General features: G+C 41.4%; 1 protein-coding gene across 1 annotated transcript; it reads right to left on the bottom strand.

Moving 5' to 3' along the window:
* Positions 1 to 13,990: 13,990 nt before the first annotated feature.
* On the bottom strand, positions 13,991 to 43,929 carry LOC142160404 (protein spire homolog 1-like). The gene is made up of 18 exons (XM_075215303.1): positions 43,637 to 43,929; positions 42,123 to 42,154; positions 40,900 to 41,082; positions 40,329 to 40,454; positions 38,192 to 38,257; positions 37,949 to 38,113; positions 31,568 to 31,633; positions 30,800 to 30,964; positions 25,817 to 25,894; positions 22,796 to 22,922; positions 22,295 to 22,419; positions 21,572 to 21,653; positions 21,226 to 21,365; positions 20,611 to 20,733; positions 20,464 to 20,531; positions 19,748 to 19,775; positions 17,128 to 17,270; positions 13,991 to 14,960 (listed from the first exon to the last, which is right to left on the bottom strand). Exons 1-18 carry the CDS (start codon positions 43,860 to 43,862, stop codon positions 14,756 to 14,758), a joined length of 2,148 nt encoding a protein of 715 aa, XP_075071404.1. The 5' UTR covers positions 43,863 to 43,929; the 3' UTR covers positions 13,991 to 14,755.
* Between the last annotated feature and the right edge of the window lie 28,160 nt (positions 43,930 to 72,089).

Genomic DNA, 72,089 nt, shown 5'->3' with positions numbered 1-72,089 from the left:
GGTACAAACCTCTTAACCTAACTGGAGAGGAATCACGGTAGATGCACTTAGCGAGTCTGCCATGGAGCATGATAAAAATATATGTAAGAAGAAAGAGGCGCAAAGTGGTAGGGTAATGATGGTAAGTATCCAGGCTTTAGAAGGACTACATCCACAACCACAAACTTACAACACATACAGAAAACGATATATGACAGTGAAGTGTTATAATTGCCATAAAGAGGGACACATAAGGAAGTACTGTAGAGAGGGAAGTTATGGGCCAGCTAAGAGGGAATCACATAGATACCCACAGACAAGACATACGGAAGTTTCAGAAAATTTCCAAGAGTTAGACTTTGACTAAATCACAGAGGTTACTATCGGGCCTCTGCACACCAAGCATTCATTTCTCTTGGCTACAACAGCTCCTACTAACTTACTGGCAGGGATTTGTTGTTCAAAATGGGATGTATCATTTACTGTACCCCTGATGGTGTATTCCTAGACATACCAGGAAAGGTTGCACATGAGGTACAGGACATATTGAACACCCCACAAAGGTTAATGCTACACTCTGTCGTTATAGAACAAAGTCCATCTCAGGTAGAGGAGATGTTATTGCAAATACCGGGTTCCCTAGGGACCAAAGATGGACAGGACACTGGATTGATGGCGAATGTAGCTCCTGTAATGGTTAATCTGAAAAGTGGCAGGCAAGCTCCAAAAATCCCACAGTACCCATTAAAACCGTAGGTGGAATTAGGGGTGTATCCTGTAATTGAGGGGCTGCTGCAACAAGGGATCTTAATTCGTACATCCAACATAGCCAAAAGTCCCACTTTCCCAGTAAAGAAGAGTGGGGGAGGGGCTATAATTTAGTCCAGGACCTGAGGGGAATTAACAAAATTGTTGAGAGCCAATTCCCCGTAGAGTCCAATCCAGCTGTCATACTTATGCAGATTCCACCGTCTGCCCATCATTTCACTGTGATTGATCTTGTTCTGCCTTTTATTAGTCCCCCTTCACCCTGACTGTCAATATCTCTTTGCATTCTCCTACAAGGGGGTGCAATATACATGGATGAGGTTTCCCAGGGGTTCATTGACAGCCCTAGTATTTTCTCCCAAGCCTTACATAACTGTTTGCAATCCTTTCAACCAAGCAATGGGTATGTTCTAATTCAATATGTAGACGATTTGTTGTTGTGCTCTGATTTGTTTATGTCATGTTTACATGATACTAAATTGTTGTTGCTTCATCTTTCACAAACAGGACACAAGGTTGCAAAGGACAAATTACAGCCATGTCAGACTAAGGTAAAATACTTGGGACACTGTCTCACCCAGGGGCTAAGACACTTGAGAACGGACAGAATCCAGGCAAAACAGAACATGACCCTGCCACAGAACCATCAGCAGATCTGTACCTTCTTGGGGATGTGTGGATATTGTAGATCATGGATCCCAGGTTTTTCTATTCTGGCATTACCATTGAGTTAGTCTCATCCTCAAAACCTGAGTGTGTTACACACACAGAGGAGTCAGAGCAGGCATTCTTTAACCTTAAAGATAGTCTGACTAAAGCACCTGCCTTGGGAATACCTGATTATGAAAAGCCTTTTGAGTTATATTGTACGGAAGCTGATGATTGTGCAGCAGGTGTCCTGACACAGAAACATGGTGACACTAGCAGACAGGTAGCATACTACAGTGCACAATTGGACACTGTGGCAAGATCACTCCCAACGAGTTTAAGAAGTGTAGCAATTCTGGTAAGTAAGAGCGAGGACGTAGTATTAGGACATGATTCAACTGTCTATATACCACATGCAGTATCTGCTCTGTTGAATTCAGCTCAAACCAGACATGTCTCATCAGCAAGGTTCACAAAGTGGGAACTAGCTCTGATGGCACCTGCAAACATCACCATCAAATGGTGCAATACTTTAAATCCAGGTACATACCTACCATATGTGCCTCGAGATGCACAAAGGGTGGAAGGAGAAGAGACGCTGGTTGGGGGTGAGTTTTGCAGGTATACTGATACACATGATTGTATGGAATATCTGAATCAGACTTTTACGTTTTACACGGATGAGAGTTGTCATAGACAGACAGACACAGATGAACCATGTCCTGGTTACGCTGATGTAGATGACACGGATGTTATAGAAGCTGAACCCCTTGGCCAGGGCCTGATCAACCACTAGGCTGATCAGGCTGCAGCAAGGGGGGGTCTCCGGAGGAGGGGGGGTGGAGGTGGCGTCGATCAAAAGCATTGGTGGTCAGCAACAGGCAGCCAAGTCTTCACTTCCTGTCTGCTGATCTGAGGAGTGAGGAGCGGCGCTGGCCAGCACAACTACAGGTAAGTGAAGGGGCGGACTGCCGTGCATATCTATAGGGAGGGAGAGGGGGGGGACTGCCATGTATATCTATAGGGAGTGAGAGGGGGGGACTGCCATGTATATCTATAGGAAGGGAGAGGGGGGACTGCCATGTATATCTATCGGGAGGCAGTGTGAGGGGCTATTGTATGAGCAATATTGTATCTGTAAATACTGTGACTCCCTAGTTTAAGAAAAGTGCATCCAGCAATGCCAGTCTAATAGTAATTTTGATTTGGGCCGGCATCCTCTAGAAGATTATTGCTCCCTAGTGGGTAAGATCTTAAATCAAATTGAGTGCTGTGTGTGCTCTCATGTACCTCAGGGACAACATAATATAGGACTAGTCCCATTCCCATTAAACATCTCTGAGGTCCTTGAGTTATGCGGAGGGAGGTCCATAGACAGGAGGTATAATATCACTAGGTCCCCTAGTCTAAAGCTTCACCAATACTCCTTAGATAGGTCTTTGTTGTGTCTAAATATCTCACATGTAAAGAGACTGGAGAATTGGGAAGCTGACCTACCTGATCAGACAATGGCTCGCCACGCCGGTATTGATGGGAGACTTTCAAGATCACTAATAACCAAGAATGGTGATGGACATCATAGACGAGGGCATATGAACAGACATAAGAGAGTACTTGTTGGGAAAGTTCCTCTAGGTTAATGTCAAAATGTTATCCATGCTGAAACTTATCTTGAGCCGATGGAGACAATAGGCATGGGGAGTTTTGTCAAAACTTTATGTAATATTATCAATGATCGTACTGTAACTTATGTCCTCCCAGATGATGTGCATTATGTTTGTGGAAGGAAAGCTTTATCCTGGTTAACTCCGAGTTCCAAGGGTTTATGATTTCTAGGAAAATTGGTTCCTGAGGTTATGTCCATTACACATGATGAGTTGATAAATATACATAGAACTACATCACCTCCATATGTACACACTTAGTATGAACATTGTGGCAAAATAAATATGATTCCTGGTGAAGAACATGTAGCTACAAAGTTAATTAGTGAAACTACTGGTTTCCAAATAATGGTTGCATTAGATTCCACCAGGATCGCTCGGGGAACTTTAAATTTTAGGTATATTTAAGACCTGGCTAAATTGATAGACAATATCACCGAGATGTATGATGACTCTTTCAGGTAAGTTAGTGCAACATAGACTGGTGTTAAATTATCTCACATGTATTACTGGTGGATATTGTGTGATTTTAAAATGGGAATTTCAGGAGAACCATAATTCTTCACTGTACGAGATAGGAGAAAAGGTATTTATCCTCAGACATCCGTTTCTATAGGCTAAGAGATTGCACCTTGTGTATGCTAGTTATGGATGATAGGGATTTAATGATCAGAATGGTATTGTGCGTGTAATGCAAATAGACCAGTTTGAACCAGATTTTCGGCGGGAATATACATATGCAGCTGTTGGAGAGTTGACCCGCACCCTTGGAGGGCATCGTTTGAACTGACCTATGACCTGCATTATACCGGACTGTCCTGAAGCCTGAAACAATGGAAACATGCCAAGTCATCTCTGCTGTTTTTAATGTAACACCAACTGTATATAAACTGGGCTTTTGGACTATCATACAGTCTTCTTGACCACAGACTTCAGGATGAATGACTGTATGCTGGATCCAGAGCGCCTGCATATGTAATCGGCTGTACTTATTTTATTAATTGTTAATCTTTTGCTTCTTGCTATTCTATCGCTTTGTGAGTTGAAACCACATTATTCGAAGTGGACAGTTTTCATTGAATAGCGACTAGACGAACATAACACACTCTTTCACTTTATTTCAAATTTCATTCCTCCAGGACACCACTTAGCAGTTACAAATAAATAATCAAAAGTGGCTCACAGATTTCACACAAAAGCTGAAATTCCACACTTTGAAGATAGCCAAGCTCACGCTCATTCTCTACACTACCTTCCTCAGCAACTCACCTCATTTCCAAACATCTGGTCAGTCTCCAGTCACTCAAGTGTCGCTTATCCCCTTCACTAGAAATGGGGGTTTCAAACAAGATGCAGGTACCTGGAATCTGTTGTTACACTCAGGTTTCTTGGCTTTCCTATGCAGTTCTTGCTAAGCTGGCAGAATCGACATTCTTGGGCATGGCACACTATCAGTCCAAGCATGCCCACAAATGTACTGAATGTCTTTAAGGCTCCTCAGGACTCTCACTAGTGTCCCACTCAGATCTTTGACCTGCGTAACTCTTTACTGCAACTCTCTCCTTGTCTCTACTGCCAGTCCTCGACTCAGCGTAAGTCGGTCAACTACTATACAAGGTCAAGTCTACATCTACAGGGCTTGAACTTTACTCAGGCACTAATCATAGGCAACCAAATTCCCATTAGAACCTACTCCAAAATTTCTCTTTTTTTTATTCCCTGGGATTGGAGGGCCTATGTTTCAGGGGGGGGGGAAGAGGGGGGTTCGGTACTCTTTCATCTCAAACTATGGCGTGCAGTCCACTAAACAATGCTCAGCCTAAGAGGTCATTACACCTTCCCTCCATTAGATTAAGGACCTGCAGTCACACACTCATGTCTGTGAGAAAGACACCCAGGTTTGTCAATCTGATATAATCTCTACAGGGCAAGGCTGCCAGTAAATAACAAGAGCATTGCAGTATATTTCCCACAGTTATTAAGCACAGACAATTTGAAACATTGTCATCATCACAGTATAAATGAGTTGAGGCAGCCGCATTAAAGTGCAATTTATTCTCCCCTACAATAACTTACTCACTTGCAAGTAAAATCGGTGCACACATAGGGCCTGATTTAGGGGTCTATTTATTATTGAGCCGCATTGTTTGCAATAAGATTTTTTAAAATCCAATATAGCCACAATTTGGTAAAAACATTTTGCAGAGGCAGCCAAGTGATACTCAGCTTGCTCACTCAATACTGGCGTGCAGCAGTAACAGTTAACTTGCATCTTTTTCTGGCCAGTCTTGGGAAATGTTGCACTTGTCTCAGCCAGATTTACACTTCAGTTCAGTGTGCAACTCAAAATATACATGTAAGTCTAATAAAAAAAATACACAGTGATAGAATTATTATAATAAGACCTATGAGTCCTTCTAGATCCAAGACTCCACGATCCAAATTTATTAAGGTGCGAGTTTCCGGCAGGTTTGAAAAGTGAAGATGTTGTTTATAGCAACATCTTCTAGCAGTATCAGATAATAGCTATTATTTTGTAGAATATACTAAATAAATGATAACTAGAATCTGATTGGTTTCTAGCACTTTTCAAATACGCCGGAAACTCGCAGCTTGATAAATTGACTCCCAGAACTCTAATCAACTGAATATTAGACATAGTTCAATTTAAAATATTCTTTACTTGAAACACACAAATGGCACTCTGGGGACCCTCATGTCAAATAACGGTAATATGTAACCCCAAAAATAGAGGGTACAGCACCTTTAAGTGGCCCAGGCTTTATAGTGACCACAATTGGTTTTCCTGATCTTGACACATCCAGTCCCAGGTAACACCCTAAGTCCTGGCCTCTCAGACATGGTTATTCATGAAAAGGCCTACTTGTTTCAAGATGCTTTGAGCATTGAGTAGGAATAACCAGAGAAAAGCCAATGGGCAGGTCGTGTAGCGATTCAAGAGGTTCAGTAACAAGCCAGTGGTCAAGACAGCCAGCAGAAAGGGAATTCTAGGAGCAGGCAAAGATCATGTAACAGGCATCCAGTATAAGATGGGTCCAAGTCTGATAATTCATATGGATAACTAGACTCTCAACACCTTTAAAAGTAAATGTCCTGTGGTGTTGATCTGAAAAAAAAAAAAATTGAGTGAAAAGAATGCTGTAAAAAAATAAGATAGACCTTCCTCCAGATGGATTTAAAATGTAAGGTGATATTTTCTACTTCAGGAAGGTTAGTGCATATGAGATGAGATAAAGAAGTTGCCCTAGGCAGGGCTGGATTTACCCCTAGGCAACCTAGGCACCTGCCTAGGGCTTAGCGGCTCTCTGGATAAACAGTGTCACAGAGCGCAACCCCCAAGAGGCGGGGAGAGATGTAAAAGTGTCTTTAAAAACCTGAGACCAGTTACAAGACATTGTCAGCTCTTGGGGCTCCATCTAATGTCCATCTCTTCTGCCTGCCCAAGGCATACAGATTATATACATAAATTATGCTCTGTACTTTCATCCCATTTGTTTTTATAACTGTTATGCAATATTTTATTTGTATGTCAACTGTTTATTAATTGTTTTTTATAATCTGTAAGCATTGTACTTTTTCTATATTAAATCTAAAAGTTAAGTGCCGTCCTTATTGCTCTAAACAAATTCACTGCATGTTTAGAAGAGATCGCTTGCTTTGCTGGGTTAATCCTTTAGATACCAGTGTGTGAAGTGTTAACTATTTTAGCTACCAGAGCACAGTGTGCGCAATTGAGTAAGTAAGTTATAGTTTTGCTACGGGCCTTATACATAGTTGGGGGCTGTTGGTTGGAAGTGTGTCTGTGTTGGGATAGGAACCAGTTAGATCTGTATCCTTATAGAGAAGTGAGTGCAAGATTTAGACTGGAAACCTGTGTGTTCCCTTATAGTAAGTTTCCAAGTCACAAGTGCACAGGGTGTGGTTTGTGAAAGGTAAAATGTGATCAGGAATGGTTTCCTGACAAGATAGAGGTGATCTAGTGTTTGACTGTTTGCATATATGATAATATATTAAACCAGGGAGGGGCTAGAGGTGGCTATTCCTGACAAGGTCTATGCATCAAACTAATCGTAGCAGCAGTTTTCTCTGTTAAATGGCTATCGCAGAATGCATCAAGGGCTTATTGCAGGAGAAACCAAAGATTTCTCCTGCCATAACCCACTTTACATTTGTCTTTGCAGTGCCCATAGATTAACATGGTGACAGCAAAGTTCAGCAATGAATGAAGCTTTGCATTGCGCAGAAAGATAACACCATCTCAGGATGGCATTACCTTTCTTTTCCTATGGGATTCTTCTAAAGCCTGTCTGGCTTCGCAGAATACGTTACAGTGGAAGTACTATGCACATGCGCTAGGCTGCTGGTAAATAGGAAAAATAAATTGCAGCAGAGGGGGTCACTCTACCGGGGCAACCAGAGTAGCCCCAGCAGAATGCATTCCAGAGGTGCCTAAATGTGCATCACTGTATATTTAGTAGCACTGCAGTGCAATGATGCATAGACCCCTAAACCTGTATCAATAGTCAAAACAAGGGGCTGTATTGTAGTACTTTTTATTCATTCATAAAGACAATGAGTTTATTTTTATTAGGGATGAGCGCACTCGGATTTATGAAATCCGAGCCCACCCGAACGTTGCGGATCCGAGTCGGATCCGAGACAGATCCGGGTATTGGCGCCAAATTCAAATGTGAAACTGAGGCTCTGACTCATAATCCCGTTGTCGTATCTCGCGATACTCGGATCCTATAAATTCCCCGCTAGTCGCCGCCATCTTCACTCGGGCATTGATCAGGGTAGAGGGAGGGTGTGTTAGGTGGTCCTCTGTGCTGTTTAGTTCTGTGCTGTTTAGTTCTGTGCTGTTTAGTTCTGTGCTGTTTAGTGCTGTGCTGTGCTGTGCTGTGCTGTGCTGTGTTCTGCAGTATCAGTCCAGTGGTGCTGTGTGCTGTGCTCTGTCCTTCTGAGGTCAGTGGTGCTGCTGGGTCCTGTGCTGTGTCATGTTCAGTCCAGTGATGCTGTGTCCTGTGCTCTGTGCTTCTAAGGGCATAGTTATTTCCCCAATATTCCCCTGTGTTTAAAAAAATAAAAAAAAGTTTTTTTAAAAAATACCAAAAACTACTTTAATTTTTTTTAATTACCACAAAATTTGCACAACCAATCCTGCAGTATAAGCCCATTGGTACTGCAATATTACCAAGTTCACACATTCAGCAGTAAAATTCCAGTGGTACTGCAATATTACAAAGTTCACACATTCTGCAGTATCAGTCCAGTGGTGCTGTGTCCTGTGCTCTGTCCTGCTGAGGTCCGTAGTGCTGCTGGGTCCTGTGCCGTGTCCTGTTCAGTCCAGTGGTGCTGTGTCCTGTGCTCTGTGCTTCTAAGGGCATAGTTATTTCCCCACTATTCCCAAGTTTTTTAAAAATAAAAAAAAAGTAAAAAAAAATAAAAAATTTAAAAAAAAAAAAATATATAATAATTATAACCAAATTTGCAAAACCAATCCAGCAGTATAAGTCCATTGGTACTGCAATATTACCAAGTTCACACATTCTGCAGTATCTTGTGCTACATATAATGGAGACCAAAAATTTGGAGGATAAAGTAGGGAAAGATCAAGACCCACTTCCTCCTAATGCTGAAGCTGCTGCCACTAGTCATGACATAGACGATGAAATGCCATCAACGTCGTCTTCCAAGCCCGATGCCCAATCTCGTAGTACCGGGCATGTAAAATCCAAAAAGCCCAAGTTAAGAAAAAGTAGCAAAAAGAGAAACTTAAAATCATCTGAGGAGAAACGTAAAGTTGCCAATATGCCATTTACGACACGGAGTGGCAAGGAACGGCTTAGGCCCTGGCCCGTGTTCATGACTAGTAGTTCAGCTTCACCCACGGATCTTAGCCCTCCTCCTCCTCCCCCCCCCTACAAAAAATTGAAGAGAGTTATGCTGTCAGAAGAGGTGGCTCGGGAGGAGGCTATTGATGATGTAGCTGGCGCTGTGGAGGAACTTGATGATGAGGATGGTGATGTGGTTATTGTAAATGAGGCACCAGGGGGGGAAACAGCTGATGTCCATGGGATGAAAAAGCCCATCGTCATGCCTGGTCAGAAGACCAAAAAATGCACCTCTTCGGTCTGGAGTTATTTTTATCCAAATCCAGACAACCAATGTATGGCCATATGTAGCTTATGTAAAGCTCAAATAAGCAGGGGTAAGGATCTTGCCCACCTAGGAACATCCTCCCTTATACGTCACCTGAATAACCTTCATAGTTCAGTGGTTAGTTCAGGAACTGGGGCTAGGACCCTCATCGGTACAGGGACACCTAAATCCCGTGGTCCAGTTGGATACACACCAGCAACACTCTCCTCGTCAACTTCCTCCACAATCTCCATCAGATTCAGTCCTGCAGCCCAAGTCAGCAGCCAGACTGAGTCCTCCTCAATACGGGATTCATCCGAGGAATCCTGCAGCGGTATGCCTACTACTGCCACTGCTGCTGTTGCTGCTGTTAGTCGGTCATCTTCCCAGAGGGGAAGTCGTAAGACCGCTAAGTCTTTCACAAAACAATTGACCGTCCAACAGTCGTTTGCCATGACCACAAAATACGATAGTAGTCACCCTATTGCAAAGCGTATAACTGCGGCTGTAACTGCAATGTTGGTGTTAGACGTGCGCCCGGTGTCCGCCATCAGTGGAGTGGGATTTAGAGGGTTGATGGAGGTATTGTGGCCCCGGCACCAAATTTACTACCGGGGCCACTCCACTGTGCAGTCCATATTTAGGTGTATCAGATATTAAACAACGGTGACAGTTGATGCCCAATTTTTTAATTATATTGTGGCCTCGGTACCAAATTGTGTACCGGGGCCACCACACTACGCAGTCCAGATACTTGTTTGGTGGAATTCAGACCAGTTGAGGGTTTTATTATTATTATATTGTGTGGACCACTCTATCTATACCACACTACAACTCTATATACCACTCTATTTCATACTTTAATTCTATTTCATACTTTAATTCTATTTCATACTTTAATTCTATTACTAATTACCATAAAGAGGAACAAAATAAACCAATTTTACCAAAAGTATAATATGACTTAGACTTACAAACACTACACTTGAAAGATGGTGCCTTTAAATGAAAAAGTCAGTCTTCATTGCACGACTATGTGCAACAGGGACAGTTTTTTGGGTTTACAAAGTCAAACAATAACACTTTGACCCTGTCTGTCTGGGATCTCAATGACGAATTGTCTGTACCATGTTTGGAGGAGGTATTGTGGCCCCGGTATCAAATTGGGTACCGGGGCCACCCCACTATGCAGTCCAGATACTTGTTTGGTGGAATTCTGACACGTGGAGGGTTTTTTAATTATATTGTGGCCTCGGTACCAAATTGTGTACCGGGGCCACCACACTACGCAGTCAAGATAGATAGATGCGTATCATAGATAAAGTACATTCAGTGGTGTGGGGCAAATTGAAAAATATTCAAAATGCACTGACATTATCAAAAACAAGAGGTTGTCACACGCTAAAACTCCAACATGTATATGATGGAGAGGATGGAGGAGCAGCCGTATGTGTAGTGTAATGCAGATCTGTTGAAGGTTTTTTATATATTTTATTGTGGTGCCCAGTGCCCACTCCTCTACGCAGTCCAGGTACATTTATTGGTGCGATTCATAAAAGTTCTGGGTTTTTAAGATATTGTGGTGACCCACTCCTCTACGCAGTCCAGGTACATTTATTGGTGCGAATCATAAAAGTTCAGGGTTTTTAATATATATTGTGGTGACCCACTCCTCTACGCAGTCCAGGTACATTTATTGGTGCGATTCATAAAAGTTCTGGGTTTTTAAGATAGTGTGGTGACCCACTCCTCTACGCAGTCCAGGTACATTTATTGGTGCGAATCATAAAAGTTCAGGGTTTTTAATATATATTGTGGTGACCCACTCCTCTACGCAGTCCAGGTACATTTATTGGTGCGATTCATAAAAGTTCAGGGTTTTTAATATATATTGTGGTGACCCACTCCTCTACGCAGTCCAGGTAGATTTATTGGTGCGATTCATAAAAGTTCTGGGTTTTTAAGATATTGTGGTGACCCACTCCTCTACGCAGTCCAGGTAGATTTATTGGTGCGAATCATAAAAGTTCAGGGTTTTTAATATATATTGTGGTGACCCACTCCTCTACGCAGTCCAGGTACATTTATTGGTGCGATTCATAAAAGTTCAGTGTTTTTAATATATATTGTGGTGACCCACTCCTCTACGCAGTCCAGGTACATTTATTGGTGCGATTCATAAAAGTTCAGTGTTTTTAATATATATTGTGGTGACCCACTCCTCTACGCAGTCCAGAAAGATACCTTGTTGCAACGTTTTGGACTAATAACTATATTGTGAGGTGTTCAGAATACACTGTAAATTAGTGGAAATGCTTGTTATTGAATGTTATTGAGGTTAATAATAGCCTAGGAGTGAAAATAAGCCCAAAAACTTGATTTTTAAACTTTTTATGTTTTTTTCAAAAAAAATCCGAATCCAAAACCTTAAATCCGAACCGAGACCTTTCGTCAAGTGTTTTGCGAGACAAATCCGAACCCCAAAAATAACAAAAATCCGGATCCAAAACACAAAACACGAGACCTCAAAAGTCGCCGGTGCACATCCCTAATTTTTATGGGGTTGTATTAACTTACCATAGCATCTTTTTAAAATTCTTCCCTTTCAAATAGATATTTGAGCATTTCTGGTTAATTATTTAATTTTATTACTGGACATCACTATAGAAACACTTATAGGTATATTATGTTTACTAAGGGACACAATGATTTTCTTTGTGAAGTTACAGTGATTCATTCTTGCCTCTGATCACTGCCTTCACATTTTATGAGTCTGCAGTTCATTGATGGGTTTTCTTTTTTAATATAATTTAAAATTATATGTCACTTTGATATTAATCATTTTAGCACTATTAAAAAAATATTACAAATATTTTTTTTAACCCTTTTTGTGAAAGATTAAACTTCTCAAAAACTGGTTAACACACCTACACCTTTTCTTGGTTTATAGATTTGTAAAAAAAAAAAAAACAAACACATTGCTGAATAAGATTTTTTTTATTTAAAAAAAAAAAAAAGCCTTGGAAGTTGTTTATTGCTCAGGTGCTTCACTGTCAGAGAATGTGCACCACATGATACACACACAGAACCATGTGCGCGGGCTGCAGGAGACAGACAAAAAAAAAAAAAAAAAAAAAAAAAAAAAAAGTCACTGCTTCTTCAAAAATCAAGTTTTCTGGTACACGGATAGCAAATAGAAATTGGTTCTCCTTGATAGGGAAGCATGTTTCCATCCAACTATTGGCCTATTCTACCTGGGCTACAGAGTGCTCCAGGCAGCTTTTTATTACCCTATGTAATTCTGTGCGGTGTGTCGTCAAATGAGTCTGTCCCACTCCATGCCGATAGAGTTGGAACTTTGTTTTACACACCTGTTCATTTATCCAAGTAGGTGGGTGAGAATTCACGTAAACCTAATGCAACAAATTTTTGATAGACGTAGACTGGGGTACACTATGGTGAAATACAGAATTTTGTTAATCCCCATCCACTTTTATTTTATGTAAAAGTCACCACAACTTGAATAGTGATAAATTAATCATATTTGCAAAACTTTGCTGTGGACTAGTTTCACAAACAGCTGTGCAGTGTAATTGGCTGGATTAAGGATGGGGGCACGCAGAGAAGGACTTGCATATTGTAGCCCAGGGGGCAAGACTTTACTTAGCAGCCTATTTTAAAGGAAAAAAAAAAAAATACAAGTGGCCCATCCAATAGGTAGCCCACTATGGGACCAGCCCAGGGGGCAGAAGCCCCCTTGCCCTCCAGCCCAGCCTGCCTGTGGGGACACGTGCCCCTGGGCCCCCTCTGAGGGGCACGTGCATCACAGCACCTGTCAGTTGTGGCTGTGAGGCCCCCTTGATGCATGTGAACACTCCACCCAATAGACAATCTCCAAATCTTAGCCAGATGTACAGCAGCAGCAGCGTAGCTGCTGTACAGTCTAAAATGGCAGAAACGGAGCTGCTGCACATGCACAGCAGCTCCTCCCAGGCTGCAAGAAAGTGACTAGGTTAATCGTCCCAGTTTCACTGGGCTTTATGATATACATACATAATGTACAGTATTTGAGGGTGTGGATGCAATGATCTTTCTTGTGCAGACAACCTAGGCGAACCCTCTGGGAGAGTGCAAGTGTCATACTGCAGGCGTCATAATGCAGGATGTGTTAATGCTTATAGCCTTATACCCACTTGTGTTATAGCACATGTATTTTATACAGAGGTGCCCATACAATTTACAAGTACGTTTACACACAATATATATTTTACATCCAGCCATCAAATCTTCACATCTTTGTGGACCTAACCAATCCCATGATCTCCTTCTGGAAAGCTGAAGTAGAGGCAGGCAGCTGTAAATAGATTATATCTATAAAAGGCTTCTGACAGCTTGGGGGGAATTTTAGTATCATTGTTAGTTTTAATGTGCGATACCTTTCGTATTGTCTTTCATATTCACCAACTACTTGTAACGCTCTCGTGCATGACGGCATTGATCTAAATTTTAGATCTTAGGGGACCCCCTGTCTAAGTGAACCTGGCCCCAAAGCCTTAATCCAACTCTGACAGTGAAGCAGTCAGGGTCCTTCAAAGTGCAGAAGAGAAACAGACAGGGTTGCAATAAGCGCTCAGGAAAGGCAAGGCAGTATATATTCATTTTGTACCATCAATATTGCTTTTCACTTTGAAATTCTGGTACTATAGTTACCAACTTTTAAAAATATCATCCCAAAAACATAACACATTGAACTGCCTCATATTCTTGTTCTTTATTTTCCAGATTGCAATTAACAGAATATACATCCTACTCAAGCATTTGCCATAAGGCCAGAATAAAAAGCACCAGAAATACTTCAAGTAATCAGCCAGACATAAAAACACATGTAGTCAAGAATAAAAGTTAAATCTGGAAACCCTGATGCCTTTGAGATAATGCCCAAACACCAGAAATCACTTAAAGTGTTAGTATCCAATGATTCACAATATATTAAAATAAGCAAAAACAAAAAAGTGCTTTAGAAAAGTGTATTCAAAGAAACCCCACGCAAAAATAAGAATGTAAGTTATATTTAGTATTAAAATATTTACAATTTCCAAAAATTTGTGAATTTAGCACCAGCAATTGCAGAAAAAAATTAAAAATCAATGTAGCGATACCCAGTGTTTTCAGCCATTGTAAAGGTCAGTAAAAGTGCATTTAACTAGATAATACATAGTTTAACCCCATTCCCCACCAGGGGTCTGGAGAGGTCAACAAAATAAAAATAATGTGTTTTTTTGGCAACTGACAATCGAAATAAATAGACAATTTTATTCAGATGGGCCTCGTCATTAGAGCATGACAAAACGACAGCCAAATACACAGACACTTAAAAAATAAAAGCCCTTCAATTGAGGTCATCTTTGTCCCATCCAGTAATTCTCATTTTTTCCCTAAAGCGAAATATGAAGGTCAGAAGGATTCCTAGAATGCTCCTCAGTGGGAAACCTGTTCTGGAGTGAAGGGTTACAGGACAAAGATTCCTTACATATTTAATGTCTTGGCAAAGTTGCTGAGGATTCAGAACAGCTTCGAGACTTCAAGCTACTACCAGCGAAATCACTTTGGCTCATGTCTATTACATCCAAAATGTACTCCTCACATTTAACACAGATGTCCATGCATGTCCAATTGCACATTATCCTCTTGTGAAAGGAAATTTCTGTTACATCTTTGGGTTCAAACACCAGTGGAACGCTAAACAAAAATGGAAAGGAGATTAATATTTTTTTTTATTAACTCATGTTATTTTGCCTGAACCAACACTTGTACAAGGATACTCTAACATTTTCATGCCAGGGGAGTAGCTAGAGTATCAAATGCTCAGGAGTAATAAAGGAGTCAAGAAATGTCTGATTCTCTTAAGTGCAGGAAGGTACATTTCATGGATACAAGTAGGATGTGGACTCCCAGAAACCAGTCATCCTGCACCCACCTATGTGATACACCATTCCCAGAAACAGAATTTATAGGGATACAAGAAGCCTGATAAATTGTTACCACATGAATTGAAGGTGCAGTTATCCTGCCAAAACCACCCATAAGTGGCGAGTGCTCAAGGTGGATTTGGGATGTGCCTAGGCTGGTTCTAGCAAAAAGCATGTGGGACCCCCTGAATTTACTAGTACCAGCACTAGACTTTGCCAGCCATGGTATTATTATTATCATCGTTTATTTATAAGGCGCCACAAGGTTTCTGCAGCGCCGTACACAATACAAACAATGGACAGTACAGGGAATAACAGTACAACACAATAAACGAGTAGTACCAAGACTTCAGAGGCTCCAGGCAAGGCAAATGTATGGAGGTTGGAGCAGAAGAGAAGGTAGCGAGACAGGAGGGAGGAGGTCCCTGCTCATACGAGCTTACATCCTATAGGGAGGGTAGACAGACAGGCACAGAGGATGTCGGAGGAGGGGAGCAAGCGCTCTATGGTAGCCTATAGCAGGGGAACCCTTGCCACAATAAACCAGCTCCACCAGAATGAAATGTAAATAAAAACAACCCTCCCCCAATTTTGCAAATACATTTTAAATAAATAAAAACCACCCAATGTAGTACTTGTCCACATCCAGGGTCTTCATCTGTAATAAATTATCCAAGCTTGTTTAAGAAGTTAAGCCAAAATAAATCCAAGTCCTTCCTTCCTGCTTTGCAAGATAAAAATCATTTGGAACAAAGCTAAAATTAGTCATAATGATAACATGGGAATTTCCTATGGGCATATTCCTCAGCGCTGAGAACATGGGAAATCCAGATATTACAAATAGCCCTAGCGGCGTAATTATCTCATTATGCGCCGGGAGCTCTGATAAACCGTTAGTTTTGCATCGCAAATAAAGTAAGACGTCCCTGGATTTATTTTGCTTTAATTTATTGGACAAGCTTGGAAAATTGGAATTAAGGATGGTAGACCATGGATGTAGGAGTGTACTACGTTGGGTGTTTCTATTCATTTCAAATGTATAAATAAAACTCACACCTCTTTGTTAAATATATAATTCATCTTGACACTTCGTACTACAAACACCTGCATGTCAAAACATGTAATGGCAGCCTGGACTTGCTTACCTGTACAGTCAGCTCATGTTTTTGCAGACCCCATCTCCCTTAGGAATCCAACCCATTACTGATCTGCCTGGAGCTGGTTTGTTATTAATGCAGGAGGACCTCATGCTACAGGTTCACCTGCTATAGTGCCACCAGCCCTGGCTGGCAAAGTCTAGTAAAGTCAGGGGGCCCCACACTTTCTCAGGCCCCCTGCTTTTGCTAGTAGCAGCACTAGATATGGTGAAGTCATTTAGATGAGGGCTCCTCTTTTTTTCTACTGTTAATGTAGTGCCTGCAGATTTTATTTATTTATTTTTACTGTATTGCCATTGGGTTTTATTTATTTTTAATGTAGTGACAGCTGACGTTGGTGCCAGCGCCATTGCAGTTTTAAAATTTATACTGTCACCATTGTGACTGTCGACATTATAACCTGACAATGTTTACATTTTAACAGAAATTCTCAACATTATTTTTACAATATTCTGGATGTCGACATTTTCATTGTTGCATTATCGTACCCAAATCCCAGATTCTCCCTGAAAGGATTCTACCATTTCTTTTAATTGAAAAAAAACCAAAGCAACCCTTAAGGATTCACAGTTGTCTTATTAAATTTAAGAGCAGCACATGCACATAATGTTGAAAGAACCACTTAAAAGCAAAAACATTTCTTCAACTTAATGTGTACATTTCTAGACCTGTTCAGTACACTTCCTTAAACATGTAATGGTTAGTACCACTGAAAGTGCTTTAAAATGTAATATTGACTAAATAAGCAGTTACAGTATCTGCTTTAATCACAGCCCTCACCTGGAATAATCCCAGTGTAAGACTTCCCTGAGGAACATCCCGTTCTTCTGTGCCTGGCAAACAGGATCACTCTCTTGAGACAGGACCAGCGCCTTGAAGAAGCTAACTGGCAGATGCATGCATTGCTTGAAGGGCATCAACATCTGCAGAGTAAAGAGGTCTCACTCAACTATTACTTCTAAACCACACCAATTTTTCAAATATTCCTTACTAGCCAAATTGGCCAACAATTTAAGAGATTAGTGGTCCCAAGGCAAAAGATCACACCACCTGTCACCAATAACCCGCTTTAAAGCACAAGGTGTAATATACCATGCAACTGTATCCCATTAGACTAGTGTAAGGCAGACTTTTTGTTAAGATCCTATTGGCAAAATTTATGAATGTAGTTCTACATAACATGGAGTAAGATTAAATATATTAGGACTAGGTTTAGTCAGAGCTAAATATTGGGATAGATTCAGATTTAGGATAGACCAAGATTTAAATGCAGACCATTAGGGACGTTTTTTACTCTAGCAGGAGACCAGGGTGCTGAGACAGATGTACTTCAGTCTCCCTGCTATAAATACTTCACCAAGTCTAGTTGACCAAGCTTCCTCCCCCCCCCCAAAAAAACAAAACAAATACAAAACAAGAAACCAATTGGTAGCTAGCACCATTAAGAGGGTATCTCCATTTATCTATGTCTATCAACAGATCCCATTAAATCAAAGTCATTCCCAAGACAACCCAGACTGAAATAGAGGTCAACACTTGACTTTTGGACCAGCAGAATTCTATAGCAGGTTGAATCCATCTGTAAATGGATGTTTTATAAGAGTCATGAATGACCTTGATTGTCATTCACCGTGCTGAATGATCAATTTTATCTGATGATTTCATCCTGATCATTAGAGAACCTGGCATTTAGCACATTGGTGTCTGCTCGACTCCACCTCCAAGATCTGATTCAGATTACACTATTCTCATTGAATAGGACATTGATCTCATAGGTTTAAAAAAATAAAAATAGATGGCATTAATTTAAATTTTTTTTAAAGCCCTGACCAAATGGCTGTCTCCTGGCCAAATCCAGCCCACTACCTGGTATTTAAGTGGCAAAATGAAGGTATATATTTAGATTTGCTTATTGTAAATACAGTGGCGTAGGGCAATATAAAAATAAATACAGGTACCAGGCAAGTTTGTTTTTGACTTTTCATTATACGTTTTCAAATCACAAATACATTAGAGGCTGATCAGTTGCATCACCTTACATTTTCTGATTCTTCAATACTGTCTATTAAATGCTATAGATTAGTTCAGTACTAGACATTTCTATTACAAGACCTGCAGCACCACCGGTGACATACTAAGGCCCAAATTTCAACAATGAGGAGTTAAGTACAAAAGAGCCTCAGTAACATAAATGACTGACATCACTAATCTGCTGTTTGAGACTGCTCCTTTCACAAGCCAAGTCAGCCCGTCATCCTAATCACCTATATTCCAATCATGACCGTTCCCCTTCACATTCAGCCCTGCCTCCTTTAACCACGTCACCAACTCAGAATCAACACACTTATATGAACTACTATGTTCTGCTGTGTCATTTCAGTGATCTGGATGAATAAACTGGGACATCCTGAACAAGGAGAGGAAGCTATACAAAAAGGTGCTTGTACATTAGACATCTTAAAGTGAGCACATTACTGCAGGTATTGAACTGGAACCAAACTACTCCCACATGTACAGATTTGGCTGCTTATGAACTTTATCATTGCTCAGTAAAAAGTCATCAAACCAGATCCAGCAGGAAAGGAAGATCAGTTGCCAATAAACCCCATATGTGAATGTGCGAGGCCACAGTCTGACCCTTAAGTGTTCATTAATATTGCAAGCTGATAGAGGGTAAAGCTAGGCTGATGTGTTGTCACATTGCAGAATCCAATGACCCTATTGAGCAGCAAAATGCATTGTCAGCAAGTCCTTAAATAGTTAATCTTTTATGACATAGTAAGAAAAACAGAACGATGTTTAGCGAAGTTCTAGATATTATTCGTACAAAAAGTAGAAAGATACACTGGATAGAAGGGGAAGTTCTGCATGGTATATGTGAATTTCATTGCATACTGGGATGAAATACCTGCTTAATGACCAAATCCAAGACCATATCACAAAGATCAAAGGTGAAGGCTGACAGTTTTGGTAACACCATCATGGTTGATATGCTGTATGCAGCAACCCCCCCACCCTCAGGGAAAAAAACAAAACAAATAAAAACAACACACTTGCAGTGTCCCCCCTGCTCTTTTCTAAGTAGAGACATTTGTAATGTGCCATATACATAATGCGAGAACTTTCTATACATATGAATTTACAGAATAAATATACCACTTGGGGCACCTGTATTATGTATACTCTGTATTGCGCCCCTTTCACTAATGGGCCATGTGACTCAATATTCATCAAAGCTCTTTACAGCATGTCTCGATTTCAATTTTGCAATATTTCAGGACCCCAGCAACACAATTTTGTTTTAAAGAATGTAAATGCAGTTATTGCTCATCTTGCTCCACCATATTCAGGATAGTCAATTAGTGCGTCTTTCTTGCAACAGTTTGCCAACAGCTCTTACCTCAATGTGGCATTTTGGGCAGATGGTCCTGCAAGAGGAAGGAGAAATGGTTTCCATATTAATTCCATAGCGCTAGATCCCACAAATAAAATGCATCTCTCTGGCTGTCGGAAGAGAGACCCATACAGATGGTCCTATGCCTGGTGCCCAGTGATTACATTGGGCATGTGACCAAATACAAGTCAGGACCAATAACTCAGACTAGCCCTAATGGATGCATCTTTTCAGTTTGGTAGAACAGACTTCCAAAATTGGATAAAACTCTTGTAATGTTTAGTGAATGAGTAGTGTGAGCACCAATTGATAAAAAGTGATGCCAATTTCAAATATTAAAGACTTGCCACCCTTTATTGTGCTTTGCACATGTAGTAAGCAATGTTTTATTGCTGGGAGGTGGGTGTATTGTAAGGCTGACATTTATATTGCAACTGATAACTTACCAACCTTCCTCATGTTTGGCACCATCCATGGATGACCGTTGCTCTAGCATAAGCTTAATTTAATTAGGGTAGTGGTTTAAAGTAGGGAGAGATCACAGAGAAGAGGAGAAACTTTCGGAAAATTGAGGGATTGTGTATGGAAGTAATAGACAGCTGTCCAAGTAGGCAGCCGGCCCACTGCAGCATAATACATGCACACAACCTATAATGCTCAATATATAGCGATAAGGGTTAATATTTTATCCAGACCATTACATACTCATTGAAAGTTTTTACCTGTCACAGAATTTGCAAGAGTATGGCCAGCAAAAGAAGAGCCTCTTCCTGTAACAGCTAGAGCAAGCCTGGAAGACAGCATTTCAGATTAGTTACTTTAGTTACTTTCCCAGGCTACCAGCTCCCTCAGCCGAACACCTAGTTTACCTTGTTCCCAAGAGCGACCGCACTGGATGTGAAGACCACCATCTCCGCTTTGATCGTTGCTCGACGGATCGGAACCAACTCTGAGATTGTTGGGGAGAGACGAATTCCTGGAGTACGCCAACTCTGAGAAAAGAGATCTCTTAGAAGGCTTACCAACCATTATAAAAATAAATGTTATGGTTTATTAAAATTTGCCTTTTTACTGACATGCTATAACAAATTCTCTATAAGCAAGGGTGGTTGTATAAGAGCAGAGAAACTAGGTATTGTAATTAAGATGTTCACAATTCTACAGACACAGAAGTAATTTGTATACTTCAGAGTCTAGGATGGTAACATCAGTAGGATATTTTACCACCTGGTACACAAAGCCAGTTGTTCAGTCAGTAAGAGTGCAAACATCAATAAAGATGCTATTTGACAAGCAGTTAGGTTGTCTTTGATCAAGTTTAACTGAAAGCAAACCAGTAAGCCTGCCTAGACTATGACCCTTTGTGTGGTGACTGTGCAATTGTGGTCTCTGATCTATTTAATGCAACAATTGGCTGGATTTTTCAAGAGTTAGGCAAGCTGCCTCATGTAAGGTCACCTTTAGTTGAGACAAAAATCACCCACCTGTCTATAATGGTGTCCTTGGATGGACCCTTCATATGAACATGACCGTTTGTGGCCAGACCTTAGTTTCTCATGGTTCAAAATGCTGTTCATTCTGAGGTCCACTTGGGAGGACGTAAGCACAGGAAAAAATGACAGCTCTAAGGGAAGAGCATAACTTTTACTAACCATGGCTTTATATCATGCAGAGCATCAATGTGTCGATATAAATCAGAAAGCTTTTAGTTTTAAATTTTACAAACTGGAAACCAAATAGGACAATTTTGTCTCATTGTGTGATTTTTGACATACGTTTAGCCATTTTTCATTTGTCAAGAATACATATAGGTGCACCTGTAATAGTTACCTGTGCTGCTTGACGTCAGGTCAGAAAACTTGTTTTCAGATGAGGATTCATGGCTGAATTCAGAGTGCCAGCTAATTCTACCCTGTAAACAAGAAACAGGCTCCCATTAAGAGTATTGTATACAATTTTGTATGTGTTCAGTGACTGCATAAATATTTACTTTAGGTGTCCTATGATGGCCAGTCAGGTTGTTGACAAAATGCTTAATTTGACAACCCAAGGAAGGCCACATTGCACACTTGCAGTCATCTGGTAGTATTTCCAAATGACATGATCCCGTTGCAGCCCAATGACGAGCCAGCAAGTAATCACTCATACATTCCATTAGGTTGCTTTTGGTTCCATTCTGTGATATCTGGGCAAATTGTTTGTAAAATACACAAATTAATTGCTCCCTTAGTAGACAACAGAGAAGTCAATTTCTTGGTAACAGAAGGTACTCTGGCCTCATGCCTCAGTGAGGTCACTAATTTAGTAAGTTTATAGGCTACATTCTCATGAAGACCAATCCAACTCAAAGAGTTGCTGCCTCATGAAGGACTTCATTAGTTTAGAGAGACTTCATAGGCTGCATTCGGTTTCTTCAGCCCACAAAATGGCCACCTACGCTCTTTAGGAGTTGTGTACACTTTAATGAGTACAGAAATAGAAGTCCACCCTAGAGTGTAAGAGTATGAAGACATTAACAAAAAATAAACTGCATATTTTCCCCATGATATTTACATCTATTCCATTGTCCAGGAGATCGATGGCAGGCAACTGGCCCCACCTGCTCCCCATCCTACAACCATAAAGGGAATGATCACGGTGGGCGGAAGACAAGATGTTTGAAGTTTTAAATTCTTCATCTGTGGAAAAAAAAAAGATGATTAAGTTAATCAAAACACTAACAATTCGAACTGTGGTGGAACCACTATTGGTGCGTCAGGTGCCATGCAACGGGGTCCGTGGAGATAATGGGGCCCTGCATGGCAGATGCAGAATGTCGGGGGCCCTGGAACCCTCCTCCCCACCTCCCAGCACTGGGGCCCACAGATCGCTATTTCCGCCTCGGAATTCGAAATACTCAATTACATATGTAATTGATGTGTCCCTGTGATATTCCTGAAATATCTGGAAATCTAAATCTTTGTCGCTGTACTTTCTGTACGATCTTTGAAGAGTTCCCTGAAGGTCTTCCAGCACTAAGCACCTAAACTCATGAATTATTCAGACATACAACACCTTGTATTAAGCTTCTTTTTACATCCAGGGTTGCTCTGAGGGTTTTGGAAGATTTAATTTCGGACATCAGCTGCTCGTGTAAACTGGGCTCTTCCTGGGACCGTTCTTTCAGCTTCCTCTCAGAGGCCTGAATCAAGAAAGACTTAAGTAAAGTATCCGTATTTGGAAAGTAAAAACGAAACTCCATAACTGAAATGGTCAGATCTAAAGCAGCAAAAACTACAGTGTCCTAATGGGATCGGATACAGGTCAAAAGGCCAAGACAGTTGCTGTGACATCACATTGTATGAATCAACCAATCCAAAATGTGTATTTCTGTCAAGCTGTCAGTCACTGTTACTTAGAGAAGATTCTGCCTCCTAACATGGGAAATCAGCTGAAGAGTATGGTGGACTGTAAAGTATAAATAAGCTAGATTTTATATAGTGCAAGCATACTCCCCAGCACTTTATAATCGAGAACAAACACTGCATTAAAACAATATTTGCAAGTTGGGCCCTCTTCTATCAGTACCAAACTATAGGAAAATATAAGTGTGATACAGGAGGTTACAGTCATAGTGCATATTGGTCCAGCTAGATTGCAGTGAGAAAACTGCTTAACTCTATTTGAAAACCTCACAAGAGTTGAATCTGTTCTCATTCATACAGGGTAGTTAAATTAAGAACCAGCATATTACCATGACCTCAGCATGTTAGTGTTTAAAACTTGTGTTTTCTAAATAAAAAAAAAAAAGTTTTAGATAAAGGACAGCAAAAGTCTACTTAGTCTCTATGGGCAACACCTCCACTTATGTTAGAACAGTCGTGGCCCTAGAGCCACATGTATGCCCTCCAAGCTTTCACCTGCTGCCAGCTCCTCCCTGCTTTGTCTGTCATGCCTTGTAAAACTTGTATAAAAATCTTACGGATATGTTCTTGTAGATAGGCGCCTGATTAAATATAAGATTAAGGGTGATGCGAGGCCCTTTTGAAGGTTAGAAGGCCACACTGTGTGGCCACCAAAGTGCATCAGGTCACCCATCACTTTTAGAATGTTTGATAAATAGGCCCCATGGGGTAGATTTATCACATTTTTCATTAAAATCTCCTGAAAGCCGCAGTTTTGGGGTATAGCCGCATATTTAAGTATCCTGTTAATTTAGGACTAGGCTATTACAGCAAATATCAGATATTTGCTGCTATCCCTGTCTTTCTATAGGGACTGCCATTTTACAAGTTCCAAAAAAATAAAGTTTTTTGGAATTGTGCCTAATGGCTGCTGAAGTCAAATTGAATGAAGCCTTTCTAAATACAGGTTGCAATAGTTTCCTGTGCAATTGTGATTAGTACACAGCAGCGTACAAGGGTTAATTATGCAATCACATAGGAAAAAGTAAATACATTTACATTCACCCCTACATTTGTATATAGTTCACTTTTAATAGTTTCTAACTCATTCTATTATTAATATAAAAGACAGATTACACAATGGTAAATATACATTAAAGATATTTAGAGTTCAGGTCATAAGAAGTGTTTTGTGTTTGGTCTTCTATTAATCTACATTTCACCAGCAGGAATCTGGTATCATTGGATAAGCAATCACTAGTTATGATTAGTATGAGATTAATACTCAAAATACTTTACACCAAATATGTTACTAGGTTAGTTTAAACTGGATTTTTGGCGATTTCCTGAAGCAAGACAAGTACACAACTGTTGGAGTGAGTTGCCCTCACCTTTGCAGAAGCATTGTTTGAATCGGCATATGACCTGCATTGTACTCATCTTGAACCCTGAACCAATGAAGAATGATCTTCGTGTCATCTTTGTGTACATTGTGACAATCACTGTTTTCTTTCAACCCAAACTGTATAAAAACAGGCCACTGGGCACAGTAAGTCTTTCTACACAGACTTCAGGATTGATGACTGTTACTGGATCCAGTGTGTAAGTATGTATCTGTTAAATTTAATGTTATGCAATTAAATCTCTTTGAATGCATTAGACAATGTGATTCCAATGCACAATCTTTATTGGCGACAATAGTTATGGACATAACATAGCCAACATCTTAAGAGGTCGTTAGCGATTAAAGCCTACAAACATTGCTGTAGAGGTATCTTCTGATCCCTCACATCATCTTATCTGCTCTCCAGTCACTATCACCATGGGACATAGCTAAAGTGTTTGTTTACCAGGACAACCATTTATAGTGACCTTTGTACCAGCAGAACACTTAATAAATGTTCACGCTCTCATTAACTTTCGTGATAAGGAATAAAAATGATCGTGGCAAAAAAGTTGTATATAGCAAATATGCCCCTTAATGTCTTTTTATGGAGATATCTGATGTCTAAGGGTCTGAAACCTCTGATTAAAACATAGAAACTTGCTGAAATGATGACATGCGCTGGTTCTGAATTTAAATAAATCGTTTGGAGTGGTAGAAGTACCCATGGCGTTCCCAATGAATAGATTATGTACTTCCTTTATACAGGTGCTCCTGGGAGAGCATTGGTGTGCATTACACCCTTTGCTCCCCATGTTTAGGAAACTTTGTACAAACTGCAATTATTCAGCTTACAGACTCAAGGTAGTAGTAGGATCATTGTTATTACTGGGAGTGAACTTTATTTTAGTAATTAAAATATTCACAAACCAGCTAAAAATCAGATACCTCTATTCATTGCTAAAAAATAATGAGCAAAGCATAATTTTTGCCATTTCTATTTTACAATAATATTTAATTCCCTCACCCTGCGCTGTATGTTAGAGGATTTATTTTTACAGTTATGGTTTGATCATATTAAACTGGATCTAGCTCAGCAACACAATCTGTTGATTAGGACACCAACTGAGTTCTCAAAAGTGGTTGCTTCATGTACAACAGCACAGCCTAGTGTTCACACCTGCCAATTATATAGCTACAACAGCTGTGTAGGGGGTTTGTGTTAAACAAGGGTGGACAGAGGGACAATTTCAGTTTTCACATCACACAGCAAAAAGAACCATCACCTGCAAAAATCCAGTTAGTTACCGGTTTAAGTGTATGTGAACGAATCAGGTCCAGAATAACATTTTCTTCACTCTTGCTTGACTTATTCTGGTCACATTCCTAAAATAAGATTTAGAAACTTAGGGTATATCCAGATGAATATAGGTTTATAAACGCCACAGACTTTTCAGCTCGTCACACAAAAGTGTGAAGATTAACAAAAAAAAAAATATACTAGTAGATCCTATGACTTTCCAGAAGGAACACACTTCAGTGGAAACTGGGAGTGCAATGCAGTTTAAGCTTTGATGTCTACTCAAGATTTGCTTAGATCCCTCCTATTGTGCTACTCTCCTTGAAACCCCCTATAGGCCGGTGACTTGGCCTATTCTTACACTTGATAGTTTACACAAAAACTAACCTAACTCTTAGATCAAGTGCTAGAGCTGGTGTAGTGCCAAGTTGGATCTTTTCCCACATATTTTGGACTTGTCCCATCACCATTCCCCTCTGGTCAGCAGTCTTCCATGTACGGTCTAATTTGTCGAATCGGCCAGTGTCCTGGATCCAACTGTAGGACTGCTTCACATTTATTGACATATGGCAGGCCATTTACTACTACTCCGTCAACACCCCTTATTGCACAAGTTTGAAAACCAATGAACTAGCTTCCATAAGAAATTTATTGGTACAGTGCAATACTGCTATAGGACTGAAAACCAAGGAAGGGAAAGAGTCAAATCTTTTCTGTAGCTTGTAGTGCAGCTTTTAAGAAATGTCTGAAATAGTGTGTGCACGTGCAAGACCAAAAAAAAAAACCATCCAAACAGCCCTGACTAAAGAGATCAATCACTGCCCTGTACAAAACATATGGGCCTATTTATCAATAAGCCCCTTAATCTAGCCATAAGTAGTATTTATCACTGTAATAAGTTCCCTTTTAAAGAGAATTATGCATGAGCAGCTGATTGATACTTGGCTGCCCTGCCAATACTTACTGGAGCAATAAAGTATTAATGTGGAGAAAGCAGGGTGAACCCACTTAAAACAGCCAAGGACAATTCCAAGCACCCTGCATATATACAAACATATGTATATTGTGCTGCAGATTAGGCTTCTTTCATTCAGTCAATAGGTGCACACACACTGAGAAGTTGTATGTGAAATAACTTTTGTAATAAACAGTGCTGTTATCTCAACATACAGAACACAACATATCTTACATTTAAAACCAATATGAGAACAAACCAGAACATTCTCTGTACAACAGAGTACTTTGCTATAACAGATTGACATTAAGTTTAGGAACAGCTCCACTTGCTCCCAGTCCTGTGTAATCACTAAGGTGACATTAAGTCTTAGTCTGTTGCAGTATCTCAACACCCCTTCTCAATAGATGAGGCTTAATCCACAAGACACATCTTTCTAGATAGACAAACATTATAGACTTTCTCCAGAAAATGGCTTGGTGAAAATATTTGCAATCATGTTGGACAATATTGCAAGTTAAGACCTTGTTGCTGTAAATCCCTCATATGGTACTTCACATCGATGTGCTCTTTGACATATTTGTGCCAACTCAAGACATCCCTGGTTATCCTCCAAGATTTCTGTAGGTTCTATTTGCTGTCCCAAGTCAGCCAACAATTGCCTTAGCCATAGCATCTCTTTACTTGTATAAAACCAGAATGTTGCAGCAGTGGATGCAAGTGCTAGCTGATTGCTCACTACTTGTCCGACTGTTAGCCCTTTACAAAGTAGAAATAGGTACCCACGTGTGGACGCCGTCATAGGTACTCTAGCCCAATATGTGTCCACATTTCTGGTCAGATTACATTTGCTGAAAGTTTAAGTTGATGGTTCCCTTTAAGTAATGTATTACTCTTAACGTCGTTCCAGTCCATCCAATTTGATTTGGGGATCTTCCTACTGCTGTAATAATGTCAGGTCCGGTAACAGTAGCAACATACAACAAAGTAAACAAGTAAAGATTATTAGCTTTACTTGTGATTGTTTTGAAACGGTTGTTAATTTCTTCTATGCAATTGGTTTCCATAGGAGTTTTGCATCCCAAATTCCTCTATGGAGTTCTGTATCTTGATTCTGGTTTAGAAGATTTCCACTTAGGCTATTTGGACACCTAAGTAGTGTTATACTTGCTAGACCTTGTTTCAAAATCCTCATTCAGAACCTATATAATTCAACTGCATCCCCTTCTTGCTCAAAACATACAAGATCATCCACATAGTAGGTAAATCCATCTGTCGGATAGTCTCAGTGTATAAGCAAGGGTCTGCTTTGCTTCTCAAAGTCCTTCTGTATGAGGTTTTTTTTATTTTTGTGTTCTGGGCTCTTGCTGCCTGCTTCAGACCATATATACTTTTCTGAAGATTGCATATTAGGTCTGGTCTTTGAAGATCTTTAAATTCTGGTGGCTGTTCCATGTAAATGTTCTCCTTGAGCTCACCATGCAAGAATGCCATCTTGACATCCAAGTGTCTTAATTGTATCCTTTTGTGGCCGCTATTGTACGAGTAGTCCTGATAGATAGTAGTGTTTTACTGCTGGAGCAAATGTCTCATCGTAGTCATGTCCATATTTTTTGTGGATACCCCTTTGCTAGTCTGACTCTCTTTCAATTTTTCCATCTGTGACTTTGAATGTCCATTTGCAGCCTATGACTCTTCTTCCTGCTGGCAGTTCTGTTTGAAATCCATGCATGACAACCAGGGGCGGATTAAGGGAATGAAGGCCCCTGGGCTAAGGGGGGGCCTCCATTCCCCCGTGAGGGCCCCCCTCCCCAGTGATCCGAGCTGCCCGCCCCCTGCCCCGCCACTTACCTCCTTCTCCAACGCTCTTTACTGAGGAGATCTCGTGAGAGTGAGACTCACGAGATCTCCTCAGTAAGGAGACTACAGCTCGCTGGAGAAGGACCGCAGTGAAAGTGCTCAGCAGCACTGATCACGCCGGGGGCGCCCCCGCCCTGACCGATCAATACTTCTGCTGAGCACTTTCAAGGGCCCCCTGGATGCCATAGGCCCCTGGGCTGTAGTCCAGTTAGCCCTATGGTTAATCCGGCTCTGATGACAACCTGCTATGGACACTTTTTCCTTTTTGCCACTTCTATCCATTTGTCAGCTATTTCTTCCCAGGACGCGAGATCACAGATTAAGTTAGCTCCTGGTAAAGCACCTGTGTGAGGTGCACAGGTGCTTTACCAAGGGCAGGCTGGGGCATCTGCATACCACCCCCCCCCCCTTTAAAATGTTCCTAATAGACTGCCGAATTGAGTCTTGCCCACTGCAAGCTTTGAGGTGTGCTTCTTTGTTAGAAGGCTGAGCAGGGATATAGGTTCCGTCAGACTGTTCTATTCATTGTTTGTTTAGCCGGCCGTCTGACGACATGCCAGGCAGAGGGACACTGAACCATTACCTACAAATGAACAAAAGGCTTGGCGGCTATATTCCAGTCGCCATGACTGACTGCTTGGCTGCCAAATCCCACTATTCAATCAGAGTGGTAATACAGACTCTAGTGGTTATTTCCAATTGCCTTCTAAAAGCTTTTGGGTTACTGCCTGGCTGTAAACTGGAACTATTCACTGTACCATGTAAATTATTTTAAATAATAAAATAGAGATGATAAAATATATAATATTGGGCCCAAGTGATTTAAGAACCCGCTAGGGGGATACCAACCCTGGTATCTTCCCAAATAAGTTAACTTTACCAGGCGTACGCACACGTGCGCTTAACTGAGGCTGTTACAGAGAACATGAAAATATATATTTTAAAGCTGTGCACTGACCCCTGTGTTTTGGTTGTTACAGGTTTTACCCCAAAAACCATGGAATATTTTCATTTTGGATTGATTTAAAAATTGTGAAAGCTAGGTTAAATAGGATTTTGTGCTATTGCTCATATATTGCTATTTATAGCATTAACAGTCATTTACAGTCCATTTTCTAGTGACCTCTTCACAACTGTCTAAATTTTCCCTAATTTTGGCCAAAGTCTGCAGAGAGCTGGCTAAAAATTAATGACAGAGTAGCCTCAAAAATACATGGAAGTTTACTAGAAGATAATCACAATAACTCACATTATAAAAGTCAATGTTTCGGTCCTATATTTAGACCTTTGTCAAGACAATCACATAAAACAGATAAGACAGATATATGAGAAAAAAAACCCCACATGTTTTACAAGTGTTCTGCTATGGTCATTGTCTAGCTACATACTCTAAGGTATCATGTCAGATGATATCTTTACATATGCCTTTCATGCTTTCTATGTAGCTTTGAGCACAAAGTCAACAAAATGGATGCAGACATTTTTTCTATAAATAAGGAAATGTATTTAAAGAACAAAAAAAAGGAGATATTTTGCAATGATATGCGGACTGAGGCAATGGCTCCCTTGTATTCCCAACAAGGCACACCAAACAATATGCACCCTGGAATGCATAAACCGTAAGTACAAACTGGTTTTCACTATAACAACCAAACAGTGATTCCTAGGCGAGTTACTGGGACACCAGTGTGTATTCCCATGAATACCCAAGACACGTACCAAGGAGGTACAATAACACCTACACTATCAAATGCACACTCTGGTGATATGCGTTCCAGCTTGAAACGCATTAACTGAAAGTGTAATGATGCACTTCCTGTATAACAATATATTTTACCAACAGGGTTATCACCAGTAACAGAAGAGCTATTGACAGAGGTAAGCCTTTCATGAAAGGGGCAAAGAGTACAGGCAGATATCCATCACTTTACACATTCATTGCACTAATAACTAGTCAAGAGCTGGAAGATTAAGAAACCTATTCAGTCACTCTTTGGGGTGGGACAAAGGATCAAACATTTTCTAAAATGAAGAAAAGGAGAATCTGCAGCACCTTTTTTCCCTTTGCACTCTTTCATAAATCCCCTCTGCTATAATGCAAGTTGAGGGACTTTTCTTTATCCACTTACCACACCCTAGACACTTTGCCGAATATCATCAGTAAGTCCCAGCTCACCTTCACTGGTCGCAGGCTGTATCTCTTGGACCGGATGTCATTCATCAGCTGCTCGTATGGAGTAAGTGTGTATTCTACAGGCAGTGCATTGTAGGTTCTCTCCTTGGCACTACGGAGGCTGATCCCAAGATGGAGCTCATTCATTACAGTGCTCCACACAGTGCACTATGACAGAACATGTACTGGATTCAAAATTGCAGGACAAATACACCAACAATAAATACTAAAATGTGTCAGGCTTACCTCGACTTCCCATAGCAGTACTGTTAAAGAGCAAGGTTTAATAAAGTATTTTCCCTATAAATCTATATAAAAACCATCTATACAAATATAACCCATATGCGATTCAAAAATGTCTACAGTCTGTACATACCATCTCTTTTACCACTACATACACACTGCAGAACTGGAACATTGTTCCACCGTTAAATGACATTTTAGTCTGGTTTAAAACTCAAATTAAACAAAACAATGTGCTTTGGAACGATAGCCGTTCATCGTGGTAGCATACACACCAACGCAATATCGGGCCGAACGGTTGTTTATCATGTGATTGGCTGAAAACATTGTAGTGTACCCAGTCTAAGGTCTGCTTTCTCTAAAGAATTCTTGTTAGGTTTAGTGAACTGTAAACAGATACCATCAGATTTTTTGGGGGAATTTAGTAAAGCAGGCATATATACATTACTGTTCAAAAGCAGATTTATACATTTTAAAAATTACAGAGAAGAGTGTAAAAAGGAGAACAAAGATAGTTAAACATTTTACCAAGTTCTCATCGATAATGAGGGAATACCCTTTCAAATCTTCTTTAGGACTCGATCTCTTTAAAGTCTGAAGAGAAAATAAATAAAAAATAAAAAAATATAAAAAAAAGAGTCAAACCTTTTTCTTGAAGACTTGTGTTTACTACTTGCCATAAAGAGATGCCTAATGAGTATATAGAGTGATTGCATTGCACAACATTGAGAACAGACAGACCAGCCATTCTGTAATAAAAATTGCATTTAGGTCATAAGACAGAACTAATAAGTTGTCTTTACTAGAGATGTTCACTGACCCCTGTGTTCTGGATCAAGTTCATGTGTTGGTTTTGGCAGAAAATGTAAAAAATGTAAAGATTTTAAAATTTCAGACAAATATTCCTCTTTTTTGTTCCTACATTATTGTTAATGTCAATAACACTAATTTCCAGTCATTTGAAGTCAATGTTGACCACTTCACAGGTCACAATATTATTTTCAGACACTTTTGGACAAAGACTGCAGCGACCTGGTTGGATGCCAAGCGACAGATCCACGGCAAAAAACAGCAGGTCATAGCACATCTAGGAAACATTGTCACACAGCAGTGGCAGAAAAGAAAAGTGGTGCAAGATGGAATTGTCCTTGGGCCCTCCCACCCACTCTTAAGATATTGAAAAGGACATCTACAGCTTAATAAAGCAAGCACTCCAGCGGCAAGGAGTGCAACTTTTGTGACTGAAGTGCTTGGTTTGTTTGGGATCCCACAAAACAAGCTACCAATAGCTTAGCTGCCTTAAGCCCAACAATGAACTTTACATTATTAAACCATGTCTGCTTGTGCTGTATCTTTAATCTCCTTCTCCTCTCTGGATACCTCCCTCATCCCTGAAGAACTGCCAAACATATGTAGACACAGGAATGGATATTAAAATGGAATGGCATTACATCTGCTTCAGACAGACTGACATGGAACATGTGGGCAGCATGGAATCAAGCATGTTGGAATACGCTGCATTGAACAGAGGTTTAAAACAATATATAGATGCAGTTGGGAGACTGTACTTAGATTAAAACGTGACCCCCCGGATGAGATCCCGAATCAGAGAGCTTGTACATGAGATACACTGTGCTTCAGAAGAATACTACAGAGGATGCCCTGAGGCAGGATGATAAATATGTCCAGTTTAAAGAACAGCTAAGAGACCTGAGAAAACAAATGGGTGTGTCACTGGCTCCTGCAGACTAAGATTTGGAAGAGGAAGACGAGGAGATCGCCATCACCCAGAGCACACGGCCGGTACAGTGAAACTGAAAATGGCTCATTAAATCAGTTATGCTTTCTTTGATTGCGCCACCCGTTTCTTGGATAACTGGTAATTCTACAGCTAAAAACATGGCGATAAGCACTGACCCCCTGGAATGCATGCATTTATCAGACCAAGACCAATCAGGGGTGCCCAGGTAGGTTGGAGATAGTGAACTCGGTGAAAAACAAAGTATGTGGTCACATGTACAGGAGAGAAGCAATTGAAAGCATTGAAAACAAACTTCAGCCTAACAATATTATTATTAGAGATGCTCACTGACCCCCTGTGAAGTGGTTTTGGATCTGGATTAGCTTCATGTTTTGGTAAAACCACCCTCGTGTGTTTTGGTTCTGTATTTTTTTTTTTTTTTTCGAAAAATTGCAAAAATCACATAATTTTGCTTTTTTTTGTTCCTACATTATTATTAACCTCACTTACACAAATTTCAAGTCATTTGCAGTAAATTTTGACCACTGCACAGGTTAAATTATTTTCATACACTTTCAGACAAATACTGCAGCGACCTGGCTGGATGCTAAGCGACAGAGCAATGACACAAACACGCGGTAGCACAGTTAGGACACATTTCCACACAGCAGTGGCAGAAAGGAAAAGTGGTGCAAGATGGAATTGTCCTTGGGTTCTCCCACCCACTCTTATGTTGACTCTAAAAAGGACATGCACACTTTAACAAACAAAGCACTTCAGCCACAAGGAGTGGCACTTGTGTCTGAAGTGCTTGGTTTGTTTGGGCCCCCACAAAATAAGGTAACAATGGCCTTAAGCCACCCAAGGTAACAGTGCAGTTAATGAACTCTACTGTGGCAAGATGTTGTCATCATCATCATCCACAGCCTCATCCTCACCCGTGTGTACATCATCACACATTAATTCATCACGCTGGAATCCATCATTACAGAAGTCTCAGTATTTTGAAGTAATTGGTGGGAAAGGCCTTCCTCTTGGAACTTGAAATTCATTTTTATGAACATCATCTTTTCCACATTTTGAGAAAGTAGCCTTCTATGCTGATCACTGACAAGGTTCCCGGCTGTGCTAAAAACTTTCCGAGTACACACTGGAGGGTGGGCAGCTTAGGTAGTGCAAAGAAAGTTGGTACATGGGTCTCAAAATTACCTTTTTTCCCTCCCAGTATGTAAAGGGACTGTCTGATGTGTATTTCTATGCTGTCGTGATAATAATCCTCCACCAACATTTGGATGCCGATAGTAGGATCAGGTGGAGTTAAGGGAGAGGTTTCAAGTTTTTTGGTCAATTCTTTTAGACCAGATGTCAAAATTTCATCTGCGTCATCCCTGGGTCTCTTGGGAAAGCCAAGTTTTTTCCTAGAAGCAGTTGAGTGAGAAACTGAAGGAGGAGACGCCGTTCTGGCATGTAACACTTGAGCTGTCATCTTGCTCACCAGGAGCTCCTTGCATCCCTTCAGATCTGGGTCAGTTGGAAACAAAGAGATTACATAGCTTTTAAACCAAGGATCAAGCACAGTCACCAAAACGTAGTGATACGATTTCAAGACTTTGATAACTCTTAGATCCTGGCGAAGCGAATAAAGTACTTGATCTACAAGTCCGACATACTTAGCTTAATTGCTTTGTTTCATCTCCTCCTTCAGTTTCTCAAGCTGCTTTTCCAAAAGTCTAATTAAGAGAATCACTTGACTCAAGCTAGCGGTGTCTGAACTCACTCCACAGATGACTACTTCAAATGGTTTCAGCACCTTACACAACATGGAAAGAATTCTCCACTGCACTTGATGAAAATACATCCCCCCCTCCTTTGCCAATGTCATGGCTTGTGGAGTAAGTGTGGATGGCTTTTTGCTGTTCCTCCATACGCAGAAACATCTAAGGGGGGGGGGGGGGGGTACGGGACGACAACTCCATCTTGTCACCACCTCTAGCTTCAGTTGGTGGCACGGCATATTAAATTGCTCTTGCAGCTGCTGAGATCTCCTGCACGCTGTTGCCGAATATGTCGATATTTTACGGGCCACAGACAGCATCTCCTGCACGTCTCTGTCATTCTTTAAAAAGCTCTGCACCAAGTCTATTGTGTGAGCAAAACAGGGAATGTGATGGAATTCACCCAGCTGTAATGCTCTCACAATATTATTGGCATCATCAGAAATGACATATCCTGAGGAAAGTCCAAGTGGGATAAGCCACGTTGCTATGACACCCCTTAGTAAGATAGATTGTCAGCTGTAAGACTCTTATTGAAGCCGGTGATACACAGAGTAGCCTGCCTCTGACAATTGTGACATACATAGGTACATGCTGCTGCTATTCCTGCTGGTGAAGGCGAATCACCAACCCAGTGGACTGTCACAGTCATATAATCTTTAGTATGCCCAGTTCCACTTGTCCACATAACTGTGGTTAAGTGTATAGTGGGTAGAATGGCATTTTGTAGCCCAATAATTACATTTTTACGAACCTCCTGGTAGAGGTGAGGAATAGCTTTTCTACTGAAATGGTGTCATGATGGAATTTGGCAACGGGGACACAAGACCTCAAGTAACTGTCTAAAACCAGCTGCATTAATAGTGGATATTGGACACAGATCTAACTAGCTTAGTCACCATGACGTTTGATCCGCTTTGCGACTGGGTGACAGCTTTCATACTTGCTTCCTCTTGCAAAGGATTGTTTAACAGTCAATTATTGTAAATTACTAGTAGTCTTTTTATGCTTCTGGGATGAAGATTCACCCCCAGCAGCAGCAACAGCGGGACCAACGCTCAAGAATTTTTCAGAGGAATCAAGGATAGTGGAGGAGTCATCTAGCCTTAGCAAGTTGGATGCAGGACTAACTCCGATCGCTACTGAGGATGTGGATGAGGATGGTGTTGTGGGTGTAGATTGCAGGTGTCGGGATGCAAGTGAGAGAAGGGTCTTAGCTGATGATGGACTGCTTGTTGTTATTTTTTACCATAACTTTGATTTTCCCAACACATTGCCATGAACCTGCGTCAAATGGCGTAACTTGGATGAGGTTCCTAGATGGTTAAGGTCCCTCCCTCGACTGACTGTGGCTTTACATACAGTACAAATGGCTAGACAACTGTTGGCAGGATTTGGGTAGAAATAATTCCACACAAGTGGCTTTTTTGGTCTCATGTCCAGGCATGACAATGGCCTTCTTATCACGTGCTTCTACCGGTGCAGGACTTACACAAACATCATCCTCATTAGCGCCCTCATTGGCTACACAAATATCCCCCTAATCCTGTTCCAATTCCAAAGTGGCTTCCTCAATTGGTGTATCACCGGCTACACTCGGGCTGTTCAACCACACATCTGCAGAAATGCTGAAAGAGGCCTTCTTTATGGATACACTATCAGAATGGTCACGATTACACATAGCACTCGTGCATAGACTCTCCTCAGGGATCGGTGTCATTTCCGAATCGGAGCATATATTTTCCTCTAATGCCTTACGGTTTTCTTCCAGCTCGGTTTTTACGCGCAACAGTATTTGGGCACCACTTTTGGAGTCCAAATTACTTGGTCACGACTGACCTTACAAGAAGATGCTTCAGTAACAGTTGCAGAACTCGCTCTCAGAGAAAGGCGAAGGCCTCATTCTTTCTTTGCCACTGCGTGTGTAGAATGGTATGTTGGCAATTTTTTTTTCCCGGCAGATAACTTTACATGGATTCCAGCTCTTTCTTCACCACGGTAAAAGGTGTATTTTTGATGTTTTTTTCCCCTGACTTTAAAAGACTATGTACTTTTATATAGCCTTTACCAGATGGCGTACAGGGATTACCATTATCAGGACTGGTAGCAGCAGCTGCTTGCTGCTTCTGTTCTTCTGTGTACTGCTGTGAATCCATTTGGATAAGACCCTACACTTTTTGGTGCAATTTCAGGAAAAAAAAAGCCTGAAAGTACTAGTATATTATATATTTCAGCAATGACAATTAGCAATGGAGCTCTCCAACACCGCTACCACCTCCTCTTTCACTTCTGTAAATTTGCTTGCCCAACTGCTCTACACTCTATCCTACCCCTTCTGTATCCCTCTCTCAAATGGCGCTAGATCGCCGTGGAGGGCGGTATTTATAGACTCCAAAACTCGCGAGATCCGTCAACGTCACAATGACGTTCTGCCTTGTTTTGGAATCCAAAAAAGTGCGAAAGTACCCAAATCCCCTAAGTTCTGGTGTGTTCGGTTTCCGAGGAACCGAGCCTGAGCATCTCTAGTCTTTACCAGTTACACTATCCTTGTAGTGTGTAGACTTGCAAACTATTAGAGTGTCTGCTCGATCTGTCTACTGGATAATTTGCATTGCCATTAGAAGAGGCAATACTTTTAATGGCAGTCAGATGATACATATGTATTTTTATAAAGATACAAAAAACATTCAATGCTCAGGGGCAGGGCAGTAGGTTTCATGGGCACCAACATTTACAGAATCATAAAATCATCAGCATTTTCATGCTGCAAAATATTTTTTAGTTCCTATCATGTTAGCAGACCTAATGATTTATCAGTATTTGTTATTTCTATTGTATTCTATAGATTTGCATGTGCAGTATCTTGTCTAATGAATGAGAAGGGACCATTTCAATTACAGCTTGAGGCAGCAGAATAGTCCCAAGCAGTTGCTGAGAAATGTCTAACGGAAGAGTACTAGAAGTTTATTTGAAATGCAGTATCTTATAACTGCTGTGATACTGTAACAAGATGTGTAAAACTTGCAATGTGATGCCAGATTTGAAAACCGTTAAACTACAACATTGAATCTAGTCTCCTTGGTTCTAAATTTCAGGAGGTTCTGCCTATCTCCGACCAGGGCCATCTTTTCCATTGGGCACGATGGGCAGCTGCCCGGGGGCCTCACGGGCAAGGGGGGCCCCATAGGCACGGCTCTTAATGAGAATAAATAATCCTGCAAAAGAAAAAACCTGCAAAAAAAACCCACAAGGGTCACTGAGCAAGTACATCCATCTATATATATCTATATCTGTATACATCTATCTATATCTATATCTATATCTAGGGGCCTCGGTGCACTGCTTTGTCCGGGGGCCCATAATGTTGTTAAGATGGCCCTGTCTCTGACTCACCGTCACTTTCCGCAAGGTGTATCTCTTGTACCGGATGTCATCAATAAGGCGCTCATAAGGAGTAAGTGCATACTCTACGGGCTGTGGGTTATAGGAGCGCTCCTTGGTGCTACGAAGGCTAATCCCAAGACGGAGTTCATTCATTACGCTGGTCCACAGAGAGCACTGTAACAGGCCAAGTAAAGTCAGTCAGTATCCCAGATACACATAAGAGCAAGGATTTGGAGTTCATTACTTTCTTACCCAGTTTTCGCACATGAGAAGAGTGTCATTTGTCAGATCCTCATTCGGATCCAGCTTCTCAAAGGTCTGCAACAAAGAAAAGTGTTACATTATGATAATGGAGATTGACATGTACAAAACTGCCCTGACCAGCCAATTATAAGTAAATCAAGTCATGGCTACTGCAAACACATTTTATTTTTATAGATGTTTCTGCTCCATAGAGGCCCCCGATGCAGCTTAATAATTTTCCTTGAGCCCTGCATGAGAACTTTAATGCCAATCAAAATTGAATGTCTAGTTTTAGGCAGAGGTCACAGTAATCGCTGATCCAGAGAATCCCTTAGAACAGTGTTTCCCAAACCCATTCTTCAGGGCTCCCTAACAGTGCAGGTTTTCTGGATCACATGTGACATAATTAGGACCACCTGTGGATCTGTTACAATGTGTCAGTCAGTAATGAATACACCTGTGCTCCAGCAAGGAGATATGGAAAACCTGCACTGTTAGGGAGCCCAGAGGACTGGGTTTGGGAAACCCTGCCTTAGAAGGTTCCAATTACAAAATTGTTACCACTTCATGTTAAATCTAGTATGAAAGCCCCAGAAGCACATGTGTGCCTGTAGAAGAAACCACATAAACAAATTGTTACTGAAGTGTGTGTTAGGAGGAAAAAGCTTCTAGGAGCCTCCCAGTTAATTTTTGCATTAAACAAACACTGTCTACAGTCCAAGACTCATTTAATAGGATTTGCCTGATTAAATGAACTTTGGCTTTAGCAAAATGGGTGCAGTTATTGTTCTTGCATACATATTTAGAGGTTTTTTGTTTTGACCAATGTTTTCTGTGAAAAAAGAAAATGCGGTAAGTTTCCGTTACCTGTGCTCCTCTGCAGTTTCCTGGCAGTGATGTGTGGTGTGAAGCACTGAGCGAGTAGCATACACCAGTTGTCTATTTTAATCACACCTCCTAACTGGGAATGGACATTTTGCAATGTCTAGCACTTTTGAAGTGCCAAGTTGAGAGTTCCTGAGAAATGTGATTTTGCTAAGCCGACACCATCTTGTTGCCCTATAGCCATTTTGTTCTGTTATAGCTTAAATACAAATTAGATGCAGCTGGTTTTGTAAGAGTAATTCATTATTTGCAAGGCTAAGCTTATAACCTTGGACATACCAGACAGGAGATAAGCAACCCCCCCTTGTGGAGTTTTCCTGTCTGATAATGAGAGAATATAGTAGCATCTGTGTGAAAGGAACATGAGTGGTTAAAAACTTTTGGGGCGTAGTTTTCTGCAATATGTGATTTTTGCTATATAGATACTTGTAACTAATAAAGCAGAGTTTATTGTACACTCAAGCCATGCAGTGTATTTAATTCTTTCCAGCTGATGAGCTCATAACTGATAGACTGACACTTACAGGTGAACAATCTGAATTAGATTCGACATTACCCTTCTCCCTTTTCCTCCTAACACCCTGGTAATAATAAAATAAATAAATAAATATATATATATATATATACACACACACACGATTTACTTAACATACGTTATTACATTTATATACATTGTACATTTCTATTTCCATATCGCTGCAAAGTTTTTATTTCTGTTTTAATCAGAAATCCTGCTTTGTTTCCTCGGGATTGACGAGGAGGGGGGGGGGGGGGGGGCATAACACTGCTGTCTTTTGAATCAGGAAAGTGGTAGTAAACAGCCCTGGATCATTGGAGCCTTTGAGGTGGCTTTACCTGATAGAGAGCAACACTAGTCAGAACTAGTTTCTCCTCTTAACACTCCACCCAAAACCGTCAGTGTACTTCTGAACAGATGATCCATATTTGCTTCTATACAAATATTTGCACACTGAGTGAAGAGAGTCACATCTGGAGGCCTCAACTATAAAATGTTCGATGTACGTTTTAACACTTAAAAGTAGGGTGTAACTAGGCATTTATGGGCCCCATATACAAAAATAGAAAAAAAAAAAAGTTACACATGGGACTTTGTCAGGGGAGGTGGCCCACATAGCACTGTACCTTCTTTGCATGAAGGATCATGTCCTAAGATAAGCTTTCTATAAACTTGATTGCTTTACTGCATTTGCAGTGGAAGAGAAATGCAAGACATTCTGTAACATGGCAGAGTGCATATTACCTGCTTTGATCGCTCTATAGTTTGCAAGAGTTTGCAAATATCCTTGTGCTGAGCAAACTGGATGCGACAGATTGCTGTGTAGTGAGCGGATGCTTCAGAAGGAACGCACATTCTTTCAACACACTCCTAAAAGACAGTTTTTCCATGTTATTTGGGACTGCATTAGCAAATTCAAATAAGGTAATAGACTAGGGGAGCTGGAAGCACCATTATAAGTACTAAGAGGGAATGCAACTGCTGTCTACAGGTAAGAAGGTCCTAGCATCCAGAGGACAGGTTGTGTAGTATCCCAGGGCTAGAAGCAACTCTGTCCGATCTACAATTTTGCATTTTTAATTTCAATGGGATAGAACACAAGAGCTGCTCTGGATACAACATCTGGAGAGAAGATTAAGAAAAAGAAAAAAAATGTTACCAATAGATTAAAAGGGACTAGTAGTCTGCCAGAGTGAGCTAAATTGGATACAATAGTAATAAGTATCATATTTCACTTGAGAAGGTTTTAGCCTAAAATGTGTCAGAACTGTGTAATAAATCCCCAATAGTGGTCTTGGTAAGATGGATAATATACCTTAATAACATCGTTCAGCAAGAACATTTGCCAGTTGCCAGTGGCGGAGTCCCTGATGGCAGAGTTGAGTCCCAGCATGCAGAGAAGCAGGTTGTCGAGCGAGTCACCCAGCACACGCTCTATTTCACTGCTGAGACCCCAGTCCAGAGCCGTGTACACAGCCTTACCCAGCCACTCAATAATCTACAGGACAGAACACAGTATGGGCAACAGAAAATACACATTTCATTTGTCACGTTCAGGGATATTCTAAGAATTGGGAGGTTCCACCTATGCCTGCCATGTTCTCCCAGGCTGCAGTACTAGTTGGGCCCCAGGCTGCAGTACTAGTTGGGCCCCAGGCTGCAGTACTAGTTGGGCCCCAGGCTGCAGTACTAGTTGGGCCCCAGGCTGCAGTACTAGTTGGGCCCCAGGCTGCAGTACTAGTTGGGCCCCAGGCTGCAGTACTAGTTGGGCCCCAGGCTGCAGTACTAGTTGGGACACTGGGTAGAGGGAATTTTGTCTGCTGTCACAGCAATTAAAAGTTGCCCAATCTCTGCCACTTCAAAGGAAGTGTGAAATCAGGATGTTTGTGTGTATGGCATCCCAGAACACAGTCACAATACAAAGAACATTCATGCCACACACTAATCGGTTTATTATTGTGAAACAGTGAAAAATTATTGGAGTGTCAAAGAATATTTGCTTTTGTAGTATTTTAAACAATAGTTCTATTAAATCCTCTTTCACAATAATAGCCAACACATGTAAAACAGATAACCCTGCACCAAATTAGTACAATGCCCAGGGTCTGTGCTTCCATTAGGTGAATTTAGTATAAAATGGTTATGCATAAAACACTGAATGAGTGGTAGCATTAAATACATTGGATGAGTGACCTCACACAGAACCCCACACAGTGCCTGCCACCGACATGTGATGTGCTCAGCTGCCTCTTCTCAATGTGTTAGGCTGGGAGTGTGATGTCACAGCCAAGCACTGCTCTCCCAGTCTGAGGAGCAGAGAATGCTGCCCCCCACCTCCCGTCAGTTAAGGTAAGGAACAGCAGGGGGGGGGGGGGGGGCACAAGGGCTGAAGTGCAGCCTAGGGTGCCTTCAAGGCTTACGCTGGCCCTGCCAAAGTGCTGTAGACAAACATGGAGGGTTTGGAAATTTGCCATCTCTTCAATTTCCCAGGTGTTCGTGTTCAGGAATCAGTAAAATACATCAATACAAAAATGTTACCTTTTTCTCCAAAAGATTTGAGTCGTGCTCAACTAGAATCCAGACCATGTAGCATTCAGTAGGGGTTGGGGGGTTGGGGGGAGGGGAGAAAGTAAACATTTAGCTTAGTAAACATTTACAATTAGCAAAGTTTAGTTAATAAAATTCACAGAATCAAACGTTTAAAATGAAACACCACTGTTTAATTATTATTATTTTTACATGGCATAGGCTTGAGAACTTCATAAATTCATTTTGAACCTATGTCATATACTTTTGATTAACAATAAAGCCTATTGTTAATCTTCAAACCAAGACATACTGAGGAGCAGGAGATGAGGTGAATGGGACCAGAGCAATCTTTAGCCAATCAGAGCATTAGAATGTTGACAGCAACGTAAGATTTCAGATCAGAAAACTCTGTCTCCATGTGCAGGCAAGTTTGAAGTGGGAGTTGCTTGGCCAACACATAGCTAAACCGAACATTTAAAAATTATCACAGGGTAGTAGTGGGAGGAGCCGTTCACACTGGTTAACATCCCAGAACTCCTTATTGGCAAGAAGTGCATTACATGTATATACCTACTAGAAGTCATGATGATTTCTGTAGTACAGTTTTAGTTTTCAGAAGTAAGGTGGTGCAATGCCTACTGCAAAAGCAGGGAAAAGGCGCACCATAGGTGGATTGGAGTAAGGAATGTGACTTGATTTTTCCAGTAAGGAATGATAATAAAACCAAAAGGAATTGAACATAAAGTGAGCTACACTGGCACAAAACGGTTGCCTCCACCATTTGTAGGTGAGGTGCACCTGAAAGATGTATTTTAAAGGGACATGCTAAAAATAAAGCCTTAAATGTCAGACATACAAAAAAAACAAAACCCACATAAATAAAATGGTACAACCATATCGGAAATACTTTATGCAAGAGTCACTGTTTGGCAATTAGCTACATGAATCCCACCATTGATTACCAGTATCAACATTTTTGACCACAAGAGCGCTGCTCAGTTTAAGTTAAAACATTTTTATCCCATCAAAATTTTTTATATCTTGTTGATTATATGTAGAAAACAAAAGGAATGTCAGTCTTAAACAGGATATGGGGTGATATATAGGACAATATTATATCCAATAGTGTTCCTATAATAATTCCCCAGCAAGAAAATTAAATTAAAGCAGAATTATGCATATTAAAATTCATACACAAGCCTTGGGAAGTACAAAGAATAACTTTGCAACAGCTCCCTCTAGTGGATAATATGAACAACATAACATCAAGCATATATAATTCAAAGGGCTTCATAATTTTGAAAGTTAGGACTCATTAAAATATGCACTCACTGAATGATACCTCTTGCAATTCAGGCGCCATGTTTAGTTATTTTAATATAAATGGCCAATTCCACTACTCTAGTTAATTTAGGTGAATCAGGAAGTATTCTGTGCTAAATAGTTATAGAGAGTAGTGGAGCATGGAAAAGTGGTTCTCTCGGTCACCTCACCCCAAATAACAGCATGTGTGTTCCACTTACCAGTAGAGGGTGCAAAGGACACAGTTCCATCCTGGTGAACATAGATACTTTCTATACCCCTCAGAGTGGGAAATTGCCCAGCTCCCAGCATAGTTTGCTTCAGTTTGCAGCTGCATTGGTAGCACAGAGCCCATGCCTGCTCCTCACTGATCGGTTGTCCAGAACTATCTAAAATCTCTTTCAGTGTCACTTTACTGTGACGCACAGAGGGTCCACGCTCATTCATATTACACAGTAAGGCTCTTTCCCACCCTATGATTGTCAATGTATTCCTCAATCAGCTCAATACTCTCATTCCCATTTGGTTTTCACCAGACTCCATCTAATCCCTTCCTTCTTCTTATAGAGCACAGCAGAAGTCAATTTCTACATTTCTCCAATTAAGACACACAAAGTTAACCCTTTGCAGGCTTTGTGGTTTAGTGGCACGGTGCACTAGATTGAGGGATGCAATGTAATGTCATGCCTGCCAACCCTACACTGTTTAGTTTTTACACTTATTTTACAGTTGCGTTAATCTGGGAATGGAGCTAAAGGCTTCAATTTAACATTAATTAAGCAACGCCACTTTAATGCAATTGGAAAATAAGTGAAAAAATAAAAAAGGTGCTATCATATTGAGAAATGAGTCAAATTGACACATATGTAATTATTCTCCTTGTTACCATAGAGAGAATACCTGAAAATATGACTTGTACAATATATAACTGGCATGAAATGACTTGTTTGCACCTTAAGGGGATATATTGAAAACATATACAGTTAATTTATGAAAGTGCAGCATGAATTCTGTTATGTGATATTATGCACCTAGTATTGCACAAATTAACCTAATTTTATAAGGAGTTTTGTTCTGCAGAATGAGACTGTTTAGACTGTTTAGATTAGACAAAGAGGTGGAGAGGGCATATTTAGAGGGAGAGTTCTCTCCTTTACTAGAAGGTGCATAGGTTGTAAGCAGGACCCTCTTACCTCTCTGTCTGTCTGTATTACCAGTATTGTTTTATTACTATATTTGTTCCCAATTGTAAAGTACTATGGAATTTTCTTTAGCTATATAAATAATAATAATGTTGACGATGAGGATGTTGGTGAAGGTGCACACCCATTTCTCCGTAATAGCAGCCAATTAGATTCTAGCTTTAATTTTCTAGACTATACTAGATAAATGATATCTAGAATGTGATTGATTGGTATGGACAACTATTCTACTTTTCCTTTTTAGAAGATTTGATAAATCTGCCCCTTGATCTTTCCATTACCTGTGAGGTTCTGGAAATCGGATCTCCTTGCTGCATTCTGAACCTTACAGTAGCACTTGTGCTGAAAAGCACATTTCTATGCGCACGTCTATCAATGTAATAAAATAATTAAAACATACAATATGGCACGTAATAAAGACAGAGGGGTGAATTTAAAAAGTTGCGAGTTTCTGGCGGGTTTTAAAAGTGGAGATGTTGCCTATAGCAACCAATCAGACTCTAGGGCCTGATTCATTAAGGATCTTAACTTAAGAAACTTCTTTTTTCAGTCTCCTGGACAAAACCATGTTACAATGCAAGGGGTGCAAATTAGGATTTTGTTTTGCACAAGGGTCCTTAATGAATCAGGCCCCTAGTTATCATTTATTTAGTATATTCAGAGACTATACTGAGCAGTACTTCACAAGAAAAAATTGTGAGGGAGCATTGTTTTAGTCCCCCCTGATTTTGCTAGTGTCAGCCTAGGCTGGCAGCAATTGGGTTAAGCTGTGGGGGGCATGCTTTTCTAAAAAATACTAATTTACTGACGTTTTGTTTTTTATTTTTTTCAATGTAGCCAGCAGTAGTGTCGGTGGGGTGGCGGGGAATGGAGGGGTCATTCGATTATTTATTTTTTTATTTTTGACTGTCGGCGGCAGAGCCAGCAGGGGGGAATGCACTTGTTTATTTATTTTTTCTTATGTATTGCTGGCAGTAGTGCTGGAATTGCCGCTTTAAATTTAAGCTTTCATTTTAACTGTGGTGACATAATGAACATGTCGACCATTCGAAATGTCGACATTTTAACTGTGTCGACATTCGGGTTGTCGACAGTATGGTGTCATTATTCTGAATGGCAACATTTTCATTGTCACCATTGTGACTACATCCCATTTTCTACAGCTTCGAGGGGACCCTTCCATACTACTAGTCTGGGGGATAATAACAACAACCCCTATGAAAGATGCCCCCCAGCAGCATAGCAGGCCAGCTTTTTTTTTTTATAGTGGAGGGTTGCCCTCCCCCACCTCATACAATCTCCCCCCATCTGCCCCCCATATCCAGTTCCCCTCACCCCCCCTCATGTCCATTCCTCACATGACACCCCACCATCTAATAGCCTGCAATACCTGTCCCATCCCCCTTATGCCCCCCAACTAACACCCCCATGCTGTTAGCCCTGTTTCAATGTTATTTTCACAGAATTCCCTTGCCCCCACCCTGTTATTTCATCTATTTGATGCCAGGCCAGCTTTATGCTATGGGCCTGGCCTCTCTACCCTGCCCTAACCCCCCTTTCCCTGGCCAGCTGGATCTCACTTGGCCGTACGGGGCAAGCTTCCCCCACACTCAGCCAACCCCCCAGCTTCTTGGCCCTTTCCCCCCGGTGGCCTTTGGTGATGCAGCCTCTCACTCCCAAACCCATCTAGGCAACCCACCTCAGCCCCAAGCGCAATGCCCACCCTAACTTCTGCAGGCCTCCACCTGCCAGTTATTTCCAGCAGTTCAGTTCATAGATATTCCCAGCATCCCAGCCAGACCAGGCCCACAACACTCTTCCTCTGTTCATGCTGCCAAGGTGCCCTTGCCAGCCCCTGGCTTAGTCCTTAACCTCCCCCTCTCCCCTCGGGTCCTCCCAGGTGACCCCCCCCCAATCTAGGCCAGTTCAGCCTTACAAATATTGAAGGCCACTAACGTCTCTTCTATATCAGTCCCCCAGGAACACAGCACTCAAGACATTGTGGTTTTCCCTGCTGGAGCGACATCCAGGGTTGGGATGCTACAATAAACAGGTCCGGAAGATCCAGCTCCAACACAATCAACATCGGTGCAGAGGCCGCATCTGGCGAGTATGAGAGTTTTGATTCTGCACTTTCACACACACAGACCCCCTTTAGACAGCACAAGTGAGGGTTCGTCAGACAGAGAACAGGGACTGCGTAAGTTAATGAAAATAGTACACGTGCATTTTGGTGGGTCCAAAGTAAGGATGAGCGGGCTCGGTTTCCGCTAATCCGAGCCCACCTGAACAGTGCGGATCCGACGGGATCCGAGCACCGTTTGTGTATTTCCGGCGCCCAAAAAATGAAACTGAGGCTCTGACGTCCAAGTCTCGCGTCAGATCTCGCGAGACTCGGATTGCATAAATTCCCCGCTAGCGGCCGCCATTTTCATTTGGGCTGTGATCAGGGTAGAGGGAGGTTGTAGGGTAGTGGTACTCCTGCGTGATCAGTCCAGTTGTGCTTTATGCTTGTGTCCAGTGCTCTGTCCTTGCTGAGTCCAGTGGTGCTTTATGCTTGTGTCCAGTGCTCTGTCCTTGCTGAGTCCAGTGGTCCTTTTGTCCTGTGCTCTGTCCTTCTGAGTCCAGTGGTGCTTTGGCCAGTGTCTGTCTTTAGTCCTGTGCATTTTTGTGCTAAGTCCATAGTAATTGTCTAATTATTAAAAACTCCAAAAAAAAAAAAAAAATTATACAAAAAAAAGGAAAAAAAAAATAAAAAAATAATTTAAAAAGTATAAAAAAATTCTAGAGCAATATATTATTGCAGTCCTGAAATATTAGTACTGCAATACCTACATTCACTGTTTCTGCAGTCCAAAAAATAGGAACTGCAATCTATATTACTACGTTCACTGTTTCAGCAGTCCAAAAAATAGGAACTGCAATCTATATTTCTACGTTCACTGTTTAAGCAGTCCAAAAAATAGTAACTGCAATCTATATTACTACGTTCACTGTTTCAGCAGTCCAAAAAATAGGAACTGCAATCTATATTACATTTACTACGTTCATTCTTTAAGCAGTGCAAGAGAATAGGTACTGCAATCTATATTACATTTAATACGTTCAATTTTTAAGCAGTGCAAGAGAATAGGTACTGCAATCTATATTACATTTACTACGTTCATTCTTTAAGCAGTTCCAGAGAATAGGTACTGCAATCTATATTACATTTAATACGTTCAATTTTTAAGCAGTGCAAGAGAATAGGTACTGCAATCTATATTACAAGAGAAAGTGAGGGAGGAGCTGGTAAACCATTGCGATTCCACCAAGCATGTAGCTCTTGTGGATGAAGCCCTTCGTACGCTTTGCCAGGATCCGAGGGTGGTCACTCTTTTAAAGTCAGAGGAATACATTCTGGCCACCGTTCTCGATCCTCGGTTTAAAGCGTATGTTGTGTCTCTGTTTCCGGCGGACACAAGTCTACAGAGGTGCAAAGACCTGCTGGTCAGGAAATTGTCCTCTGAAGAGGACCGTGACATGCCAACAGCTCCACCTTCATTTTCTTCCACACCTAAGGCTGCGAGGAAAAAGCTCAGTTTTCCTAAAAGACCCACTAGCGGGGATGCAGACAACATCTGGTCCGGACTGAAGGGCCAACCATTGCAGACATGTCTACTGTCGCTGCATTGGATGCTGTCACAATAGAAAAAATGGTGGAGGATTATTTTTCTGACACCATCCAAATAGACATGTCAGACAGTAAACCAATCACAAATATGAGGTATACCTGCGCTATGAGACCCAAAAGCAGCCTCTCACCTTACAGTACACAATCCCCAATGGTACTAGAAAAACATATAAATAAAACAAATGTAAGAAAAAAGATGGCGCTGATGGTGTAAATACTCAAAATCTACAAAGTCAATTATAAGTGTAGCATCAAAATGTCCTCAAAGTTGAATAATGATATAACATCAAACGACCAAAACTCCGGAAATAATGATGATGATGTTATTCTTCTATGCTTGATCCAATCCTCTAATATTGATCTCATAGATGAACATGAAAAAGAAACGAAGAAACATACATAGCGTAACCTGTAAAATCCGATGTAACACAGGAAGCTATCCCTATAATGCCCGTGTATAGATAATAGTACACATGCACCACGTCATAGGGGAAAATTTCCTTAACCCCTTAAGGGTGTACACTTACTAGAAGTAGTGAAATTTCAAGCATTGAACCAAACAGAAAATGCTCCTCCTGTGACAAACTCCGTCCTTCCTTTCAAAACAAGCGTGATTGATGGTAAGTCCAATATCGCCAGCTGTGTCCCGGGTAACACTTCCGCGATCAACGCTATATGAAGAGAAGGGACGACGAATAGAATCTCCGCTGTGTGCGTATGACGTCACTCACCCCCGTCCTCCGACGCGTTTCGATTGTAAATCTTTATCAACGCCTTGAACGTTGAAAAAATGATGTGCATAAAAATGAATTATCAATTCCTCAATCAAGTACAGCACTGCCCTCCAGATAATACAGAGGGACCTGTGGTTGTGGAGTCCAGCGGGGACGAATTGATAATGTGTGAGGATGAGGAAGTACACACTGAAGGGGCCCAGGAATCAGAGGATGAGGATGAGGACGACATCTTGCCTCAGTAGAGCCAGTTTAGTTTGTACAGGGAGAGATGAATAGCTTTTTTTGTGTGTGGGCCCAAACAAACCAATCATTTCAGCCACAGTAGTTTGGTAGGCCCTGTCGTTGAAATGACTGGTTTGTTAAAGTGTGCATGTCCTATTTCAGCAACATCAGGGTGGGTGGGAGGGCCCAAGGACAATTCCATCTTGCAACTCTTTTTTTGGCATTATGTGCTCTTTGGGGCCTAGTTCTATCTCCATCAGAGATATTCCTGCAGGCCATGTCACCGGCACAGCTATGTTGGTGTTAGACGTGCGCTGCATACTCTGTCTGATTTAGCAGAAGCTAGGCATTGCCCTTGATAAGCAAATAGGCTTTCCGTGATATTACATTGTCAGGGATTAGGCTAAACAGAGTGTCATGGTATTTGAGATCCCTACCTTACCTACACACAGCGTATACAGCGCTGCAATTTGTTCTATCATATTAATGTTTAGGTACGGTCTCTCCATATTAACACACTCCGCTTGCTCACATCACCCAGTGAAGCAAGCGCTATATAAGTGCCAACTTTTAGACACGTTAGGCAGCGTCTTTAATGAGAATACAGTCTCTATATAATTGTGAGTGCTTTAAGATCTTACATGACCTTTAATCAGGCCACTTTAATCGCTGCTCTATTACAGATCTCTGTCCAGTGATCATCATGCATATTTTTGCAGAACCAAGTTAAATATATAAACAGGGTCTCCTAGAATACGTACTATTTTATTTAAAGGAGTTTTAAGGGGCAATACACTCTAATAGAGAGACTCATCATTTCTGAATAAACAAAATTATATAATTCTTGTTAAGTTCCAAAAAAGAGGAACTGCCATTTCTATTACTACGTTCTTTGTTTTTGTAGTTCTAAAAAGGAGTAACTGCCGATTCTATTAATACTTTCTTTCTTTCAGTAGTTCCAAAAAATAGTAACTTCCATTTATATTACTACGTTCTTTGTTTTTGTAGTTACAAAAAAGAGGAACTGCAATTTTTATTACTACGTTCTTTCTTCCTGTAGTTCCAAAAAAGAGTAACTGCCATTTTTATTACTACGTTCTTTCTTTCTGTAGTTCAAAAAAATAGTAACTTCCATTTATATTACTACGTTAATTGTTTGTGCAGTCCCAAAAAAGAGGAACTGCGGTCTTAACATCTATGTTGGTTTTAGACGTCCATCCGGTGTCCGCCATATGTGCAGTGGAATCCAGACCTGTTGAGGGTGATATATTGTGGCCCTGGTACCAAATTGGGTACCGGGGCCACTCCACTACGCAGTCCAGATAGATACGTATCAGATATTAAACTACATTCAGTGTTGGGGGCAAATCCAAAAATAATTAAAATGCACTGTCATGATCGAAAACAAGAGGTATTGACACGCTAGAACTCCACCCTCTATATGCTGCAGAGGATGGAGGAGCAGCCATATGTGCAGTGGAATTGAGACCAGTTGGAGGAGGTATTGTGGCCCCGGTACCAAATTGGGTACCGGGGCCACTACACTACGCAGTCCAGAAAGCTACCGCGGTGCAACGTTTTGGACTAAAAAGAATATTGTGAGGTGTGAGGTGTTCAGAATAGACTGGAAATTAGTGGAAATGATTGTTATTGAATGTTATTGAGGTTAATAATAGCGTAGGAGTGTAAAAACCCCAAAATAATGTATTTTAGCGCTTTTTATGCTTTTTAAAAAATAAATCAGAACCCAAAACCCTAATTCAGAACCAAAACCTTTCGTCAGGTGTTTTGGCAAAACAAATAAGAACCCAAAACCTCAAGCTAATCAGAACCCAAAACCCAAAACACTAAAAGTGCCCGGTGCACACCCCTAGTCCAAAGTTCTGCAGAAGTTTACAGCCGCGGCACCAACGCTGGCTAAAAGCAGGGCAGATGAAGTTAGATGCTCTAATACAACTTTGTTAAGTGGTATCAGCGCTAATGTCAAAGACAGAATTAAAAGAGACATATATGTTGATCTGTCTTCACTGAAGTAGGCAAAGAAGAATTATCAGCAGCCACGGATAAAGGAGGCATGGGAAAAGATGACAATAAATCCTTCCCTAAATGTGTCTCGGGCTACTGTTCCTTCGCAGCATCCTATCTTTAGTCCAGGCCAGGAGACACTGTAGATGTATGGCACTACCTATATCTGATCACAGACATGTTCGTGAATGATGGCTCTACAATAATTTATAATAATGGCTCCACGTAATTTAACTGCAAATACGTGGAGATCTGGTTATGAATGGTACACCCAGGCTGCGCTGCATGGTCCCTTGATTGAATTATTTCCATTAGGGAAGACTTGTGGTCAATAAAAGTGCGCTGGCCAGCAGTAACGGTATGCTGGTCAGACGTGATACCCGGACTATCTTGAAGAAGTCCGATATCGGCCCCCGTAATGCGGGTGTGCTGAAGAAATTGAGCAGGTCCACAGGGCAGGCACTCTAGGCATTAGGAGGTGTGTGCATTAACCATTCCTTAATCATCTCCAAGCAGAGTCATCTATATCGGGTATACGGGGTCCACCTCACCGGGGAGGGTTTATATTATTTTAAAGATCACTTGGTGGTGGGCTGTAGACCATTAAAGGTCTACAGCTGTGGCAGGAAGTCATTTGTGAGTCTGTGACAAATTCATACTGTGCTTCCTCTGATTGGCCGTAGATCACTGCCCTCTTTGAAGTACTTTGGCTCTCGGTCCCTTTGTGCTGGGGATCTCTTGAACTGCTTTGTGTGGGCACGTCATTTGTAAGTCCAGAAGAGGTGTAGTCAAGCTGACGCCAGACTTAGCCAATGGTAAAGGACTTTGGTCCTGAGACCAGTGGTAAGTGCCAGATGGCCATACACTGGTAATTGCTATTGGTTGTGCTGACTTGCAATTTGTCTTTTTCGCCACCATTTATCATTTTAATAAACTCTGACCTATTTATTTGCCAGCTAATTCTGGTGTTGTGTCTTTTTTTTTTAGTATAAGTTGAGTTAGGACCTAAGGTGTATTTGGGGTTTGTATCAACAAAAGTGATGCATCTTCAATCTGCAGTTTAAGAATAAGTAGTATGAAAATTAAAACCTTTTCATAGTTGCAGAGGGTGGTGGTGGAGAGAATCAGAGGTGAGGATATATATATATATATATATAATATATATATATATATATATATATATATATACTGTACTTATTAATAGATGGTTTAAGTATGCATCAAGAGTCTAAGCCCACTGCTATTTTTACTGAGAGTCCAAAATTTACCAAACATCATATGAAATCCAGAATCAATACTAAAGGGTCTATTTATCATTGCTAGATACTGACAGGCTTTAGGCAGGTGCACGGAGAGCAGTTGGCACGGTACACACAGCCCCTTCCTGTCCCCAGCTTTTATGCTGACACTGACAGGCAGCTGTATCACCTAAGGCCTGCAGGGGTCGCTGCGGGTGAGAAAACACACAGAAGGGTACTGACGTGGTCAGTTCCCCTCTGACTATTACAGGGAGGACGGAGCAGCAACAGGTAAGTGGAATTAAAAGGGGGATTTAATGTGATTCTTGTGAAGCTGATGTTAAGGGGTTAGGCATAATGAGGGAGTTAATTATTAGGATGAGACAAATAAAAGAGGGTTTTGATGAGGCTGAGGGAGTTAATAAGAGTATTAAGGAATATAAATGGGATTATTAAATGATGTGGTTTAAATTAATTATGGTGATGAGGGAGTTAATGATTGCAAAGCGGTTAATGATAATGACTATGAGGGGTATGATGTGGAAGTTAATGATTATAAGGGAGTTCATTTGTAATGTTAGGATTAATAAATGATAGGAGATTAATTTTGATAAAGTGGTTATTATGATGATGAGAGATTTAATGATTTTGAAGAGGTTAAGGATAGGATTGATTGAGGGGGTTAATTATCATAAGGGTCTTTTTGAGGATTTGGGGATTACTTACGACCAGGGGCGGGCTGGCCCGGGGGGCAGGGGGGCAACGTCCCCCCGGGCCGCTGGGTCAGACGGCTATTAGGGCCGGGGGGTAGGCCGGCCGGCCGCCCCCGGATGCAAAAAACATAATTTTCTCCCCGCGGGCCGCATCTGATGACATCAGATGCGGCCGTGTCAGCGCACAGGCGGCCGCATCCCATGACAGGGGATGCGGCCGCGTCATCAATGACGCGGCCGCATCCCCTGTCATATGATGCGGCCGCCTGTGTGCCCCCCGGCCATTCCTCTCCCAGCCCGCGCCTGCTTACGACTGACCGCTGCTGTGTGCTGGGTCCCCCAGATTAAAATGACCAGTTTGCGCCTGCATGTAATGTGGGGAGAAGGGTGATGGTACTATTGTACTGTGTGGGCAGTGGTGGTGAGGGAAGTATTTGTGTTATGTGTGGGGAGAGGGGTGGGGGTGGTTTTGATGTAACGTGTGGGGAGAGGGTGGGGCTGTTGCCGACTTAATGTCATACTTTTTTTTTGCTTTGATTTGAAATCTAACATTTGGAAACACTACCCCCCCAACCCCCCCCACCCGCTGCGGTTGCCACGGGACAGTGCTCTGTATCAGACATTAGTGCACCTGGACTGCAGCCTTACCTGCCAGCCAGGAGAAGGTAAGTTAATATCTTTATTTTACAAAAGTCAAGTGTGGACATTGGGAAGGGAGTGGGGGAAGTTGATCGCTTGTCTAGGGCGCAGAGAACTTTCTGCGAACAACGGTGATGGACTCCTATCTTTGATATCTTGGTGAACAACATCACACGCATGACAATGTCGTACAGCTTCCATGACTTGATGGAAGAAGTTGGCCGCTAAGTCTTCACTCAGAGCCCCCCGCTCTGTGATGAAATCAAAACACGGCGGCAGTAAGAATCATTTTGTATCGCCCCCCCCCCCCCTAAACTAACTAAAAACGTCTTCACTGGTACGCTAACGCTGCAGACAAATGAAGGATCTGACCCTTGTGGCTACATTAGCCGCAAATGTGCACAGCGATGGGACTCAGCACTGAATGTAGAGAGACTTCTATAGCAGTGATGGGGTCTATAGTACTCCATTGAAATGGTAAGATAATGCCAAGTTCAGATGGTGTTAGTTTTTTAAGACAGCCGCTTTTCACCACTTGTTAAATAGGGTCACATCACAGTTCCAATAGAAGTCTATGGGGCTTCAGTGGCCAACATTAAAAAGGTTAAGGCAGGAGAAATATGTTATTCTCCTGCTTTAACCACTTGATAAATTAACAGAAGAGCTGTGATAGCTATTCTCTGGAAAAAAACATCTGTTTTCTCCAGATTTTTGGCTAATTGCAGCTCAGTAAATAGTCCCCTAAGCGTAAACCATTCCTAAAATCCTTCAGTCATTGCAAATTGAAAGCTGCCTTTCATGAATAGTGCTACCTCACTGGTTAGTCCCAACTCAATTTGAGCTTGAAGACTAAATTCAGTAACACACAACCACACACATAAACCATACAAACTCTCACAAATAGGGCCCTAGTTGGAATTGAACTCATGACCCCAGTGCTGTGAGACAGCAATGCTAACCACAGTGTCACATGTCAGTGACTTATCTCCATGATGAGAAGCATTGCCCCATTATTTATGATGAAAGTAGATACAGTTGTGTCCTCACACTTCATTGCAGAGGAACCAGCGTGGGCCAGGGGTGGTGTGAAAAACTGGGAAGATTATGCCTGCACCAGGTAAGCAATAACACTACTGTATGAGATCCTTTATTGTTCATGTTATAGCGAGAATAGATTGGATTAATCATGCCATTGCAAGCAGTGGCCTTGAATTGTACTCATATTATGTATTAGTGGCTGGCGTGTAACTCTTTCCTGCAGTGTCAAACAGAGGAGGGCTATTTATAAAATGTAATTACTAATTATATAATGTCAGGGCTGTTTGTGTGTGTGTGGGGGGGGGGCTGGTTTAGGATTATTCATTAAATGTGAATACAATTAATTTAATGTCAGGGCATGTTGAGGGGAAAGATTACTATTTATTAAAAGTGGGTGCAATTGATTTAACCTCAGGGCTAGTTTTGGGGGGTAGGCCTAAAGGGATCACTCATTGCTAGACTTTCCATATTTTATGTAACTATACTTTTTTCCAAACAGGGACCCCAACATTCCAGGATCCAGACAAACAACTGCTGAGTTTAAGACACTACAGCAGTATGGAGTGAAAGCCTCAAGAACAGGTGAGGAGTGCAGGACAGTCACTGACACGGTACCAGAAACAAAGAAAAATCACTCAAGTGAAGTGACCAGGGCAGTGATTCTCATTTTCATCCACCCTTCTAATGGCTGGCCATGAATCTCTGATATTTTACCATGTCCCTTTATCGGACCTTGCACCATTTTGTGTGTCCCTACCATAGCTTTCCCCCGGTGGGCCCTTCATGCCCCAGTCCGACACTGGCCGGGGTGTGTATCTCAGTTTGTGCAGGTTACCCTAGTAGTCTCCTGGCTCTTCCTGACTGATTCTCATTTCGTCTGCTGATATTCTCAGCCTTCTGCATTTTTCAGAGGAATCAGTCTCCACGCATTGTACCAGTCCGTGCTTCTGGGTGGGAATCTTTCATTCCAGGCATTGTTACAGACCACACCCTGCATTTCAACTGTGCTTCAGACCCAACCAAGACTGTTTGTCAGCAACCACCTTGGATGTCCTTCGCCCAGGCTCTCCATCCACAATTAAGCTGCTTATAAAGACAGGTTGTGTCAAAATCAAAGCCAGTTACGTGGTGAATTAGTCTGGACAGTGTTACAAAGCAGTGACCACCTCAAGTGAACACAAAAAGAATGAATAAGGATCTATATAGGACCAGTGGAAAATATCCAGTGCTTTAAGAAGATTGGTATTGGATTTACACATGCCTGTTAATTTAGGAGTCAAGTAAGCACAATCATATAAGTGGAAACTCCAGAGAAGATTCCTTCACATTTGGTTCTTGAAAAATATCTTTATTCATATCACTAGGAGTTTTAGTTTTTTGAATGGCACTCACAGCTTTGGGTGTTTTCTTAGTGGTTTATATAGATTTATTCAACTAGGTGAAATGTGTTAATTCCTTTATAGACTTTATAGTTGATGGTATACAAATGATTTGAATTTTATTGATATAAATACGATTATCTTCTCAGAACTTACTACATAATATTTTTATATTTATTTTATTTTATTATTTTTCATTTTTATATGGAGACTTCAAAATGATATAAAAGATTCACAAGGAGTATCATATGAACTTATAATTTTATTTTGTTTGCTTATACATTTATTTTACTGTTGATTTCATGTGGTGATATTGTGTAGTGCTCATAGATGTGAATACTGAATTTTTTTCCATTTTATGTTATATTGTGGGGTATAGTAATAGCTCCTCCATTCCATTCTTGTCAATTCTCCCGGAATGTCCGGGAGACTCCCGCATTTTGCGAGAGTCTCACGGACTCCCGGGAGAGTGTGGCAATCTCCCGCATCTGGTTAATTCTGCCCACTTCCTAGTAAAGTGGGCAGAATTAAGTCCCGAACGCCGCGATTCCCGGTGAATCGCGGCGTTTGGCCCCACCCCCCGCTGTCAAATGACGCATCATTACGTCATGGGGGCGGGTCCAAAATGACACGCATTTTGGAGCCTCGCCCCCGTTACGCCCACCTCCTCCGCAGGCTCCAGATTTGAAGATCAGAAAGTTGGTAAGTATGCTCCATTCACCTTCTAGGCTGCCACACTTAGTGTAGGCTCTCTCAATTTTAATACATATCTTGGGTAGCCCAGTTCCTGCACTTTGGAGGTTAAAGAAACAAACCGCATCTGAGGTATTACGGTTTGCAAAGCACTAAACTGCATGTGGTCCTTTACAGTCGGAAAAAGTTCTCCCATAAATTATGCCATGACAATTAGGTTATTTCTAGATACCAGGTGTAAGAAAGTCTTTTTTATCTTTCCATTCACTAATCTACTGCTGTCCCTATGCCCAATGTTTTTAAGTAAATAAATGAAAAATGCATTTTTTCCTGGTATTGCACCACTTTCCAGAAACGTATCTGCATTCTAGTCTAGGTTATAAAGAAATGGTATTTTTTGAAATGCAAAGTCTTCTAGAAGAAAAATCAAAATATGATTTTTGTGGCTATTGCAGAGAAATTGAAGTGTGGTGAGTCAAAATGTTCCAAAATAGGCACATGGGTTAAAAAATACAACAAGCAACAAAGAGGTTAATTAATACCTAATTTAAAAATGCATCTTTCTTCTCTTCTAGTGAGCAGTCTGGAGAATTGCTCAGCTCTGCATTGCAGACAGAATTATATGGAGAATCTGCAGCAGACGATTAGACTGTACCATGCAGAGAAGATGTGTGTTCCTAACCTAACAGTTTCTGCGACTGATCATGTAGCAGCTATGGTTGTAGTGGTTCATACCTCCCTAAATTTAGGCGATTGGGAGGTATGGTGGTTTCAGTTAAATCAGGGCCCATGCCACTTGAGGGGCCATGTACCTTTTCACTACTCTACAATCTGAAACTCACTCAAGGACAGTACTTACTGCAGATTTTAACACTTGTTAGGTTATTCACTTACATAAGAACAATTATAAGGGGTCTATTTATATGTTTTATTTTAATTTAAAAAAAAAATTCTCCTATGGGCACCCCACGGGTATCTCAGGATGGAGTTAGCAATGGAGGACAGCACAAGAGGGGGGCTCTAGTGATGGCTACCCAGCAGCCGGATTTCTGTCAGGCTTGATCAAGTGTACCCAAACTTTAGAGAATAATGTTAGATGATGGCCTGATACAAAGTAAGATGCTGCCATCTACCAAAAGGACTGCATATTAAGTTAGAAACTGCGATTGTCTAGCCTATAAAGTAGTCCATTCCATTTCTGAAATCACAGACTATCAGTATTCATTCTGCAACACAGCAGTAATAAAAACAACGCAGCCTGTGTACGCTCGCAGACTGAAGTCTCTGTGTTGTTTAGACGGCTCAGCTGGATGCAGATAATAGGACTTGTAATCTTTAGTCTATCACATTTGGTTGTTGCTCTGTCCCCTTGGTATTTTCAGCCCATGCTAATCTCCAGCGTGTTAATAGAATGCAGACGTGTCAGGCAGTGACACAAACAGATGCCCAGACTCTCTTGGGGATGCAGTGATTCACGAGCCCAGACTTCAATAAAAAAGCAGAAGAATTAAGATAGCTCCGTCAATGTGCCCTGGCTTGGCAGGTGGATATAAATGGCAGAGCCGCTAGAAATGAACAAAACTATTTCGATGTCATTTGGAATTTGTATGAATGCTTGGGACGTGTGAGCCAGTAATAATTTCATAAAAGGGAACAAAGTTTGGTTAAAGTTACCCACAATCTTTTCAACTTTACAAATTAAAGCAAATGACTAATAAAGTTATGAATTTTTAAAATCACCTGACCCTGAAATATTATATATATTTATATACACTACACAGAGTATTCCAGTGACCTCTTTACAACCAGGAGTGTATGACATTAGACAGGGACACTATCTACAACTTTGTCCTGCAGTCATGAATTTATCACTCTTCTGATTATTGTCATTGCATCAAGCATTGTTGAGAATATGGCCACATCCTTTTATTTAAATCTTTGTATGTAAAATGTTAAAGAGATGGGGGTATCGGTCAACCAATTGCCACCACAGAGTAACATATGTCAAGCTCGATATTCAAATTCCAGGGGTCATACAATGCCCTATCAACTGGACACCTGATGTTCTGTGATGTAAACCATGGTCTTATCAGCACCTGTCTATGCTCAGTCGCATAGGGCTGGGATAGTTTTAAGACCAGTTTGTAACACAAATTGTCCAACAAGTATAACTCACATATAATTTTAGTCTTGGGGTATATTTTCTAAACTGCTGGTTTAAAAAAGTGGAGATGTTGCCTATAGCAACCAATCAGTTTCTAGCTTTCATTTATTTAGTGCATTCTACAAAATGACAGCTAGAACTGGATTGGTTGCTATAGGCAACATCTCCATTTTTTTCAAACCCGAAATTTAGTAAATATACCACATGGTGTCTAAACTGGTGCGCAGGCAAAATAGGATGTGTTACTGACATTAGGGTACCAGGTATTGGGCAGCGGACTGAAGATAGAGTGGGCTGTTACATCATCAAAGGTGCCGGTTGCATCGCTATAAGTACCGGAGAACACAAACCCACAGGTTGAACTTCCCCTTCAATATCCTAACCTGTCCAGTTTCAAACGGGCTTTAAAAACCCACCTTTTTCTTAAAGCCTTCCAGTTTCCCACTTAACTACCTACCTTATTCTCTGCCTCTCCCTCTTCTTTCTCCTTCCCTGCCTCCGTCCCTCTACTCTCCCTCTCTCCCCTGCGTTTCTCCGTCTGTCCACCCCTCCCCTTAGATTGTACGCTCCTCTGAGCAGGGCCATCTCTCCTCCTGTTTCCATCACTTCTAACTCTGCTCTCCAGCTACTTTGCCCTCCTCCTCGAGGGCCCTCCTCCCCCTCTGGGGGTCTCCCTGTCTTCCGCGCCCTCCTTTTGGGCCTCGTGATTTGTGGATACTCCCCCCGCCCTGACTAGCTGTGCATTGAGTTTACTGAGTTACTGTGCTTTATGTTTACTGTACTGTGCTGTCTCACCTTGTATTGTAATTCGTTTTTGTCCCTGTACGGCGCCACGGACACCTTGTGGCGCCCTATAAATAAAAATTAATAATAATAATAATAATAATAATAATATCAGGAATTTGTGGATGTCTTTAATGGAAAACAAAACAAGCTGATTGCTTGCCTCAACATCACCTTTATGGCTGTCCAATTGGTCTGGTTCCAGGGACTTTATTATTTGGATGGATTTATTAATTATACGAACCTGAGCTAAAAGACCTAAAGGAGTACATTGTAAAAGGGATTAATTCATCACTCTACTTCCCCAGCTGGAGCCCCCACAAAATGTGGGCCTAGAATCCCTCCCGGACCTCCGCCCAAGACAATTGCAGAATGCGATCGCAGGGGCGGAGCAATCATGTGATCTCCCTGTGACAGCCAGGCAGCTGTCAATCGTGATCGCAGGGGAATCATTGCTCCGACCCTGCGATCATGTGATCCTCCCTTCTCCTGTCGGTAAGTGATGGTGTGGTGTGACCTGGCGTCACACTGATGTTCCCACCGCCGCTGAAGAAGGAGCAGCAGCTGCAACATCTTGGTAAGTATATTTTAAAGAAATGTTAATATCACCTTTTTTTTCTGTTTATTTCAACTACTTATTAAAAAAACATTATGAATGCTACTAGAGTTGGTGGGGGCAGTTCATGGGGGGGTCATCGGGGGCCCTGCCTGCTTCATTTTAACTGGGCCCCACGATTTCTGATGGCGGCCCTGAATGTTGTAATTTGTTGTTGAATGGAAGATGGTTGAATCCAAATGCATATGTGTAGAGTATATTAGAATGAATGATCATTTAAACAGGTGGTAAATGTGAATGGAAGTGAGTTTAGTACAAGAGTTATTTGGAGCTTGTGTTGGTTTTAATAGTGAAGACTTTGTTTTGGTATGGATAGTGTTGCATAAATGCATGCCTTGTAATAATGTTGCAATGCTGTGTAGATATAACATAGGTAATGGTATGGTGTTAGTCTGATTAGTCTGATTAGTATGTGATTGTGTAGTCTAATAAGAACTGGGCCCTGTTGCTATGAAAGTTGCATAGGCCATTGCGAGCACATGTTATTAAGATGGCTGACAGTGTGTTGACTGCTGTAGTGCTGTACAATTCTTGGAATTCCTGTTTGGGATAGATTGTTGGTTTAAATGGAAGCATTTGTGCTATACATAGTCCGGTGTGGTTCTATGTTGGTTTAATGTTGTAATGGAGTTTTGTATGGAAATAGTTTGTTTTATGCTGTTTAGTGTAAATCTATAGTAAGTGATTAGATTGTTCCGGAAGTGGTCAGATTGTTAAATATAACATTTTGTTAGAATGTTGGTTTATAGGGTAGTTTGTAACTCTGAATCTCTGAGATAATGTGGTTGAAATAGCATGTGTTTAGATCCAAGTTCAGACAATAGAATGATCTAGTATCTGGGAAGCCTGTAAAATGGCTGCCATCTAGAAACTCATGTGAAGGGAATGTGGATAGTGAATAATGGCTGTTGGACTACATCAATTACATTTTGATTTTAAAAATGATACAAAAAGTAGGTAACTGTTAGGCAGCATCTGTGACATATTGGAGAGGGTCAGCAGCAATACTTTGGCCAAAATTGGTGAAAATTCGGACAGTTATGAAGTACAGCTCAACATCACATCATTTCAAAACCCCATAATCACCCAGGAAATCCTTTTACACTGTCCTACTTTTCCAGAGACAACCTCCCTTTAACCACCACAAAGAGGCCATTTCACACCTTAAGTTCACCTCTACTTCGTTCTAATTCCTAATGGCTCACATGATATGACCCCATCATTCCCAAATCAGCCATTTTCTTATTTACTTTCTTATTTACTTTTTTGAGGTTTCTGTTTACAGCCTTACTGTTAGTGATCTGATGCCAGAACAGGCGCTGTGATCAGAACTTTGTCTCTGCAAATGCAAAAGTGCCAATTCTGCAGATGTAATTTTCCCCATGTTATTAGTTCCAACATGTAATGTAATCACATTCGGGCATTGTTCACCCCTGTGGAATCTTGCCAATTTTGGGATCACCTGGGCCCATCGCATGTCTCTCCTTTCCAAAAAATGCAGTTCCACCTACTCAGAGTCAAGTCCCAGTTTCTTTCCTAACAGCTTCTCCACTGCCCTTATTGCTGCCTAATGTATGTAGAAGTCACATACCACACCTTGATGGATCTGGTACCTATAAATTTAACAATATACTGTGTAATATTTCTGAGCAATGCTCCATAAAAAAATCACCTTTTGCCTTTATCTTTTGTATTATTATTTATATTTCTTTTACCTCTTAATTTTTTACTTTTATTTTATATTTTTGTCTATTAACCATCCAAACCATCCCACTCAGTTTTAGCCATATATTTATTAGAGATGAGAGGTTCGGATCCAGAGAAATCCAACAGATCTGAAATTTGGGGCCCTGAGTGGCTTGGTTTTGCGGGCCAATTACGGATCTCAAAATAAGGCACAATGTAATTTCTGCAAAAATATTGATGCAAAATGGAGTATCAATTATCTAAAAGATTAGAATCAATCGAGCAAAACTGATGTCAAATTCAGAATCAGCACCACAAAGTTACCCTATTATGATTGGCAGTAAGTATTGATTAGTGTAATATATATATGTTATAACAGTGAAGTTTTAGAAATATGTAAAACAGACGGTTCAGATAGGCGAATAGTTGGCTTTCCCACACAAGTAAGTATGTAGACATTGATGCAAATTTGGTTGCTAAAAATATCTTGACAAGACAATGCAATTGAAAGACCACATTCTGAAAAATTAAGAGGACAATTTGATATGATGTCTGACGATTTACGCTATGTGATGGAGTTAGGGAACCATGTTGACTGGATAATTATTTTTTTAATTGCATCGGAGAAAGCAAATGCAACGATGGCAGAGTTTCAAAATCCTTCATTAAGATAAGAGTGGACAGAAGACCTCAACTATGGACAGCGACATTAGTAGACATTTAAAAGATGATGAGAGGGCACAATTTTAATTGGTGCAAGTCAAGATGACATTGTCCTTGTGACCACTCATCCACCTATATATTGACAAGGACATACACATAGTTTAACAAATCAAGCGACAGGGACTTTTGGTTTTTGAACTGGAGAATAGATAAGGATGATAACAAATGATGATAACAAATGAATCATGGGCATTTGGATAACAGTGGTCACTGGTCATCTTCCTCAATGATGATAAATTACAGTGTTATTATCACCCTCATCATCATCCTCATCAAAGATGTCTACATCAATTACATTTTGATTTTAAAAAAGATACAAAAAGTAGGTAACTGTTAGGCAGCATCTGTGACATATTGGAGAAGGTCAGCAGCAATACTTTGGCCAAAATTGGTGAAAATTTGGACAGTTATGAAGAACAGCTCAACATCACATCATTTTGCCTATTTTTCACAATTTATATTTAAATCCAGATCCAAAAACTAAAACTTTCATGATTTTGGGGCAAAACCTGTAACAAAACCAAAACACAAAGCCGTTTAAGAACCAAAACCACATACAAAACCAAAACATGAGGTCATTGCACATCTCTAATATATATACCCAGAACATAGGTTGTGGACAAAACACCGGCTAGGATTGATACATGATACAGTCAGAGAGCGGTGGTGCAGAGTCTAAGTTACTGCCAGCATTCACCTGAGCCTGCCACAAGGAGGGATGGGTTTGGCTACGTGTAGTAACCAGGTCATGGTCCACCAATTTTGCCATTAGCATGGTGGGCGAAGCGCTACACGTAGTAGCTCAAAATGCAATATAGTCAGACTAGCAGGATGCAGGTAACACAAACAGAATCAGCAGACAGGGAACTAGTCAGGGAAAGCCAAAAGGTGAAAACCAATCAGTCAGCACAGTACAAAGCCAGGATCCAAGTCTCACAAAAACAGGAACAAGCTGGGTCAATAATCAGGAGTCAAGAAGTAATCAGGATAACACATTCAGGAGCTCAGAACAGCAAAGCTGATACTCTGACAGGGAAATACATGCAGAACAGTTTGAATATTGTTTGGAATTTCAACTCCCATTTTGTGCTGTCAATAATCACCTGATTAAATTTCAGTGAACTTACATCAGCTGTGCTTGCTATGCCGTGAAGTAAAAGATAGATACTTAAATCGGTATCTAAATGCAGATTTCCTGACAAAATATAGCTCCTACCTGTTATACATCCAACTCCTTTAACTCTTAATGGCTGCACCATTCATGCCTACTTGCGAAGCCTCCATGGATATGACTATGCAAAAAAAATGGGTATTTCAATGTGTTGCTTCTATTCCTGTTGTGCCACAACTAGCACTCAACATGCTTGCCATGTGATATTTAGTGACCCATGTCAGATTCTCATGAATAAAGGGCCTGTAACTCACGGGTGCATATGCAAAAACTCTTTTACCCTCTCTACTGGACATATGGAAGGATCGTGTAGCCATTTCAATTTGATCCATCTCCTCTCTTTGTCCATCTGATCTGTCTTTGACCTCCTACTGATACCTCCTACTCCCCTTCACAGTGGCGCACAGAGGATTGTCGGGGGGGGGGGGGGGGTTTCTCCCTGCCGACCCAAAAAAAAGACAAAAAAAAAACAAAACGAGAGAGAGAGCTGCTGCTTTCGCCAGTGCTGTCCTAAACAGCAGCCACGGCGCTGTCTAAGCAGCGTCTGCGGCGGTGCTGTATACAATACTGCACCGCCGCGAACGCTTCTTTGACAGCGCCGCGGCTGCTGTATAGGAGAGTGGCCACTTTGTTAGCGCAGGGGGGGTGTCTAGAGACTCAGAAACCCCCCCTGCGTGTGCCACTGCTTCACTCAGCTTGATACCCTCTACATCTAGCTTCTTATTTATTGGGACTAACTATTTAGAAAGAATTAAGAAAGTGCATTTTTATTTCTAATGGTATGCTGTCCTTTCACTGTTTGTTTGTTTGTTTGTTTAAACCTTTTATTGCTAGTGTTTGTTGGAGGAGGTTATTGTGGGCTTGATTGAAGAACATTGATCACATGTGTTTGTTAACCATATATATTCATTGTAGAATGGCTGCAAGCCAGTGATGGCTGCATAGTTAATGTCTCTAGTTCTAAGTGTACAGTTACAAGTGTAAAAAAAATATTAAATAGCATAATTCGGAGTTATACCGGAGTTAAACAGGAGAAGAACATTCTGCCTATTACCACAGCTACACAAGGACAACAGTCAGTATTCACCTGAAACTCCTGGTGTTTCCATCTCTCTCTGGCTACAAGCTTCACAGCACAAGAAGACTGTTTTGGACACTGATCTTATTTTCTACTCAGCTCATGAACATTTGTTTTATCTGCCAGTTTATTTTCCCTGCAAAATTCCCTCTGTTTATTCAGCCTGTTGTACTACTTGCTCCCTCACTTCTTATCCTCTGACATCCTCACCATCATCATGGGTGATTTCAACATCCCTATTTCTAATCCATATTCCAATGCTGCTTCCAAACTACTCTCTCTAACCTCCACACTTGACCTCTCCCAGTGGATTGAATCCACTACTCATCAGGATGGCCACTGTCTTGATCTTGTTTTCTCTAGACTATGCTCAGTTGCTGATTTCCTTAACACTCCTTTCCCCCTCTCGGATCAGCACCTTATTAGCTACTCGCTCACCCCCAGTTCTTTACTCTCCCTAGTGTCAAACTCTTCCAACCCTCCTCACAACCGCAGGAATATCAACTCAATTGATCTTCAACAGTTTTCCACCTCTCTCCAACACCTTTTCTCCCCAATTTCTACATTCTCCTCCTCTGATCGGGCAGTACCCCATTTTCACCAATCCCTAGCAACTGCCCTTGATCAAGTGGCTCCAGCAACACTCCGCGTAGACTTAGTTGCCAACTGTGGCACACTAAAGGAACATAAACTCTACAAAAATGTTCTCGTAAAGCAGAACGTCACTGGCGTAAATCTTGTACCTCTAATGATTTCATCACATATACTGGTATCTACCACTCCTATAAAAATGCTCTGGACACTGCAAAAAAAAAAATACTTCCAATCTCTCATTTATGCTCAGGCTTCTAACCCCAAACGCCTTTTTAAAACATTTAAATCTCTTCTCAATCCTCCCGCCCTAAATCCTCCAACTACCATCAGTGCCCAGTATCTTGCATCCATCTTCCTACTCTACCTCCTGTCCTCTTGAACCCATTCCCTCATAAATTAGTAGGTCCCCGTCTCTTGTGCTCATTCCCCCTATAACTAAAATCTGTAATCTATCTCTTTCAACTGGTATTTTTCCATCACTATTCAAGCATGCAGTGATTACTCCCATTTTAAAAAAAAAAAATTCTGACCCAAAATATCTTGCAAATTAGCGCCCCATCTTTCAGCTCCCATGCCCCTCCAAGCTTCTCGAGAGAATTGCCTACACTTGCCTCACTTACTTTCATACAGCAAACAACCTATTGGATCCTCTTCAGTCAGGCTTTCGCTCTCAACACTCCAAAGGGGCTGCTCTGACCAAAGTTGTCAATGATTTGATCACAGCAAAAAGTAAAAACCATTACTCTCTCCTAATTCTCCTGGATCTCTCTGCTGCATTTGACACTGTTGACCACTCTCTCCTCATACAAACGCTACAATCCCTAGGTCTTGAAGGCATTGTCCTATCGTGGTTCTCATCCTACCTGTCTAATCGCTCTTTCAATGTTAATTTCCCTGGATCCACCTCTGCTCCGCTTCATTTATCAGTTGGAGTACCACAAGCCTCAGTCCTAGGTCCTCTGCTTTTCTCTATCTACACCACTTCTCTTGGAAAACTAATAAGCTCCTTTGGATTTCAGTATCCTCTTTATGGGGATGATACACAAATCTATCTATCCTCTCCTGATCTTTCACCATCTGTTTTGTCTCACGTTACTGACTGTCTTTCTTCCATTTCATCTTGGATGTCTTCTCGCCAACTCAAACTCAATCTTTCAAAATTTGAATTGATAATATTCCCACCCAAAAACAGAAGCTTTCTGCCTGACATTTCTATTTCTGTTGATAACATGACCATAAATCCCACCCCACAAGCTCGCTGCCTAGGTGTAATCCTTGACTCACAACTATCATATATTCCCCACATCGACTCTATATCTAAATCATGTTACTTATATCTAAAGATCATTTCCAGAATACGCACATATCTCACACAAGACACCGCTAAAACCTTAATTCATGCACTCATCATCTCCCGCATCGACTATTGCAATTCCCTCCTTACTGGTTTTCAGTCAGACTTGAATCCCTCCAATCTATTTTGCATGCAGCAGCTAGATTGATTTGCCTTGCAAATTGTTCTTCCTCTGCTGAGCCACTCTGTCAGTCTCTACATTGGCTGCCTGTATTTCAATGAATCCAATATAAAATTCTTCTACTAATATACAAGGCCATCAACAAAATTGCACCGACATACATTAGGGATGAGCGCACTCGGATTTATGAAATCCGAGCCCACCCGAACGTTGCCGATCCGAGTCGGATCCGAGACAGATCCGGGTATTGGCGCCAAATTCAAATCTGAAACTGAGGCTCTGACTCATAATCCCGTTGTCGGATCTCGCGATACTCGGATCCTATAAATTCCCCGCTAGTCGCCGCCATCTTCACTCGGGCATTGATCAGGGTAGAGGGAGGGTGTGTTAGGTGGTCCTCTGTCCTGGTAGATCTCGTGCTGTGCTGTTTAGTTCTGTGCTGTGCTGTTTAGTTCTGTGCTGTGCTGTGCTGTGCTGTGTTCTGCAGTATCAGTCCAGTGGTGCTGTGTGCTGTGCTCTGTCCTTCTGAGGTCAGTGGTGCTGCTGGGTCCTGTGCTGTGTCCTGTTCAGTCCAGTGGTGCTGTGTCCTGTGCTCTGTGCTTCTAAGGGCATAGTTATTTCCCCAATATTCCCCTGTGTTTAAAAAAATAAAAAAAAGTTATTTAAAAAAATACCAAAAACTAATTTAATTTTTTTTAATTACCACAAAATTTGCACAACCAATCCTGCAGTATAAGCCCATTGGTACTGCAATATTACCAAGTTCACACATTCAGCAGTAAAAGTCCAGTGGTACTGCAATATTACAAAGTTTACACATTCTGCAGTATCAGTCCAGTGGTGCTGTGTCCTGTGCTCTGTCCTGCTGAGTTCCGTAGTGCTGCTGGGTCCTGTGCCGTGTCCTGTTCAGTCCAGTGGTGCTGTGTCCTGTGCTCTGTGCTTCTAAGGGCATAGTTATTTCCCCATTATTCCCAAGTTTTTAAAAAATAAAAAAAAAGTAAAAAAAAAATTACAATTAAAAATAAAAAAAAATATATACATAATTATAACCAAATTTGCAAAACCAATCCAGCAGTATAAGTCCATTGGTACTGCAATATTACAAAGTTCACACATTCTGCAGTATCAGTCCAGTGGTGCTGTGTCCTGTGCTCTGTCCTGCTGAGTTCCGTAGTGCTGCTGGGTCCTGTGCCGTGTCCTGTTCAGTCCAGTGGTGCTGTGTCCTGTGCTCTGTGCTTCTAAGGGCATAGTTATTTCCCCATTATTCCCAAGTTTTTAAAAAATAAAAAAAAAGTAAAAAAAAAAAAAAATTTAAAAAAAAATAAAATATATAATAATTATAACCAAATTTGCAAAACCAATACAGCAGTATAAGTCCATTGGTACTGCAATATTACCAAGTTCACACATTCTGCAGTATCTTGTGCTACATATAATGGAGACCAAAAATTTGGAGGATAAAGTAGGGAAAGATCAAGACCCACTTCCTCCTAATGCTGAAGCTGCTGCCACTAGTCATGACATAGACGATGAAATGCCATCAACGTCGTCTTCCAAGCCCGATGCCCAATCTCGTAGTACCGGGCATGTAAAATCCAAAAAGCCCAAGTTAAGAAAAAGTAGCAAAAAGAGAAACTTTAAATCATCTGAGGAGAAACGTAAAGTTGCCAATATGCCATTTACGACACGGAGTGGCAAGGAACGGCTTAGGCCCTGGCCCGTGTTCATGACTAGTGGTTCAGCTTCACCCACGGATCTTAGCCCTCCTCCTCCTCCCCCCCCCTACAAAAAATTGAAGAGAGTTATGCTGTCAGCAACAAAACAGCAAACAACTCTGCCTTCTAAAGAGAAATTATCACAAATCCACAAGGCGAGTCCAAGGATGTTGGTGGTTGTCAAGCCTGACCTTCCCATCACTGTACGGGAAGAGGTGGCTCGGGAGGAGGCTATTGATGATGTAGCTGGCGCTGTGGAGGAACTTGATGATGAGGATGGTGATGTGGTTATTGTAAATGAGGCACCAGGGGGGGAAACAGCTGATGTCCATGGGATGAAAAAGCCCATCGTCATGCCTGATCAGAAGACCAAAAAATGCACCTCTTCGGTCTGGAGTTATTTTTATCCAAATCCAGACAACCAATGTATGGCCATATGTAGCTTATGTAAAGCTCAAATAAGCAGGGGTAAGGATCTTGCCCACCTAGGAACATCCTCCCTTATACGTCACCTGAATAACCTTCATAGTTCAGTGGTTAGTTCAGGAACTGGGGCTAGGACCCTCATCGGTACAGGGACACCTAAATCCCGTGGTCCAGTTGGATACACACCAGCAACACCCTCCTCGTCAACTTCCTCCACAATCTCCATCAGATTCAGTCCTGCAGCCCAAGTCAGCAGCCAGACTGAGTCCTCCTCAATACGGGATTCATCCGAGGAATCCTGCAGCGGTACGCCTACTACTGCCACTGCTGCTGTTGCTGCTGTTAGTCGGTCATCTTCCCAGAGGGGAAGTCGTAAGACCGCTAAGTCTTTCACAAAACAATTGACCGTCCAACAGTCGTTTGCCATGACCACAAAATACGATAGTAGTCACCCTATTGCAAAGCGTATAACTGCCGCTGTAACTGCAATGTTGGTGTTAGACGTGCGCCCGGTGTCCGCCATCAGTGGAGTGGGATTTAGAGGGTTGATGGAGGTATTGTGTCCCCGGTACCAAATCCCGTCGAGATTCCACTTCACTAGGCAGGCGATACCAAAAATGTACAGAGAAGTACGATCAAGTGTCCTCAGTGCTCTAAAAAATGCGGTTGTACCCACTGTCCACTTAACCACGGACATGTGGACAAGTGGTTCTGGGCAAACGAAGGACTATATGACTGTGACAGCCCACTGGGTAGATGCATCCCCTTCCGCAGCAACAGCAACAGCTGCATCAGTAGCAGCAACTACAAAATGGCGGCTCGTGCAAAGGCAGGCAACATTGTGTATTACAGGCTTTAATAAGAGGCACAACGCTGACAACATATTAGAGAAAATGAGGGAAATTATCTCCCAGTGGCTTACCCCACTTAGACTCTCATGGGGATTTGTGGTGTCAGACAATGCCAGTAACATTGTGCAGGCATTAAATATGGGCAATTTCCAGCACGTCCCATGTTTTGCCCACACCATTAATTTGGTGGTGCAGCATTACCTCAAGAGTGACAGGGGTGTGCAGGAGATGCTTGCGGTGGCGCGCAAAATTGCTGGACACTTTCGGCATTCAGCCAGTGCCTACCGCAGACTAGAGGCACATCAAAAAAGCATGAACCTGCCCTGCCATCACCTCAAACAAGAGGTTGTGACGCGCTGGAACTCCACCCTCTATATGCTGCAGAGGATGGAGGAGCAGCAAAAGGCCATTCAGGCCTACACAGCCACCTACGACATAGGCAAAGGAGTGGAGATGCGCCTCAGTCAAGCGCAGTGGAGACTGATTTCCGTGTTGTGCAAGGTTCTGCAGCCATTTGAACTTGCCACACGAGAAGTCAGTTCCGACACTGCCAGCTTGAGTCAGGTCATTCCCCTGATCAGGCTGTTGCAGAAGCAGCTGGAGAAAGTGAGGGAGGAGCTGGTAAGCCATTGCGATTACACCAAGCATGTAGCTCTTGTGGATGTAGCCCTTCGTACGCTTTGCCAGGATCCGAGGGTGGTCACTCTTTTAAAGTCAGAGGAATACATTCTGGCCACCGTGCTCGATCCTCGGTTTAAAGCGTATGTTGTGTCTCTGTTTCCGGCGGACACAAGTCTACAGCGGTGCAAAGACCTGCTGGTCAGGAGATTGTCCTCTGAAGAGGACCATGACATGCCAACAGCTCCACCCTCATTTTCTTCCACATCTATGGCTGCGAGGAAAAAGCTCAGTTTTCCCAAAAGAGGCACTGGCGGGGATGCTGATAACATCTGGTCCGGACTGAAGGACCTGCCAACCATTGCAGACATGTCTACTCTCGCTGCATTGGATGCTGTCACAATAGAAAAAATTGTGGATGATTACTTTGCTGACACCATCCATGTAGACATGTCAGACAGTCCATATTGTTACTGGCAGGAAAAAAAGGCAGTTTGGAAGCCCCTGTACAAACTGGCTCTATTTTACCTGAGTTGTCCCCCCTCCAGTGTGTACTCGGAAAGAGTTTTTAGTGCAGCGGGGAACCTGGTCAGTGAGCGGCGAAGGAGGTTGCTTCCTCACAACGTTGAAAAAATGATGTTTATAAAAATGAATAATCAATTCCTCAATGAAGTACAGCACTGCCCTCCAGATACTACAGAGGGACCTGTGGTTGTGGAGTCCAGCGGGGACGAATTGATAATGTGTGATGAGGAGGAAGTACACACTGTAGGGGGAGAGGAATCAGAGGTTGAGGATGAGGACGACATCTTGCCTCAGTAGAGCCTGTTTAGTCTGTACAGGGAGAGATGAATAGCTTTTTTGGTGTGGGGGCCCAAACAAACCAATCATTTCAGCCAAAGTTGTTTGGTAGGCCCTGTCGCTGAAATGATTGGTTTGTTAAAGTGTGCATGTCCTATTTCAACAACATAAGGGTGGGTGTGAGGGCCCAAGGACAATTCCATCTTGGACCTTTTTTTTTTTTGCATTATATGACCAATCAACAGTCGTTTGCCATGTTCAAAAAGTAAAACCAAATTTAAAAAAATTCAAGAAATTAAACCAAAAGTAAAATGCCGTGTCATAATTTAAAACAAGAGGTATTGACGTGCTCTAAAACTACTGTATTGTTGTTTATATTTTATAAACACTACACTTGAAAGCTTGAGTCTTTCA

The sequence above is a fragment of the Mixophyes fleayi genome, chromosome 6 (assembly GCF_038048845.1).
Source record: "Mixophyes fleayi isolate aMixFle1 chromosome 6, aMixFle1.hap1, whole genome shotgun sequence".
NCBI lineage: Eukaryota > Metazoa > Chordata > Amphibia > Anura > Limnodynastidae > Mixophyes > Mixophyes fleayi.
Note: the sequence above shows the minus strand (reverse complement) of the source record. Positions and strands in the feature narration are given on the sequence as shown.

Coding starts and splice junctions, on each gene's coding strand:
- LOC142160404 (XM_075215303.1), bottom strand. CDS start 43,862: ATGAATGAGCGTGGACCCTCTGTGCGTCACAGTAAAGTGACACTGAAA. Junction 20,532..20,610: donor CGGTCGCTCTTGGGAACAAG/GTAAACTAGGTG, acceptor GCTGTCTTCCAG/GCTTGCTCTAGCTGTTACAG. Junction 19,776..20,463: donor TCTTGCAAATTCTGTGACAG/GTAAAAACTTTC, acceptor TTCCTCTTGCAG/GACCATCTGCCCAAAATGCC.